Source organism: Rhinolophus sinicus, linkage group LG05 (genome assembly GCF_036562045.2).
Source record: "Rhinolophus sinicus isolate RSC01 linkage group LG05, ASM3656204v1, whole genome shotgun sequence".
NCBI classification, from domain to species: Eukaryota; Metazoa; Chordata; class Mammalia; order Chiroptera; family Rhinolophidae; genus Rhinolophus; species Rhinolophus sinicus.
In genome coordinates, this window is record NC_133755.1 from 131,375,681 (window position 1) to 131,447,769 (window position 72,089).

At 37.2% G+C, this 72,089-nt stretch overlaps 1 protein-coding gene across 3 annotated transcripts; it reads right to left on the reverse strand.

Annotated features, from left to right (window-relative positions):
* Window positions 1-11,225: 11,225 nt before the first annotated feature.
* Window positions 11,226-47,477, reverse strand: MCHR2 (melanin concentrating hormone receptor 2). Of its 3 annotated transcripts, none has more exons than XM_074333332.1 (6): window positions 47,323-47,477; window positions 29,597-29,804; window positions 24,238-24,447; window positions 19,316-19,510; window positions 16,483-16,602; window positions 11,226-13,926 (listed from the first exon to the last, which is right to left on the reverse strand). In XM_074333332.1, the coding sequence occupies exons 2-6, from the start codon at window positions 29,776-29,778 to the stop codon at window positions 13,611-13,613; spliced, it is 1,023 nt and encodes a 340-aa protein (XP_074189433.1). In that variant the 5' UTR covers window positions 29,779-29,804; window positions 47,323-47,477; the 3' UTR covers window positions 11,226-13,610. The 3 variants fall into 3 exon arrangements, with proteins under 3 accessions (XP_074189433.1, XP_019594426.2, XP_019594428.2); XM_019738867.2 differs by lacking the exon at window positions 47,323-47,477 and adding an exon at window positions 47,162-47,298; XM_019738869.2 differs by lacking the exon at window positions 47,323-47,477 and adding an exon at window positions 46,994-47,103.
* Window positions 47,478-72,089: the final 24,612 nt, after the last annotated feature.

Below are 72,089 nucleotides of genomic sequence, written 5' to 3' on the forward strand. Positions count from 1 at the left end.
GACAGAAATCTATTTCTAGGGATGGACAGGCACGGTGCAGGGTAGGAAGTAGGGTTGGCTAATATCAGAGACTCGATAGGCAAGTCCAGGATGGTGATCTAGGAGCTTGGATTCCAGCTATAGTTTTGGTACTTTATGTCCAAGACAAAGAGGCAAGAGAAGCCTGGAGACTGCATGTGCATTCCCTGGTTTCATCTGTGAGTTTTACATGAATAATTCACACTGCAGGTAGTCCATTTCTAGATAACAGAGACGTGGCTGTTGAGAGAAGAAAGTTAAAAAGACATGCTACCTAGATGGTATTTTATGCTTTCTGAGTCAGTGCTTCGACCTGATCTAAATTGCTACAGAAATAAATTACCACTGACATTTCATTCTTAGTCACAACTCTGAAATATTATTCTATGTTCTTGGAAAAACTTTGGTTTGGCAAATAAAAATTGGCAGCTACTATCTGTATAAATCCACTTCCTTGAGGTGAAGTTGACAGCGCCATTTAATATAAGTCCAATTCTTCCACATAGGAGAGTTGTGAAGATTAATGAAGTCATTTAAAATTTTTCTTTGATAGAATATGGTAGAAAAGACTTTCAAGAAAAATATTATCATATCTGGATTTTGGTAGTAGGAACATAATCTTTTCTTAAATAAATGAGAATCCATCATTATCTACTAGTCTATCTCTTCTCTATTTAATCTACTCTGTAAAAGAATGTCTTTCAAATATATTTGGTTTTGACCTAGAATGAGAAATACAGTTTATATCACACACTAGTACATGCATGTGCATACACCACACATGTACATATATATACAACTCTACTATGTTCTATTAAGGAAAAAAAAAACCATAGGGGTGCATAAATTTTTTTGAATTAGTGTTTTGGATTTCTCTGGATAGATACCTAAGAGTGGAATTGCTGGGTCCTAAGGTAGTTTCCATTTTCAGTTGTTTGGTATACCTCTATACTGATTTCCATAGTGTCTGCACCAATCTTCTAATCCCACCAATAGCTCCCTTTTCTCTACATCCTCGCCAGCACTTGTTGTTTGTTGATTTATTGGTGATAGCTATTCTGACAGGAGTGAGGTGGTATCTTATTGTGGTTTTTATTATTTTCATTTCTCTAATGATTTGTGAGGTTGAATATATTTTCATATGTCTGTTTGCCATCTGTATGTCATCTTTAGAAAAATGTCTCTTCATGTCCTCTGCCCATTTTTTAATTGGGTTGTTTGTTTTTTTGGTGTTGAGTTGAATGATTTATTTATTTTTTTAAAATAAATTTTGGATACTATTAACCCCTTATCGGATCATTGACAAATATCTTCTCCCATTCAATAGGATGCCTTTTTGTTTTATTGATGGTTTCCATTGCTGTGTAAAAACATTTTAGTTTGATATAATCCCGTGTGTTTATTTTTTCTCTTACTTCCCTTGCCCAAGGAGAAATATTAGTTTATTGCAGCATTATTCACAATAGCCAGGACATGGAAACAACCAAATGCCCATCGGTAGATGACTGGATTAAGAAACTGTGGTACATTTATACAATGGAGTATTACTTGGCCATAAAAAAGAATGAAATCTTACCATTTGCAACCATATGGATAGACCTAGAGAACATTATACTAAGTGAAATAAGTCAGACAGAGAAAGACAAATATCATATGATGTCACTTATATGTGGAATCTAAAGAATAGAATAAATGAGCAAACTAATCAGAAACAGTCTCAGAGATATAGAGGAAAACCTGAGGGTTGCTAGATGGGAGGGAGGTGGGGATGAGGGAGAAGGTGAGGGGATTAGAAAGCACAATAGGTAACCACAAGATTGCCATGGGGATACGAAAGACAGTTTGGGAAATATAATCAATAATATTGTAAAGATTTTGTAATTTATCCAATGGACACTTGTCTTATTAGGGAGACCGCTTCATGGATAGTGGAGGTACTTGACCACTGCAGTGTACACCTGAAGCTGTATAATAATGAATGTCAACTATAATTTTATATATATATATTCACAGGATGTGGAATACAGCATAAGGAATAGAGTCAGTGGAATCCGTAACAGCTATATATGATGTCAGAAAGGTAATAGATTGAGGGAGGGGGTTATCACTTTGTGAAGGGTATAAATGCCTATTACATTGTTTTGTACACCTGAAACTAATAAAAAAAAGGAGGAAAAACAGCCTTTTGGGAACCATTAATCTGTTTTCATGGCTTTCTTGTTGTGATCTGTATCTTGAAAAACGAATCAGTACATATCCTAAATAGACAGATGAGCATTAAAAAATCTATATGCCAAAACGCTTTGTAAAAATAATTTAAAGCAGAGCACAAGACTCAGGAAAGCGCTTAACTAGAGTAGAGTTCTTTTCTTTAGGGGCCTAAAGGCTGTAGTGAGAGTCTATAACAGGTTACCTATGAGTTCACCCTAATTGAGCACTGACACCCCCATGGGGTTTCTGATTGAACTTTCCTCTTTTTATTGCTATGAGTGATGGAGAAAATAACATTTTAACTATGTTGATTCTTTCTATCCTGACCATGGTATATGCTTCTATTTATTTGTATCTTCTTCAATTTATTTCTTCAGTATCTTCTAATTTTCCAATTACAGATCTTTTACCTTCTTGGTTAAATTTATTCCTAGGTATTTTTTTTGTTGATGCAATTGTAAATGGCATTATTTTCTTAATTTCTCTTTCTGGTAGTTCGTTATTTGTGTATAAAAATGCAACCAATTTCTGAATGCTAATTTTGTATCCTGCCACTTTACTGAATTCATTTTTTTCAGTTCTAGTAGCTTTTTGGTGGAATCTTTGAGGTTCTCTATATATAGTATCCTGTCATTTACAACTAATGACAGTTTTACTTCTTCTTTTCCAATTTGGATGCCTTTCATTTATTTTTATGGTCTCATTACTATGGCTAGGACTTTCAATTCTATGTTGAATAAAAGTGGTAAAAATGGACATCCTTGTCTTCTTCCTGATCCTAAGGAGAATACTTTTAACTTTTCCCCATTTAGTATGATGTTAGTTGTGGGTTTGTCATTATGGCCTTTATTATGTTGAGATATGTTTTCTCTATTCCCGCTTTGCTGATAGTTTTTATCATATGTGGATGCTGGATTTTGTTAAATGCTTTTTCTGCATATACTGATATGATCATATGATTCTTATCTTTTGTTTTGTTTATGTGGTGTATCACGTTAATGATTTGTGGATGTTTAACCGATCTTGTGCCCTAGAAATAAATCCCACTTAATCATGGTGTATGATCTTTTTAATATATTGTTGAATTTGGTTTGCTAATATTTTGAGGATTTTTGCATCTATGTTCATCAGGGATATCAGCCTATAGTTTTTTTGTTTTTGTAATGTCTTTGGTTTTCAAATCAGGGTAATGGTGGCCTCATGGATGAGCTTAGAAGGCTCCCCTCCTCTTGAATTTTTTTGGAATAGTTTGAGAAGAATAAGTGTTCATTCTTCTTTGAATGTTTTGTAAAATTCACCTATGAAATCATCCGGGTTAGGACTTTTGTTTTTTGGGAATTTTTTGATTACTGATTTCATTTCTCTAGTAGTAATTAGACAGCAGTCTTTTTTCTCAGTTACAATCAGCAACCCCAGAGAGCATTCAGACATTTATCTGTGTAGGCATTTGGGCAGTTTCCCATGACAGACTAGAGAATATCCCTGCTCATTTGCTTTAGCTTTGTCATAATGACTGGCCAGTGTTGTGGAAATAGCCTAACATTATACTTTAATGATCTCTTACACAGAAATTAACTGCTATCCCTGTTTCCCCAAGTTAGGAGGTCTAAACTCCAGTATAGCTCATACTTCCCTACATGCTTTGTATAACTTAAATTCTACCTTTATTTCTAAGGAGCACTCTGTATTCAACATCTCACACTGTTTCATAAACCTTTCAGCAAGAATCAGTACAGAGCAGTGACATACTATTTTGATTATGTCTGAGCTCATCCATTTAAGAAAGCAGAAAAGTTGTTTCAGCAGATTTCGTACAGGTGTGTCTGATTACCTGCGCGCCATTGTTTCAGTAAATAAATGGAAAACTTAGGTCTTCATGCACTAAGGGCTGGAGGGAGAAATTTTGCAATGAATTGTCTTACGAAGCAAAGAGTTCCCCATCCTTAGTAATGTTTAATCATAGACTTGGTGATTGCTGCTGGAGATATTTTGGAGAGGATGGTGATGCAGTATTTTGAGGCTTACAGGCTTGTAAGGTCTTATCCAATTGGGAGAGCCTATGAGTCTAAGTTATGTGAAAAGACTGACATATTAGGCCTTAGGATCTATTAAATTTTCAATGACATACACATGGGCTGGCACCCATGGAAGACTGGCATCCAGTGTTCTACATTATCACTGGTATAGTTTGGATTAGGCATGACAGCAACTTTAGAAAAGCTTGTGCTAAATTTATTCTTCAGCTTAGAAACTTGAGTCACTATTCTTCAGCCTATTCTTCCTGTTCATGGTATGTCAAATACTGGATTTGAAATTTGTTTGTTAAAATTTAAATTTGTTAAACTTTAAATATTAGAGAACCCAAATAGTGTCAGAAATGAAAATTCTTCAAATAACTTTTAATGATTCTTTGTTTTTCTTTTCTTTCTTTTTTATTAGTTTCAGGTGTACAAAGCAATGTAACAGACATTTACACCTTACAAAGTTAGACATTACACTTACAAAGTGATAACCCCCACCCCCCCAATGATTCTTAATCATTTTGAAATCACAGAGCCTTTCAGACTCTACCCAGAAAAGTGCACATCGAATTTTATAGGCTCAGAGGATTCACCGTGAATTAAGAATCCTTGTAAGGACAAACGTGTCCTCACCAAAGTCTCACATTCTCACTTGTGAGGGACTGTCAGGATACGTCAATTAGTCCTCAAGTTATTCTTTTGAGGCACTGAATCTCTTTGTGCCAATCAATTGCTTTTACAGAAGTAATAAATACTCTCCCCACCCAACAATAACTGTGAATTATGTTTCAACTGAAAATCACCTCAGAATTGAAAAGTTCATTAAAGCATAAAAACAACAGAAGAAATCACAAAGTAAAAAGGCCAGTGGACCACTATGTAAAAATGAAAGATTGTTCATCAAAAATAGCATAAAAAAGATGATGGAAAATGAGAAGTGGAGGGAAAATAAGTGCAACAAGCATTTAGTATATAAATGGCTTTTAGAAATCAGCAAGAAAAACATTAAAAACCAATATAATAAATGGCCAAAGTATATGAAAATACCATTGTTCCTACAGCAGTTATGGATTGTAGCAGACATGGAGGGTCTTGGAAGAGACAAACACCCCTGTCTTCAAGGAGCTTAATTCACAGTAAATGAAATACAAATGGCCAGTTAACATGTAAAAAATGCCTAACTTCACTTCATAATCAAAGAAATGCACACAATCATTGAGAAACAACATTGGCCTGTCATACTAGAAGAAATGGAAATAATAATACTAAGTGTTATTGAGGAGATGGAAACAGATGCCCTTATCTATTGGAGGTACGAGGTTCCATGGTGGCAACTTTTTGGCAAGTATCTTTGCAACACACATTAAGAGTTTTAAAAAGTGGGTACTCTTTGCTCTATTTGTTTCTCTTCTGGGAATCTGTTCCAAAAAAGTAGTTAAAAACTCAGACAAACACTTACATACAAAGTCCATTGCAGTATTAATTATAACCTCAAAAAACTGGGAGTAACCTAAATTCTATTTAAAAATACATACAATGGTCCAAATTGTGTTAAAATATCATATATACTTAGAAAAACTAATATAGAAAACATTGTGATTTTCATTTTATTTTTTGCTTTTTATTTCTAAATATTCTATTTATGTTATTTTTCTAATGAAATGTTATAACAGTATGTTAGCAGTAATTATCTCAGGCTGCTGAATTTGAGATGATCTTTATTTTCTTTGAAAGGAAATTACTTATTTGTTTTCCAAGTTCTCTATAGTGAGCATTTTTATATCTTTTAAACAAAGAAAAAAAATCCCATTGTTTAAAAACATATGTTGACTGAAAAAATGTATTTAAATTATTTTTCAAATGCCCATCAAATTATAATAATTGTATGGAAGCAAGAAAAAACTTATTCATATAGAGAAGATGCCCAGTACAACCAGCTGTCTTTATACTCTGTAGTTAATTCTTGATAACATTTATGGGATTTTGATTCATTGAAAAAGAAGACAGAACTGAGCATTTTCCACTCAATATTTGATGTAATTATGTAATTTTGAAAAGGTTATTCTTTGAATTTTTAAATGTTCTTAAAAATTTACTAGGCATTTTTGAAATTTAGAAATTGGTTTACAGAGGCGCAAGCTTTAAGTTAAGTACTTCCATCATTTATTAAATACTATTCTCATAGATTCACAATAAGGCATTTGAAGCCATGTTAAACTTATCTCATTTATTTATATTTTTTCGTGTTAAATTTTAAGGAAATCAGTTGTTTTTTAGAAAACACTAGCTAAACTTAACTCGGGGCAAAATATCTGAAAGTATTTTAATACACAAGTGCCAGTGCTATATTACTACATTCAGAATAAAGAAATGAAGAGGTTTAAAGAGATTTGTAAGGCATCTCAATCACAGAAGTCTTTTTGTAGCTCATATGAGAAATATTCCTATCTATTATTACCTAGATGCATATCTTTCCACACCCATATATAACTATGGCTATGGATATAAATATGAATATATATATATATATATATATATATATAACACATGAGCACACAAACACACTGCAACATCCCTTCAAATATTCTTTGTCTACTTTTCTTTCTCATTAATTATTCATTCCATCCATTGAATATTTTCTAAATACCTATAGTATGATAGACACTTAAGCACCATCAATACCAAGATGAGTCAGATATATTCTGGGTTTGAGGAGCTTACAATGTAGTGGGTAAGACAAGTACACAAATGCTATTACTGCTATGCTATAATAGAGGGATCCAGAAAGTAATATGTAAGTACCAACAAGGGGATGACTAATTTGGTTTGTTTTGGGGGTGAGAGTGTAAAGAAATAAAATTTAAGTTGGGTTTAAAGAATAAGAGTTTGTTAGATGAAAGGGAAAAGGGTATTCTAGGTAGCATGAAAGACACATCAAAAAAGCATGGATTTGTGTATGTATATCCCACATGTAGGACTGACCAAATTGTAGAGTAAGTAGAGGGGAACGGCCACTGGGGTTCAATTGTGAAGAGCTTTGTATAGGCTAAATTTTGGTATCAATCACAGTAGCCTGAGACATGACCATTCTCAACATTTTCAAGGACAAGGGTCCTTTGGTTTGTCAGACTGAATTATTCCAGAGCTTTCCATTTGGATATGCAAAACAGGCCAGCTCTCTGAAGAAGGCAACACTCCATTCCTGCTGAAGAGGTGCTTTGCCTAAGCCCATTTGTCTCTTTAGGTGTTTGATTTTTGAATCAAACAGTAAACAACACTCAAAGTACTTGCACAAGACCTTCTCATTTGCAATGACCCGGGAAACCCAAGCTCAGTTAATAAGCAGTGAACACCTACTCAAGGCTGGCAAATGGGCCAGAATGTTAATTACTCTCCAGTAGCTACATTTTTTTCCCCTCTCTCTTCACTTGCTCTTTCACCTCTTCAGAGACTTTAATCAAGTTTGAATGTTCCTTACTGCTGAGACTCCTGTGGGGTTAAAACTAAGTTAGCCCTTTGCCTGTCTCCTGGGCACCTAGGATCTCAGACATCACTGGTTTCTCTCCCTTTCCAAGTTAATTGTATTCAGTGTGAGCTTGAATTTTCAAATCCATCTGTTTTATGCATATCTGTAGTTTATTTATACCTACTCTTTGAAATAGAAAAGAGAACGACTGTTTCCTCATACTTTAAACAGTTTGAGTTCCATGCAATTGCCATTTCTTTTAGAATAAAATCAAAGGGTGAGAATTTATTTCATAGCTGTTCTGTATCTAAGCACTGACTAAAACTGTCCAATATAGGTAAGGTGTGTCTCTGTTATTCTCTCCACTAGGTACCTATGTGTTAGCATTTTCAATACTAACTGGACTATAAACTCTGTAAAGGCTGAAAATGTTTTGTTCATCAATCTATATCTGAAAGATAGTATATTACCGGGACTAAGCTAGGTTCTCAATAAATATTTATAGACTGAAGGAAGAAAGAAAGGACTCAAGGTTCATAATAACTGTAATACTTCAGAGGCTCCTAACTTTTTTGGTCACTAAGGATCATTATATTAATTTGTACTTTCATGGATACTATTTCACTTACCTATTGAGAAACAAACCACCTCAAAGCTTATGGCTTAAAACAGCGATTTATTATTTGTCAGAATTCTGTGGATCAGTTGGATGGTTCCTCTGTTGCTTTCACCTGGGTCACTCACACAATGACGGTCAGTCAGCTGGGATGTAAGGTCCAAGATGGTCTCACTCACATGTCTCGCAGTTGGTGTTGGCTACCAGCTGGGGTGCCTCAGTTCCTCTCCGTGTGGCCTCTCAGCCTTCAGTAGGCCAGATTGGCTTTCTTACATGGTGTCTCAGTGCAGGTTTCCAAGAGAACAAAGGTGGAAGCTGCACGTCTCTAGAGGCCTAGATTTTGGAATTTACCCAGTGTCACTTCTGCCTCAATGTATTGGTTAAAGGAAGTCATAGGTCAGCCTAGATTCAAGGGATGGGGAGATAGACTCTAATTCTCAGTAGGAGGGATTGCAAAATATATATTTTTAATCTGTAATTTTTTCAATCTGTATTTTTTTAAGTGATGGAGATGAAGAAGAAGATGATGATATTATTACCATAGGCAGAAAGAGTAAGGCCTTGGGGAGAAAAGGGGGAGGAAAGGAAGGAGAAAGTGAGGGGAGACAGAAGAAGGAGGAGATGAGGTCATTCTTAAGAAAAGGTGCAGCAATCAGACTGGCTGGAACTAGATTTCAGTGGATGAGAGAAGACCCGGGACACCATCTTGTCACTCAAGATGAACTTTAGCTCATTGGAATGGATTATAATATTATCAACATTACGGGCATGGAAAATCTCCACCCTCTGTGCTGCCATGACAGTTCCAACAAGGGCCAAATAAGGACAAAAATCCCTCTTGCCATTGGGAAGGAGTGGTCAGCGAGGACACGCCCGGGAGCACCTATAACACTACCCCTAAATCTTGAACATTTTGTGCCCTCATTCTAGTAAACTCCTAAGCCTCTTTTTTTTTTCAGAGCAGTTGCTCTTCTCTTGGCCTGCCTACTCCCACCATCTTGGAAGTGTACCATCCTATTTCTTTTAATAAATCCACGGATTGCTTGGCTTATTCAGTGAGTCCTTGAATTCTTTCCTATGGTTAAACCAAGAACCTGTTTATTTCAAAATTATTCACATTTTTTCTCAATCCTGTGCCTGAAAATAAGTAAAGCATTTTTGCGAGATGTTTAATTAAGTTTGATCCTTTTATATAGTTCATTTATGTGTTTGGATTCAGGTATTTATTACTAGTGAGGAAATCACTTGGTAGAGAATTCTTTCACTGAGTGATAGAGATAAGTATATTTAATATTAGAATAAAATGCATCAATGAGTTGTCAGTATTGTTTTTTCACCCTTGACTCTGCAATATGCATTTTCCCACATCTTGTGTTTCTGAAATTAGGGTACATCTTACTATTAATGTGAATGTTTAATGTATTTTTGCTTCCCAAAGGAAGTTATCAATGGTGCATTTTATAATCAGTTGTATTTTACAATTGAGAAATCACTGTAGATTGTTCTCTGATTCACCGATGTAGGTAGAGTTGATCTGCGGGAAGCACAGGAGACATTGGATTTCTAGTTCTTGAGAATGAGTAATGTTTAAGGGATTAATTTTTTTTTCCAGTGGAACCCAGTGTCTTGGAGTTTCTGAGAAGTAAATTGTTCTGTAAATATGCATTAAATGATGAATTTACACACTATAGCCATCAAGATACCAATTTACCATAGTATTTTGAATGGACTATAGCTGTAGTTGAGCTAGCTGCTAAAAGGGCAAGTGAAACAATTTGAGGTTATTTCTGTTGGGGTGAAATAGTAAAGGAATCGTAGCTGTAGGGCTGTACCTAACCTTAGGTGAGGGAGGAGACTATCCGTAGAATGAACTAACTTCTTGGTATTGAGAGATATCAACCGAAAACTGGGGAGAGTATAAGAATATATTGTTTATATCTGTATTTTGTTTTATGTTCAGTCCATAGAACTCTGTGAAGTGAATGGGAAATTAATCTTTGCCATTCTGAGCATAAGTCCAAGCAAATTATGAAGAATCAGTTATTTTTAAAATAATTCTATAACTTTTAAAACATAATTAGATGATCTTGATTTACTCAATAAATTCTCAGGAATTTTGTCAATTGTCAAGTTTAATTTTCTTCCTAATTATTTTACACTGTCCCACAAGGAGGAAAACTCAGTGGAAAGAACTCAGGACTGGTTTCTAGCTGCCCATAAGGTGTGGGTCTCGGGATACACAATGGTCTGTGTTAAAAATTATTTGATCTATCTGGGGTTCATTTTTATCATTTGTAACACTTGATAATCTCTAAAGTGTATTTCATGTCCAATATTCCATTACCCCTGTGACATCATAATCCATGAAAAACGAATTTCTGCTACTCCAGGAATAATATGTGCAAGTGCCTAAATTTCTCAGAATTTGGTATGATGAGTGCCTTCAGATTATTAGCCATATTTGGGGCACCTTTTACTAATTCTGAAATCTTTACTCTTTGTTCAGGAGAAATTATGCTAATGAAATTTGAAATTCTTTATATAATAAAACCTTAAGAATAGAAGCCGCAAGCCCGAAGTAAATTAATATACAAGCAATTTTTATTCATTGATTGATATTAATTGATCAAAATTAAAATGAGGCACCTAAAATTGAATAAGGATAGAGGAGGGACACAGTTATGATTATTTTTGGAAGAAATACCCAAGTATTAATTAGATGTGTGAAACTGATCATTAAATTTTCTTGAAAGTCAACATGTATATATATCATGGGCAAAAATACAAAACACGTAGAGAAGCTCTGTCAAACTACCTCTGCAAATCCATATATATATATGATGATATATATATGTAATGTACATATATATATCATATAATATATACTCTTATGTATAGAAAAGCTATTAAAGGCACAAAAATGAATTTAATAGTCACCTTTTTTATTTCGCACTTTGATTAAAATTTTTTACAACTTTTAATAAATATAAATTAAAATAATTCACTGATCAATTTATATATTGGAATTATTTGAGGCCTATTGGAAGTGCTATTAGAAAAATGTCAGTTGGCTTAAAACATTTAAATCTTTAAAATCATAATATTTTCTGTATTAAAAAAGACAATGGAGGTAAACTCATCAATTGCTCTTCAATTATCAGATAGTAACATCTGTTTATGACCCATTGTGCTGGGTCTCCGGATATCAAGGTTATTCACTGAACTGACTGTTGCACCTTAGAGAATTGAGAATGAAGGCCTCTGGAATTGTAGCCATGACGTAGCTTTTTTTTTTTTTTTACTTCAAGAAATATTTATTAAGCACTGATTGTGTCAGGTTCTGTTCTAGGAAGTGGAGATGTGTCATGAATAAACAGGCCAGATCACTATTCTCATAGTTTACATTCCAGTAGTAGCATCTTGGAAGAAAGACAATAAACAAATCAATCTTTAAAAAGAATGTCAAATCAAACAAGTGTTAGGCAGACAACAGAGTAATGTAATGTAATAAGGGACGGTGGGAGGGGACCACTTTAGAAAAGTGGACAGAGGAAACCTCTCTGAGATTACCTTTTTTAAGTCTGAATATTTAATCAGAGTATAACATGTATATGAAAATGTGCATATATCTGACTTCCCAGATTGATAAATCTCACAAATCAATAAATATTTCAGAAGACTTCTGGTTGAAATAGGGATGATGAGAGAGCACACTGATGAGATAATTATGAAGCTGCTATGGAAACTCACGCTGTGACTTTCATTTTGCAGGAGAGCACAATTTGCCTCAAAAGTTGAGTTGGCATCCAACCATGACGTAGCTTTTGATCGAAATTATAAAGGAGAGTCCGCCCAGTCTCTGTGTGTAGCTCACCAAATCTCAGTTACAGAATTAAAATATCAGATGTGACCTGTCTCAGTTTGTAGTTCTCACATCGTGTACATAACCTTTCATTCGGATATGCATTTGGATATTACTTTTCCCAAAAAAAGTATCTTAAAGGTCTAGAACCAAATACACTCAGTTAAAAGTCATGTTTCTTGACCGTTGGAGATTAATTAGGTTATTAGAAAAGCTTGTCTCTGTGACTCTTTTATATAAAGGGCTGAGTAAAATTCGGTTTCAGATGTCCATGGAGCAAGGGGTTTTATGTATTTGGAGGAAGGAGGTTGGTTTACAGATTTAATTCACAAACAAAATAATGATATTTACCTTTCTTGAGAATACGGGCTTTGAAAGCATTTTTTTCTTTTCTTACTATACCACAGTGCATGTTTTATAGAAGCCAAAAGAGGAAAAGATAGATACGCATAATGAACATCCAGAAATTTAAGGACTAACTACTTTTTGTACCATTGAACATTTACTGCAACCTAAAGAGAATGTATCTAAGTGTATGTTTAACATCCTGAAGAATACTCTTATTAAAATGCAGATATTGGTTTTTATAATTCGTATGCATGAGAACAAAGCTAAATGCAAAAGAATATGCTTAAAATTACCTCATTTCTTTCAGACTAGTTCTTTCCTTGTGGGGCTGCAGAAGAAAGCACTCCCCCCTGCCCCCCACCAAATAACTGATTCCCCCCAGTATGATGGATACAGGTTGCCAAGGTGGTGCAGTAAAAAGACAAAAACAGGCAGACCTGGATTTCAGCTCAGCTCTTATGTAACTGTGCCACTTTAGGATTATCACTTAACCTTTCTGAGTTTAGTAATCTGAAGTAATACTTACCTCACAGGTTTGTTACATGTAATCTTACATGTTGCATGGGTTCAAAACATGATAACTGTTATGCTAACAGGTAAAGCTGATTTTTGAAAGCATTAGATTGGACCATAGGAAATTGACATTTTTGTCGATACAAAAATGGCCAAATTTAAGTCATTGTAAAGTGGTCCCCTCCTAGGAACCTCAAGGGTACTGGCTGGCTTAGTCAGATTCCTTGGTGAGTTTTCTGGTGATGGTCATGGAGTTTTCTGGTGATGGCCATTTTTATCAGTGAGTAGTTTATAACACGCTGAAGTAACATTTGGAGCTTGAGTATCTTAGACCATACCCAATTCCTTACTGCAATGCAGATAAATATTTTATGTCTTACTAAAGTTAGCATATTACATTCATTGCATTTGAATGGTTACACTTCTGTTCCGTGCTACTAAGAGTTGTAAGTACACAAGAAGAATAGACACAAGCCCATTGTTTTGCCTGCCCTTTCTAATAATACCAATAACATAAATATGCCTGTCAAGATGGCTGGTCATTCATCTACTCTCCTAAAATCTCGATTTCAATGTATTTTCCATATTGTGGATTTCCCTTTCAGTCACTCCCCTTTGCACTTGAGGCAGTCGTTTCCGGAAATTTCCACTTAGCAGGATGTAGAGAAAAGGGTTAACGCTGCTGCTGGCATAGCTGAGACAGACAGAGAGGTAATAGCTCACGTAGAAAGCTAGCGTGGGCTGCTCCATCTGTAAGTTCACCAGCTGTATCACATGATAGGGAGCAGCACTTAGGAGAAAGACTGCCACCAGCACCAGCACCATCTTTGTCAGCTTCATCACTCTCTGCCTGGGAACACTGGGATTGTAACTAGAAAGGAAACATTAGGATAGAACATAATCAACCTTAGAAAGGGTAGGGCAATGAATTCCTAGAGCGTTTTGGACATTTATAATAGCTATGTGGGTAATATGAAGCTCATTTTTATTCCTACTTATACAGAGCATCGTGAAAATATTTTTTTTTCATTCCTGTTAAAAAATTTTCCAAAGCTGCAACATTTTGAGAAACAAAATTAATGACACAGTATTAAACCTCCAAATCTCAAATATATATGCAAGTCCATACTGATGTAAATAAATGATTGAATAAAATGGGAGAGAAGAGACAAATCTTTACAGAAGAATTCCAAGTAATCTATCATCTATCTATATCTATCTATCTATATCCACATAGCTATATCTATCTATATCTATTTGTATCTGTATCCTCCCCTTTCTAGGAGCTGGAACTTAATTCCCACTCTCCACCCTTCCCTTCCCCCTTGAGGGTGGACTATATACTTAGTATCTTGCTTCCAAAGAATAGAGACAGGAATAAACAGTAACTTTATAGTGGAGAAACCTGGCAAACACTGCCTTATCAAGTGATCATGGTTCATATCAACAGAGATGTCATGTAGTTATCATGTGCCCCCTGATAAGTTATGATGAGAAGAGCTGATTTTTCCCCAAAACACCTAACTATGGTTTAATCATGACACAGTATCAGATAAGCCCAGATTGGGGGGCATTCTATAGGATACCTCCTTTACTGCTTTAGACTATCAAGGTCTGCAAAACAGTAAGGGGTGAGAAACTGTCACAGACCAGAGGAGACTGGGGAGACATAACGACTAAATGCAATGTGATACTCTGGATTGAATCTTGTAACAGGGAGAGGACATTAAAAACTAGTGAAATATTGGAGGAGAGGAAGATGGACCATGAGTTTTGATATTAGTTGGAACTGGGTGATGGGTTCTTGGGGTTCACTATATCACTCTTTCTACTTGTGTATACGTTTGAAATTTTCTATAATAAAAGCATTTTAAATGCAAAAAAAAAAAACAAAAAAAACACCTGGTGAAATCCAATACAAGGTACAGATTAGTTAATAGTAATACATCAATACCATTTTCTTTGTCTTGACAAACGCTTGATAGTAAGGTAAGATGCTAATGGGAAAACTAGGTGAGGAATAAATGGGGACTCTCTGTACTACCTGTACAACTTTTCTGTAAATTTAAAATTATTCCAAAATAAAAAATACTTTAAAATTCCCAAATTTTATCACGTTATGTCATAGTTAGATACTTAGAAATTTTCCTGCAACATGGCTGAAGCAGATGAATAAGCCTGAGGAATAGTATAAAAAAAATGCATGGCAGCTGAAAATCATTCTAATATGATGCCTCTGCAGTTTATCAAAGTAGGCACCATTATTCCTCTAATTTCTTGCATTTTAAGGCATAACTGGACAGTCTGAGCTTTGTTTCATAAGATGCTTTTAGCATTCCTGAGGAAAGTGTTGGGAGCAAAATGATCTGATTTGGAGAACTGTTTTAAAAGAGCTCAAGCATCCTTTCCAGCTGCCAGTGTCTTAATATTACATGTGATTTCATTTCAACCTTCTCACCAACTCAGCTTTCTGTTATACACTTAGAAGCTATTCTTTACCCCCGTAACTGTGGCTGCTTACCTTTCCCATTCTAAATAGACCACCCTTTAAGAATGTAATATTTCCAAAGAATTTCAAGAAATTCTAAGTGGGGAAAAAAATGTCATGGGCCAGTAGACCACCTAAACCTTTAGTACCAGGGTTTGCCACAAATTTTGACTAAGGGTGCTTAAATTGTTCACCTATTCTTTTTTTTTTTTTTTTTTTTTAAATCTTCAGAGTGTTACATGCAGTGTGTATGAGAAACCCAGCAATCTTCTTTCTAAAACAATTACAAAAATCTATTCTAAAGACAAATTTTAATAATGCTTTTTAAGCCAATATGTTATAAAATCCCTAACTTACACATTTAAATAATTTGGTATGTACAGTTTCAAGTAGAAGATAATTTAGATTTATTTATGCAATTTTAGAGATAGGTATTTTTAAAGGTCCCCCCCAAGTTTATTGTCTTTATGTAAGTCTTTGGTTTTGTTTAGTCCTAATTAATCTTGTCCCAAGTATTGAGGTATTAATAAGATCCTTCTTCTCTAAATTAAAAAAGATTAAAACACAAAAATTAAAAGTTATACACAACATTTGGGATATTTAAATATAAACCCAACTCGGCAAAATGTACAAATAAAATATTTAAATAACATTGTTGGTGAGAAATATAAAAATTATTCTTTAAATAGAATCTTGAGTTCTGTTTAAATTTTTATGAAACTTTAACTTCAGAGATTTCAACACATATCATTGAGAGATCCTCAAATAGCTGCTTCAGAATACGTCTTATTTTCAGAAAATGCCTCACAGGGACATTAATGTCCATCTGTCTAAGTGTGGTATGCTTCAAGTGATTGTTGTTTAAATTTCTGTTGTAGATATCTTAGGATCTCTGAATTGTCCTCTCAATAAATAAAACAAAATAAGGCAAACACTTACCATCTGGCATCCTTATTCTGTTGATACATCTCCCAAGTATAGCACAAAATTAAAATATAGCACATCAAAATTAAGGGTAAAGGGAAAAAAAAAGTTGTTATCGTCAAATAAAGTGTGTACCTGTGAGCGAGAGAGAGAGAGAGAGAGAGAGAGAGAGAGAGAGAGAGAGAGAGAGAGAGATTACATGACTGTTACATTCACAATGCTAACTGGCTGTTACAGTTAATGAGGCATGAGTCTTTGATTTTTCAGGACCCAGGATAAAAGTTCTTGTGGAAAAGTTCAGGATCTTCAGGTGCTTTCCTGTAGAGAAGTCTGCTGCTGCTCATTGCTCACCGACAATGATACAAATCTCTTCTCTAGCCAAGCCCAGTGCCACTGAGTATGGAGCAGGTGAGGGTACTTATTATTATCATGATCTTTAGTGTTATTAACAACTGTAGGCGACAGCAAGTAGTATTTATCATATAGTAGGAGATGACCTGAGCGCTTTACATATTTTAACCCACTGAATCTGTGCAACCCCGTGAGTACAATGCCATTAGTATCCTCATGTTACAGAAGAAGAAACTGAGACACAGAGTGGGTAAGTGGCTTGCCTAAGATTACCCAGCTAGTGAGTGGGGATTTGAACCCAGGCACACAATTGAGCTGCACAGCCTATGCTTATAACCAAAGCTCAAGATATCTTCTCAAAGGGTCTGTTGTCAAATTAGCCAGTCTTTTCCTCAGTGTTCTGCCAGGGGAATTCTCAGGTGCGCCAACTCCATTTCTGCACAGATGCCAGGTGTCCTCTGTCCTGGTAGAACCTTGGCATTGGTGAAAGAAGGCAGCCCAGACGGGGTGGGTGTGGAAAGGGTGGCAGAGAGAACCTGGGACTAGAGGGGCTCTAAATGCAGTACAGAAGTTCCAGCCCAGTGAACCATAAGGATTTAAGTCCAGGTGGAACAACAGACTTGGTCACATCTCAGAATATCCTTTATGATAACCAACCCAAAATAGCAGAAGCAGCTGTCAGTACAAAGTAATTAACCTTTGTTTCTTTGACACAGGTCACAGTCCTGTAGTAATATGGTGAGCCTCAGGTTGTACTCTTCTTTTAGATAGGCCCAGGTCCATATTAATGTATCAGCACCAGTGGTTAACTGTCATTTCACCCTTAGATTGGTTGATGGTTTTTGTCTGTGAGTGCAGCTAATGTTCATGGGAGAAATAACAAATAAATAATCAATCCTATCTATGTTGCACTCCTCAGGAGATTGCTGTTACTGGATTTGTGGTCTTGCAGGGCCTCTACCTCCATCCCTCTGGGGCTGTGTCTACATGATGCAGAAATGACATCTATTGACAAGTAGTGGGTGAGGTAAAAGGAATTTGCCAGATTGACTTGAGGTAGAGTATGCATGTATGTAAAAAGCCCCTAGCACAGTCTTGGCTCTTAGTAGACAATCAAAAAATTTTAGCCATAGGGTTAAGGATGGGTGAAATGGAAAGGATTAAGAAGTACAAATTGGTTGTTAGACAGTAGTCATGGGATATAAGGTATAGCATAAGGAATATAGTCAATAATATTGTTATAACTAGGTATGCTGGATAGGTACTAGATTTAACAGGGTGATAGTTGGAAATGGGGTTGGGGGCAAGGTAAAAAAGGTGAAGGCATTAAGAAATACAAATTGGTAGTTGATACAGAATGGGGAATATAATCAACAACGTTGTAAAGATCATGTAAGGTGTCAGATGGGCACTGGACTTATCAAGGGGATCACGTCATAGACTGTGTAGATGCCTGACCAATGCGCTATACACCTAAAGCTGAAGTAGAATAATATTGAATGTCAACTATAACTAAATATATAGGTATATATAGTCACGGGATGTGGAGTACATTGAATGGAAGATAGTCGATGGTATTGTAACAGCTATATAAGATGTCAGAGGGGTAGTAGCTTGGGGGGTGGGTTATCACTTTATGAGGGGTTTAAATGTCTAACTATTACGTTGCTTTGTACACCTGAAACTAATAAAAATTTTTAAAAAATTAAAAAGAATTTTAGCCATAGACTCCTATGCTATATTCAAAATTTCAAATAGAAAAATGTCGACTTAATTTTTCTTTTCAAATTCAAATGTAAGAAATGCCTGTGTTGGTTGCTGTATTAGTTACCTACAGCTGCTGTAATACATTACTACAAAGGGGATGGCTTAAAACAACAGAATTCATTGTCTCACAGTTCTGAAGGCCAGAAGTTGAAATCAAGGTGTCAGCAGGGTTGGTTCCTTTCAGAAGCTCTGAAGGAGAATCTGCTTTCACAGGTGTTCTCTTCAAATCTCCCGCTCCTTATCCTTGGATATGGGGCCCACCCTAGTGCAGTATGACTTCATCTTAACTTGATTATATCTGTAAAGACCCTATTTCTAAATAATGTCCCATTTACTGGTACTGAGAATTAGGACTTGAATATATCTTTTTGGGGGACACAATTCAACCCAACTTCAGTCGCATATTGATAAGGTTCACATCTTGGTAACTGAGACCCTTTTGGAAATTCTGTCCCTCCCTTCATTGCTGTGTTCCTACTGCGTCTGGCTGCAAAGATTTTTAAAATCCATATTTAAATATACTTGTGCCCGTTAAAAATCCTTTTCTAAAGGTTACTGTCTTCTTAAAAATCAACCTATCAGCTGGATGGTGGAAAGCAGAAAACTAAGTGGGGAGACTGGCTAGAAGAGGATCCCCAAGGCACTGTGCGGCAGCTCACATGTTGACAAGGAGGGTGAAGCACTTCATAACTTAATTCAACTCTATGTTTCTTAAGTTTTAACAACTTACCAGAGCACATCATCGGGGGATGTTAAATCAAAAGCACAGCTCTCCACGCCGTCTTTAAATTTGATGACCTTCGAGTAGACCCAGACAGGCCACGCCAGAATGAAGGAAGCTGCCCAGAGGCCCAAATTGATGCGGATGGTCTTGTACCTCGTTCTCCAACTCACAAGTCGAAATGGTTGGACGAGAGCCAAGTACCTGCAAAGCCAGTTAAGAAGGGTTTGGGAACAATCAATAAAAGCACTGAGCTCCAAAGATGAAAGGTTCATGACAAGAGAAAATTATTAGTATTATTATCCTCCCTGAAGCACACCTCTATCAGGGTAAAAGAAAGTTATATTTTTAAAGAGCTGGCTGGTACCTGTAGAGAAAACAACTCTTGACCCTACAGGTCTGAATAAACCACTCACTGAAATAGCTGTCTCTTCCACGAACTCACTGATGATAGTAATATGCTGACCTACAAATTCTCCCTTTACAAAGGTGCTTCTTTTGTAGAGGAGGCTCTGGAAAACTTTGTCTCTGGATAGGGATTTTCTTCAGGAGGCGGGGGCCCTCCGCCCAATATGATTTGCTGATATAGAGGCAGGAAGGAGGAAAGTGTGTTGGCTGGTAGGAGGGTCCCCCAGGAGGATGAGGTTCAGGCACATGGGACAGGCATTTGCTCAGATGTTTTTACAGTATGGTCCCCAGGCTCTTGGAGGTTCAGTTCATAGAAATCACAGTGAGGATAAACAAACGTGACTAGTACCGTGTTTCCCTGAAAATAACGCCGGGTCTTATATTAATTTTTTCTCCAAAAGATGCATTAGGGCTTATGTTCAGGAGATGTCATCCTGAAAAATCATGGTTGGGCTTATTTTCTGGTTAGGTCTTATTTTTGGAGAAATGTGGTATAGACAATGCAAATTCCTCAAGGAACTTAGGCTAGAGACCAAAGCAGTATAGGGGCTAATTTCATGGAGAAGAATTTTGTTTGTTCTTTTCTGATTTTCTACTTTTGGTCCAGAAAAAAAGATTAATCATTACTCAAACTTGAAATCCCGACATATCAAATATGTTTGGCTCTCCAGCAAATCCAAGAAGAATTGTTCAGAGTCAAATAAAAGCTAAAGGTTGAAAAGAGAGCTCAGACCCAGAAAAAAAGGGTATTTGAGAAAATACAATTTCACTGTGGGTGGGGTTGATGGAAGGCAGTATTCGTAGACATTAAACAAACGCAAAAAATGTTTTGATGGTCATCTCATTTTCTGCAAGTTGTGAAACTACTTGAAGAAGATTTATAAAAATGAAAAAAATTCCCTTTCCCCTTGCTATTTCAATTTTGCGCAAGAAGCAGGATGTTTAGCACTCAGTTACAGGACCCCTTGTCATGCAGGGAGAGCCTTGTGGCCCAGGGTGCCCCAGCCACTCTTCCTCTGTACACTGACCTGAAGATCCCCTCCTTGGTGGGGAGGGGATGAGGTAGTGATTGTACAGCAGTGTAGCCACCATTCTGTTTGGGATTAAAGAATGATGGATCGAGTCATGGCATCAATTGATGAGGGAATCTTCTCTGATTATATTCCCAAGTCCTCCCCTCCACCACCTCCCTTGCCCCGTTGAAAACCCTTCAATGGCTTTCCATTGTCTTTCAGATAAAATTCAGAAATCTTACCATGACCTGCAAGGTTTTTCTCCAGCTGGCCCTGCCTACCACTCAGGCTAAAGCTTGTGCCCATCTCTCTCTGACCTTCCCACTTGCCTGGTGGGATCTTCCTCTGTTTCCTCCTGCTCTTCCTTTGAGTCCCCATTTAATGGTCTGCATCTCAGAGAAGCCCCCCCTGACCACCCATACTGCTCACTCTTTACGAGGGCCCATGACTACAATGAGGGTCATAGGGGAACTCTTTTCCTCCCCAGTGTGTCACTGTGCAGAAATACACATTTACCCCTGTGATCCTTCACTTAATGTCTGTCTACAGCTCTGGAATAGAGATGGCCAATGAAAACAGGAGCCTTGACTATTAGTTTAATGCTACTGTGTCTCCTGCATCAGCACAGTTCCTGACATATGGTCTATGCTCAATAAACATTTGTTTAATGAATTGAATGAATGAGTGAGTAGGGGATTTTGGCTCTACTTATTGACTTTTGAAGTTCTAGAGAATTTATGTACAAAGGTAGTCACCCGTGAAAGTCTAGGCAGCTTTTATCTGGAGGCAAATATTTTTAATATTTTGGATGTTTACAATTATTTTTTATTGCTTTGGATGTAGGAGCCCACTATTAAAATATTCTGCACACTTGCAGTTATTACTAATTAGAGAAATAAAAATGAAAGAGTTATGAGAAACTTATAATCTATTAAATTGCCAATTAAAATGACTTAAATGTATAGACAATAAGGCATATTGATGGCATTGACATTTGGTTATGGACTTACAAAGAAAATTCCATTTCTGGTTTATAAAACTGCAAAATTTATTGAGTTTTTATGAATTTAGTAGAATTGGAACTGAAAGAAGTGCAGGGGAGGAAAAAGTTCAGTTTTACAGAATCTTCATTTGTTTCTGAGCATGTGATCCTCTAGAGTAAGGCAGGAGGAGGGATAAGAGTCTGAGTATCTTAATTCTAAAGTAAAATTTCAGCATGCTATGTCCATCAGATTAGAAAAACAAAAACAAAAACAAATAATGCTACTCAGGTATATACCGTGTTTCCCAGAAAATAAGACCTAGCCAGACCATCAGCTATAATGCACCTTTTGGAGCAAAAATTAATATAAGACCCGGTCATATTATATTATATTATATTATATTATATTATATTATATTATATTATGTTGTGTTGTGTTGTGTTGTGTTGTGTTGTGTTGTGTTGTGTTGTGTTGTGTTGTGTTGTGTTGTGTTATGTTATATTAGGCCCAGTCTTATAGTAAAATAAGACTGGGTCTTATATTAATTTTTGCTCCAAAAGACACATTAGATCTGATGGTCCAGTTAGGTCTTATTTTCAGGGAAACACGGTAAGACATGCATACACATAGACATATACTCATACTCACAGGGAAGAAAAACCACGTGTGAACATTGGGAAATACATATAGTTGGCTTGTTGAGCAGTCTCCATTCACTTTATTTACAATAAGAGGTGTACATAATAGGTGCAACTTCCCCCTTTACAGGAAAAGTCAATATTCTCCTGCATTCTGCATACAGGGTATGAAGCAGGTTTTATTATCTCCAAGAAGGGGATTATGACTGATAAGGCCTGCACGTCAGGTTGCTTTCCTGCAGTGGCCTGCCCTGTGCAGGGCCTTTTCAATGGTGGAACCCTGGCAAGCTCATGAGGCATCCCTCGAGACCCTGTCAGCATTGGCTGGCATCAGCGGAACTAACCAGACCTACACAGTGCATTGATTAAAAAATGTGATGTTAATTATAAATTGAGAAGTACACTCTATATTTGGAGAATTCTTTTGCAGGAAAGCAGCAAGATATAAAAAATGCGTTAAACATTGACATTGGTATTCATGTCTGAATAATAATCCAATGAATGAGTTATATGAATCTTGCTATTCCTTTGTTTACCCATCTAGAGAACTGTTCATCACTTTTCCACCTCCGAGGCCCACTTGGAAGGGTAAAAGAGGCAGAGCTCAGGAAAAGTTGTGGGCGGAACCAGGGAAATTTAACATCCCTCAAAGATTGACAGTCATTCGTTCATCAATATTTTTGAGCATCCATGTGCCAGGCAGTTACACAGACACTTGAGATGTATTTGTGATCCCTGCCTTTGGGGAATTTACAGTTGAGGTGTAGGGGAAGCTAGACAATAAACAATGCACACATACATTCACACACAAAGTAAATTAAACTATGTAATATATTTGAAGCGAGGGAGAAAGAAAAAGCAGATCAGAATAAGGGACATCCTGTGTGCTGGGCTGGGGTTGGGGTAGGAAGAAGATGAATGCAGATTTTAAATGGGTTGTTCTCTGAGACAATCCTGCTTTTGATATTACTGTTGTCTTTGGGCTTATTTTTGTGTGGGGAACGCTGCTAAGGCCTTGTGTGGAAGTCCTGGTGTCTGAATGATGAAAGGTACATCCCAGCTTTCATGCTTCCGAAAGAGGCCAGATGGTGAGGTCGTTAGGAGCTACGCACCATCTCTAGAGAGAGCCTGGGCCTGAACTGGGTTCCACCACTCACTGACTCCATAAGTACTCACCATCACCACCTTCTACTCTAATACATTAGCTTACATGGTGGGTGAGCATGGCTGGGGCACATTCCACGTCACGGTCGGATACATTTCTAATGATGTAAAATAGCAGCACTTGCATTAACCAATCATGATGATCAGTGGAAAAGATGAAAACAATGGTCTTCTTGGTACTGGGACATCTCTTCATAGTCTATTTCTACTCCACTGATTCCTGCAAGCTGCTAGGTGAGAGCAAGAGTGGGTGAGACATTTAACACGCCCACCATAGCCCTGGGCAGAGAGTGAGGAGGCCTGCTTCAGGTGTCAGCTCTGCCACTGTCTCTCTGTGTGCCTTCAGCAATCCCCTCGCTTCTTGGGGCCTCAGCTTCTTTGCTGCAAGAATGAAATGATGGCAGTGGGGCATTCATTCTGGTCTCCAACATTTCATGTTTTGAGATCTTTTTATCTTGCAGTGAATTGTAAATAAAACTGAGGTCAAAAAGGATAATTAGAAAAAGGAGGATTTTGTGTTTTAAGCTTTCTATGAAAAAATAGATTTCTGTGAAATTTGGAGCAAATATGCTTAAGTAGTCAGTCCTACAGTGAAACAAGCAAAGGATGAGGAGCTTTGTGTTTATTAATAAAAACGAGCACGGACGTTTCTTAGATTGGGATGAACTTGGGAAGCATAGGTACCTCTGGATCATGCTAATATATTTTAAAGTCTCTTCACTTACCTGTCCACACTCATTACAGTCATGATGGCACTACAGGCAAACTGGTTGCAGGTGTCCAGGGATGTAATGATGGTGCAGAGAGGTCCTCCAAAAACCCACTCTCCTCCCCGGGCCCACTGGTGAATAAGAAAAGGCATTCCAATGATGTGGACCAGGTCAGCGACAGCCAGGTTGCAGATATAAATGTCAGGAATAGTTTTTCTCCTGGACCTGAAAGAAATGGAGGGAAACTGATGACTGACATTGAAAGTATGCACCTTCTTCAATTTATGTCACCTGCTACCAATTTTCAATTGCCAAAATGGATTTTAAAAGTTAAAGGAAAACCTACACAAACACACATATGAATGCCTAGTCTTGTGTATATTTGAACATTTTGAACTATATAACTGATAACTAACTGTGGTGGTTTTAAAAATATATCCACGCATTGTTTGATATAGCTTTCAAAGGGTGAAGCCAACTTCCTTCCCTTTGAGTGTGAGTTGAACTTAGTAACTCACTTTTAACAAATAGAATTTGGTGGAAATGACAATGTGTGACATGCAAAAGTAGGACATGAAAACACTGAGTTTTCTCCTTGCTCTTTCTTGGATCACTTTCTCTGTGGAAGCCAGCTGCCATCTTGAGAGAATACTCAAGTAAGTCTATGGAGAGGTCCACATGGAGAGGAGCTGAGGGCCCCTGCCAACGACTAGCTTGCCAGGTGTGAGGGAGCTACCCTGGAAGTTGATGCTCCTGCCCCAGCCACGATGACTGCTGCCCTAGAGGACAGCAATTGCTACTTTGTGAGACACCCTGAGCAGGACCGCCCGGCTAAGTAGCTGCCTGGATTCTTGACCCTCAAAACTGTGTGGGATGATACATGTTTATTGTTTTAAGTCACTAAATTTTGAGGTAATTTCTATATTATACCAACAAATTATACCATCTCTAAGCTCACTCAGGCAAAAGGCTTAATCTTTACTTATCCCTAGCACCAAAACCAGCTGAACAGGGAAAAGAAATCGTTTCCACTGTGCAAAGCATTTTTTCCCACCAAAGCTCTAAGTTCAAATCCTAACGAAGGCCATTGTTAAAAAAAAAAACACAGCAAAAAAACAACAACAAACAAACAAACAAAAAAATTCAACCATTTTTTCAGAAATATTTCAATAAAATCTCCAATACCAGAGATTATTAATTAAGACCCTGAAATCCAGACAGTGTGGAGAAGAAATCTGAAATGAGTGAACAGATAGACGGCACTGAGAATGGTTTCATGTCTCCTGCTGAGGGACTGAATTCGATGCTACCCAGATGTGGCACTCTCCTCTGTAGACGAAGTAATTTTCTGAGAGCAGAAATTTCAATTTTAAATTCAGTTGTTCCCTATCTTCAAGGAGTTGGGACATTCAGTAATAAACAGGCATCATCTTTATCAGGGAGACACTTTCATTAATTTGACTAACATTTCATTGAGCCCCAATTATATGTGCTCTGGGGCTGCAAAGCTAAATAATCTATAAACTGTAACATCAAGGAGCTTGTAGTCTAGTGAAATGATCACATTACAATATGATGAGAGAAAGCTAGAGCAAGAACAAGCAACACACAAAGGGGACCTCCGCCCCTCCCTTGGGGACAGTCAAGGCAGATTTCTTGGCAGAAGTGGCATCTGAACTGAGGACAAATAAGAATTTGAAGAGCACATAAGAATTAATCTAAGATTATGGCACAATTCCTAGTTGACTCTGGAACCAGAGCTATTGTTCTGTAATTTGGAAGCTAGTGTGTGTGTTTATTATTCATGGGCTACAAAGTCGATAGGCTGTGTACTTTAAGCATCAAATCCTTGTGTGAGACATCAGTCCTGCCAGGATGTTTTACCCAGGGCCTGACAAGAAACATCATGTTGGGAAGTTACTGCCATCGCGTCCTTATTCAGCAAACACACTCTGGGCATTGTTGATGCCACTATAAAGTGGCTGGTTCCTTGCTTCCAAGAGGATGGCTCATGTCAGAAAGATCAAGAAGAAGAAGAGACTTGCGGAAAGGATCATGTCAACCAAAAGAGCAGCCAAGGGACCATTGAGTGTGGGAGATGGATGGAGAGGGGATAGAGGAGGGGAACAGGTACCAGAGGTCATGTAGAAACAGTTTCACATTAAACAAAACAAAACAAAACAAGAACAAAAGCAGAAACACAATAACAAAAAATGCTGCATATCTTAGACTCTATAAATATTAATAGATGTTACTTCCATTTGAATTGGAATTTAAGCCATAAGTGGTTGCTTAGGTTCTAATTGCAGCACTTAGATCCATGACCCTTGCTCTTTCAGACAGATACCCATCATTTACTGATCATAACTTATGGTAATTCCATTGTTGAGGACAGTGCAGGCCAGCAACTGGCAATTAAAAATAATAAAGTAAAAGTATTTCTAGATGATATTCTACATAAAAAAAGGGAATTCTGAAGCAAATGATGTATTTATCTAGGTATAAGTTACGAGGGCAATAAAAATAACACATTATACTTATTATTGCGTTCTTTACTGAAAGTGACAGCATATAAATTAAAAATAATAACGTACATTCTTTTTTTAGTTCTAATTTATCTTCAGGTTCCCTGTGGCCAGACTTCATTAGATTTCTGTCTCTCATGACTCAAACATTTAAAATAAAAAAATGTAGAGTAGTGATCATTTCAGCTAACATGTTTTCCATATGGTTAACATGGCCATATCTAATGCTCGCTAATTTGAAGAATGATGAAATAAATTATGGTATTCCACAATACTATACAATAAATGATAGAGTTGTTACAAACCATAATTTGCAAGAATACATAATCAAATGTGAAAAAATACTTATTAAGTAAAAAGGTCCTAATTATGTATGTAGCATGACCTCAAATTTATTTAAACATTTGTTTAAAAATATACTGGAATAATATGTCAGGTGACCACTATGATTATCTATTTGGTAATAGTAGTAAAACTGATTTTGACTTTATTCTTTGTATTTTTTTACGTTTACAAAATTTCTTTTAAAAACATGTTTACTTTTTGCATCAGAAATAACAATATATGCTGTGGATTAAATGAAACTAATGAAACATCACACATGCGGAGGCTACTTTGCTAATCAGCTTGCTCTCAAATCCATTTCCCACCCTTTCCCAGCTTTGTTCCTAGATCTCCTTGCCAACTGGCTGTTAGCTAGTTTTGACCAATAGGAAGCACTGTTGGAGGAAATTGGAGGATAGGAGGTGAGGAGAAGCCAGGGCATTTCCTTCCCCTCTCTGCTGTAGGCATCTCTGGCAGTGGCTGCGTCTACTTCCATGGATCCACCTTCTTCCTCCAGTCCTCACTCCATGGTCCCAGATCCCACTGTGGCAACAGCTCTCACCAGGCAGCCCAGACTCCTGGGGTCTATAAAACCACTTACGTTTCTCCAGCTAGCTCAGGGTCAGGAAAGGGGTGGTGCTCTTGGGGTGGGATGGTGGTAAGATGTGGTAGGAGCTTCCTGATCTTATTTATCTCTGGGTTGCCTCACCAACCCCTATTTGGCACTTAACTCTAGATGAAATAAATTCCTATTGTGAGCCAACCTCAATGGCTTAGTAGTGATTCCGTGAAGCACGGTGATGAGGAGAATTCTGAGTCCTCACATAGGTGCTACTACAGGATAGACCCGTGTGATTAGAGATGACTGTCAAGAATGTTAGAATAAAGTGACACATTTGCCAGCGAGGCTCTAGATATGTAGTGTAATATAGTGGAAAGACAACCTAAGTGGGAATTCTATTTTTATTTATTTATTTATTTTTGCGTCCTTGGGCAAGACATTAAACCCCTTTAGAGTCCAGAGTTGTCGTGGTATATTGGACCAAGAGGGTGTCCCACCAACTTTCCAGTTCATTGGAACAGATGTGACTGTGAGGTTCTGAAGCATCTAAAATGTACGATATATATATATATACAGAAAGTTATGAATCAACCCCAACAAGAGCTTATATATGGCTGACACCCTGGGAACAGTGGAGGGCTGCGTCAAAGGGAGCCGCTAGTTATGATTTAAGCTGGGTGGGAAAAAGGAAGAGGCCTTGTTCTAAGCATTTCCCTTGCATCATTAGACCATTAGTGTTCCTTTAGGTTAATACACCGTTGTAATTTTTGTATAAAATGTAGACACCATTGGGAGGGTTAAAAAGTAAGGTATTTCAATAATTTACGATTTAGTGTGAATTAGTTGACTTGAGAGGGAGTTGAGGGCAGAGAATGACAGAAGAGGAACTTTAATTTATTGGGAGACAGGGCATCCCTTAGAGAGTCTCTGCTCACTTGAAGTGGTCTCTCAGTAAACAGGAGAAAGACATGTTCAGGAGGTAGAGGTGAAAAAATGTCATCTCTTTTATTGAGGTAGTTTCTTAGGGTCCCCTATGGCTATGGAGAATTGTTGAGTAATGGGGCTGAGTTCATTAGTCTCTCTCCAAAGATTAAAAGGAGAAAATATTATGTTATAATTGGCCCAGTTTTCCTCCTACACTTTCTAATCTGGCCTCCTTTTGACCTGCTATGAATTTAAAGTATGACAGACTAGTAATGATCTGGCCTCACTACTTCATAGTCACCTGTCTAATGCACAAATCTTTGCTTCTTAGTTTTAAAAAAAGCCATATAGAACATCTTATTCTGGAGGCTCCATCTTACTTAAACTGATTTTTTGTTTTGTATACATGTTTCATATATGTTTCTAGTCTTCTTTTGGTGAAATTACAAGTTAGTTCATTGCTTGCGCTCCAGCATCACTGTGTTTCTCAGTTTGGCCCACTCGGGGGTCGTCTACATTGAGGGGAACAGGCCGCCTTCTATGACTGCCTGAATCTTTGGGTGATCAGGTAGAATCTTTCGCTCTCTTGCCCAAGTGAGTGAAAAAGAGTCTCTTTCATTAGCCAAACAAGGTCACCTTCTTAGGATTATTCTTATTACTGGAAAATAAAATGGTTGCATTGCAGTTTCAATCTTTGCCTGGGCTCCACCTCCAGAGATTTTGCATTAATTGGTCTGGGGCAAAACTGTGTATTAGGAGATTCAAAAGTTCCTCAGGTGATTCTAATATGTAGCTAAGATAGAGAATCACTGCTGTAAAAATTCACTAACCCAGCAGTAAACATTGCCTAGGTCTTTTCATTTTGAGGTCTGCAACTCAGATGTTACTTAATACATGATGAAAATATGTGCGGAATCTCTTTAATTATCTTAAGCAAATATTTCCCAAATCTAATTTTATTAAGAAAAGTTCTACAGGGGGAAAGGATTCATTTAGGGATTATAGGATGTCCCTAAGTTATGGAAAAAAGAAGCCTTACCTTGTTATAGTGAATACAATGAGGATGTTGCCAACCAGCCCTGAGGAGCAGATGATCCCAATCATGGAAGAGAGGACGACTGTGTCCACCGTGCTGAGGGTTTGATACGCAAACTCCTTATTCCAGGATTTGTTCAAAAGTTCAGCAGAGGTATTCCAACAGGAGGAGTAAAGTGAATTCATTGTTCATGAACTTCCAGTGCTCAAAGCTGTGAAGAAATAGGAAGTGATTTATTTAATGAATTTTTGTGGCGGTGCCCTCAATATAGATTTTCTTTAACTTAATTGGAAAAGTTTATATTGGGCCCTTCTTTGCACCAAGAATCCATGCAACATAAGGTTCCAGGGTCAGTATGATTGCTCCATGTCTGTAATGACCTCACAGATTACCAGAGGAGATATGTAAATAGCAAATTACAGAGCCATGTACCATGATAGAATACACATGTTATCACACCTTACTATGGTACATGCTTTGAGCATAGCTGATATTTACTCAGTGCACACTAGTTCTGGTTGTTTACCACTGGTGTCTGTTCTTATTGGCCCGTGTGTCTAGTTGTCTTGGTGAGTACCTCTGTAACACTTAGGTTGTTAGATATCTCTTCTCATCTGCTATAAAGTACATAGGGATGACAATTCTGATTGTTTAGGAATGGAATGGGATGAGACTTTCTGAGATGATTTGTGAACTATCTTGAAGGATGAGGGAGAGTTAGCTCAGGAAAGGACAGTGTGGGAAAGGAAAAATATTGTCATCACTGTACAAGGAGCAATTATGGCACAGGAAAAAATGCCCACCAATCAACCTAAAAATAAACCAGTAAATGAAAAAAATCAAATAGAACTAGAAAATTACTGGCTCGATCTACCATCTTGATAAAAGACATTTAAAAAATGCCATCTAAGTCTTGTTTCTGGTAATGATAAATTGGGTAACTCAGATTAACTTTCCCACTGAAAACAATAAAATATGCTGGGCAAAATGTATATCTGTATATGTATGAGTGTGTGTGTGTGTGTGTGTGTGTGTGTGTGTGTGTGTGTAGCAATTTAAACATATTCAAGATCTGAAAAGTTAGTTGGCCCTTCCTGTCCAGTTTTGGAATAGCATCCTGTAACTGGGAAGTAAGCAGAATACTGAAGTACCAAATCTATCTTTATCCAGAAGGTATTTATCGATGACACAACTATTTTGGTTCCATGTCTATATTGTGTCCGCAGGGAAGTCAAGGCTCACAGCCTAGTGAGGGCCGAGGATTTTGCAGGAGAACCTTTCCTCTGAGCTGGAACCCCAGGGTCTATATCTTCAGGTATAGATGAACCAAATTTAGATTTTTGTCTTCTATCTCCACAACTGTTGGCAGTTGCTGAGAGAGCTGCCTTGGTATCTTTGAAATGGAGAAGAAAATGGGGAGAAAAAGAAAAGCTGACTTCTCTGAGAGGCTGTGGTTCACAGAGTTCCTTCCTTAGGAGGGTCCAGAAAACACTTCTCTCAGATTTGCCTCCTGAGTAGGCAAAGCCTAGTTAGGCCAGGAACTCTCAGGCTTGTACTTAGTCCGAGGTGGTCTAGGATGGTGAAGCCCCATAAGTGTCAGGCAGACGCAAATGCAAATGCTTTTTGAAGGGAAAAACAGCTATCCTAAGTTCTCAAAGAATCCTCAAAATATTTTTGAGGGTACTGGCCAGCAAACAGTCAAAGATACAAGCATTGATTACATACAGCTCAAAGTGGATTAAAGACTTAAATGTAAGACGCTAAACTGTAAAATCACAAGAAGAAAGCAGGGAAAAAGCTCCATGATGATGGTCTTGACAACAACTATTTGGCTATGGCACCAAAAGTGCAAGGAACAAAAGCAAAAATAAACAAGCAGACTACATCAAACTATCAAGCTTTTGCACAACAAAAGAAACATTCCGCAAAATGAAAACGCAACCTATGGAATGGGAGAAAATATTTGCAAACCATCTACTGGATAAGCATTTTATGTCTAAGATATATAAAGGACTTATACACCACAACAGAATACAAAAAGTCTGATGAAAAAATGGGCGAAGGACTTCAATAGACATTTTTCCAAAGAAGATATACAAATGGCTAATAGACACATGAAAAGATGCTCAACATTACTAATCATCAGGGAAATGAAAATCAAACTACACTAAAATAACTTTTTATACCTGTTTGGATGGCCAATATAAAAAAAGCAGAAAAAAAACAAAATGTTGACAAGGATGTGGAGAGAAGGGAATCCTTTTGCACTGTTGGTAGGAACGTTAATATGTATGCCATTATGGTAAACAATATGGAAGTTTACCATAATTAAAGATACAACTACTCAAAAAATTAAAAATACAACTACCTTATGATTCAGCAATCCCACTGAATATATCTGAGAAAAATGAAATCAGTATCTTGAAGAGATATCTGTACTCCTGTGTTTATTGTAGCATTATTTACAATTGCCAAGACATGGAAACAACCTAAGTGTCCATTGCTGGATGAATGAATAAATAAAATATTACACACACACACACACACACACACACACACACAGTGGGATATTACTCAGGCATAAAAAGAAGGAAATCCTGCCTTTTACAACAACATGGATGGACCTTGAGGGTATTATGCTAAGTAAAATAAGTCAGACAGAGAAAGACAAATCTACATTTTTTTATCATATGTGCATCTGAAAAAAAAATTAGATATATACTATATCTAAGAAAAGCTGAACTCATAAGAAATAGAGTGTGCCAGAAGCTGTGGGCTAGGGAAAAATGGGGAGATGTTGGTCAAAGGGTGTGAACTTCTAGCTATAAGATGGATAAGTTTTGGGGATCTCATGTATAGCATGGTGACTAATTAATAATATTGCATTGTATACTTGAAAATTGTTAAGAGAGTAGATCTTAAATGTTATCACTATAAAAAGTGATAATTATGTGAGTGAATGGAGGTGTTAACTAACTTTATTATGGTGCTCATTTTGTACGATATACATGTATCAAAGCATCACATTGTACACCTTAAACTTACGTATGTTATGTGTCAATATCTCAATAAAACAGGAAAAAGAAAGAATATGTAGTATGTATGCACAATGGAATATTATTCAGCCATGAAAAAGAAGATGCTATTATGTGCTACAATGTGGATGAAGCTCCAGTATATTTTTCTAAGTGAAATAAGCCAACCACAGAGGGATAAATACTGCATGATTATACTTATACGAGGTATCCAATGTAGTGAAACTCATCAAGAAAAGAATGATCATTACCAAGGGTCGGGGTAAGGGGAAATGGGGAGTTTTCATTCAATGGCTATAAAGTTTTAGTCATCCAAGATGAAAAAGTTCTAGAAAATTGCTGTATAGCATTGTGCTTATTCAACATTCAACATCATACTATTCTCTTAAAAATTTCTTAAGAGGAGTGATCTCATGTTATGGTTTTTTTCCCCCCAGAATAAAAAAAAATGTATGTGAGAGGACAAAATAGATGTTTGAGAAATGGGGTAGGGTGACTGTTTCATGGATTGAATATTCCAGTCAGCAACTTATTGATAAAATACGTTCACACACACACACACAAAAAAAAAGGAAAGAAAAAAAAAGTAACATGAATATTGAAAAATGAAAGTGGTATCATACGCAGCAGAAGGGCAAACCTCACAGGGTATTTCTAAGGCATATGACCAATAAAAGGCTGTTGTTCAGATTATATAAAATATATACAAACCAATAAGAAAAAATATAGACCATTCAACAGAAAAATGGCCAAACACTTCAATAGGCATTTACAAAACAGTTGTCCAATGGTTCAATAAACATTTTATAAGGGATTCAATATCATTGCTGGTAAGGAAAAGGCAGATTAAAGCCACAATGGGATAGCCATATGTACCTATCAAATTGGTAAAAAATTTCAAGTCTGAGAGTTCTAAGTGTTGGTGAAGATATGGAGCCACAGAAACTCTCACCACTGGTGGGAGTATAAATTGATACACCACTGTGGAAACAAGGGAGGCATTACTTATTAAAGTTGAACCAATACATATTATCCTATGACCCAGAAACTTCCCCCTAGGTGTTATACTTAGAGATACACATGTTTATATGTACTAGGAAAAATGCTCCAGAAATGTTCACAGAAATATTTATTTTAAATGTTTTAAACTGAAAATAATCAAAATGCCCATTAACGATGGGATGGATAATTAGATTGTGATATAGCCACACAATGAAATACTGCACAACGCTAGAAAGAAATAGACTATAAGTACACACAATAACATGAATGAATCAAATAAGATTGGGCAAAAAGCAAAAATTCATACAGGATGATTCCATTTATATAGAATTTAAAAACATGGGCAAAACTAATCTATAGTATTAAGGATACATAAAATAATGGTAAAACTGTAAAGAAAAGTAAAGAACTGATAACTGGAAAAGATTGATGGTCACCTCTAAAGAGAGGGCAATATAACCTGATTCTACAGGTTATATTAACAGTAAAAGAAGTTTTAAAAAAGCATTCTAACATCTAACCATATGGTTTCAAGGCTATAATCTAAATCTCTGTTCTTTCTTCCGTATTAATACTTAAGTTACTCTTAATTTTCCTACTATGCCTCTGTTCTGTTTTATTTTTCTGTTCAGTTATTTGAAACTTTAAAAATCATCTAATAAAAGTGTTAACTTTGATTGTGTTTCTGTTTTGCTGAAATTTTATGCTAAAATGTATGTAAAAATTCAGCAAAAGGCCATTGTCAGGCAAAACATCTATCTATGTCTGACTGGCTGAACGCACTGAAGAATTTTGTGTGTAGAAACATATTGACTGTCAGTCACCTCATGTTGTTTTAAAACAACAAATGTGGTTATTTAAAAAAGTCAAGATGATTATTTCAATTTTCATTCTGTTGTTTAGATCATGAAAAACCAATGTTTAAGAGAGATTTTGGGAGATACTTAAAAATCTAGTGATTAAGATAAGAGATGAAAATTAACTTTAAGACAACTTTTTAAAAACAGTTTCCGCAAGTTTAAAAGAGAAAATAGGGATTACGTATTCAAATTAATGTTTGGGGAGCATATGCATTTTTAGAAATGATGATTTAAGTTTAAGACATAGTCAAATTTTTTCTAATGAAATATGTATAGCAATATCCATTATCTTCCAAATCATTTATGTATTTCAATATCTCTTCTCCAAATATAATGTACAGAACTATGACTCCCCAAGTTTTAGCTAACAGTCAGGCTAATAAATGTGTTTCTAAGACTAATGGTCTCACATCTAAGATTTGGGAGTATAATTTAAATGGTTACATGTTAAGCGTGTGTGTTTTTTTTAACCTTTAACAAAAAGAAATTTGCAAAGTCAGAGGGCTCACTTGTTTTTGAAAACCCCTAGGCTATTGAAATCTTACCCCAACTCTCTTCAGCCCCACCCTTCCATCTCTGTACCTCTTACTTTATTTCCCAACTTTCAAGTTCTCTGAGGAAGATGGGAACGTCAGAAAGTGGAAAAGGAAGTCATCTATAAAATAGTAATTATGTGTGGACGGAACTCTGAGAATAAACTCTAGCCTTTAATCTAAAACCTTTACTCACGTCACTGAAAACCTGATGAAGTTAGAGCCCTGTTACGTTGGCAGTCACTGTTTTTCTCTGTTGCCAACTAAAATTTCATGTTTAACATCTCCTATAAATATTGGAATTGGAAGTAAAGGCAAATTGGGGTATCTGTGAAAATTCTAAAATTTTGTGAATCCTTCTGTCATTTTTATAAGAAATTTGTTGTTTTACCAAATCATTTAATTTCGAATTTGAGAAATTCATCAGTCAAATAATCAATCCACGTCAAGGAAAATAACCTTCTTCTTCCATCTTGTCTTATTAGCTGTGGCAGGTAGCGGCCTGCTTTCCTTCCAGATATATGACTACTAAATATGAAAAGGAGGTTATTTTTAGAATCTTTTATGCAAAGAATTTCTTAATTTTTAAGTATGATTTCATTATATCGAAAGGCCATTTTTATCCATGACAACTCCCTCTAATTTTATAATGAAAGCCAATACTTAATTATGATTAACTTAATAAATACTCCTTTGCAGGAAGCTCCCTGTGCATTCTTTGTCTGTCCTCACGTGATACCTCTGGAATGAACTCACCACCAGGTATTAAAGTCAATAACTTTCCCTTGAAACTTTTCTAGGTATAAAACCATTTCTCAGTTATTAAATTGCAAATGTTGATGCTTATTTGAAACACAACTATAGAAAACTGGTCTTAAGTAGTTGAGGATGCCTTTATGTAGGAAGATTTTTTTTCTAAAGGAAATTTATGCTTGTGAGTTTGGTGTTGAAAGAAGACTGACAGTGTCATTTTAATGTATTCTAATTCACATCGTTCATCTATATACACTGACATCTTCATACATACACAATTTATTCATGATGACTAGGACAAGCCAAAGGAGGAGTGAATTTAAAGGAAATTAGATTTTCTTAAGGAAAAAAGAGAGTGTTAAGAAGTCTGAAAAGTGATAAGAAAACGTATGTGGCAAAGAAGAGCATGATGTAGAGAATAAATCAAAAGAACTAACAGATGACGAGTTTGCTTACATTGCAGTGATAATTTCACACAACTTTGATTATTTTAGAAAAAAATCCTAAAATAATAATTCTCAACTATTTTTCAGTAAACATAGTCATGGTGATGGGATTAAGTGAATCTAATGAACCAGCTTTGTGGTTGTCTTGTTACTATTTTAAAGTTAAATGTCAGAAAGAAATTATATAGGAAAAAACCTGATAACTAGCAAAATCAGTAAGAATGTTTAAATAGCCACAAAGTACAAAATATAACATTTACCTGCTATGCCCCTGCCACACCCGCCTACCCCCTCTCCCCCACACCTATGGGTCCAAGTTGTGTAGATTTGCTCTCCAAGTTATGGCCCAACTAACTGGGGGCTCATTATTTTTCACCAAATCCACCCATCTCCTTCCATTCTATTGAACCTCTCTTTCGGGAATCTCTGTTTTAATTAGCACCAGGCATGCTATCTTTTATGTCAGTCATTCATTCAATAAACATTATAATGTCTATAGCAAAGAACAAGATCAACAACATTTCCACCTCCTGAAGTTATATTCTAATATATTAGGGTTTATGGTTGTATTTGTGGTTGCAAGAGCTTACGGTTTATATAAATGTACTGTGTTCTGCCACTTGCAACCTGTAACTTTGGTTAAGTAATCTCTTTAAGTCTCAGTTTCCCCATTGGTAAAACAGTAATTATGATACCTATCTCAAAGTATTGTTGTGATGATTAATGTGATAATATGAGTAAGTGCTGAGCGTAATGTATTCTAGTATGTATTCAATTAGTATCAGTCATTATCACCATCACCATCACCATCACCATCACCATCACCATCACCATCATTATGCAGTACAGTTTGTTTACTGGGGTACAGAACCAGGGAGTGGGAGTAGAGTGGCAAGAATTGTAGGAATAGAGTTGTGAACTAAGACAGGGCTGAGGTTAAGGCTGCCACCTTTTAATCTTTTATCTACAGTGAGCGGGTTTAGAAACTGTTAAACAGTAAACTGAGGCATATTGAAATTTTTCAAGAATTTGAGCAAACGAGAATTTGATTCAAATCAGGCAGCACCAAACCAAAAATGGTTAGGAGCACTCCATGGACAGGAGTTAGGGCAAAGGTTTTTATAAAGAAGATGCAGGAGCAAAGCAAGGAAATTATTTGCTTAAGTTTGCTGTATTTGGGAAAAGCCTAGTTAGCTGATTATGATTCGTTATTCTGAAGGGTTATTTTCTCAGATTCAAGTGCATGGACTCTGGCTCAGGTTTTTGGTTTGCTCATACACAGGCTGCCAAGGCATTGGGTCCACCCCAGTCTAATTGCCTCCTTGTTTAATTACTTTAACAAAATATAGTACCAGTTTTTAGGTCAGAACACTTTAGACACTAAAGAGAACCAGAAGCAAGGGGATCACTCCCTGACCCTGTGTCTGTCTATACATTTTTTAGACTGCAGCTTCAATGAAGTGATTTAGATATAGGAAAACCAGGCTTGACCACCTCTCAGAGCCAGGGGGTCACTCCATCTCTGACTTCTCAGTTTCCCATATCTCTTAGGTGAAAAGGAGAAGCTGGAGAAATGAGGCTATGGCGTTTATCCTAATGATGAATACACCATGAGTTGGTGATGATGATGTGAAAATGTGGTCAAATTGGCTAGGAGTGTGTTTTAAACATATCCACCATTTCCCTGTCACCTATCTCCCTAGGATAGCTAGTAAACACTGTAATCAATGTAGCCTAAACGACTGAACCTTATGTTCACTCCTGACTGATACAAAGGCATTTCACTGTTTATCCCAAACATTCATAGCATCCTTCATTTGTCTTCTTTTTCTAACCAGAGAGAAGTTTCTCCCCACTAAAACAATGAAGGAATTGGATTTCAGAGCTAGTTGTGGGTATGCAGACAAGAACAGATATAGGAGATTCGTGGGTCCTGTAGCTTACACAGTGAAAAGGGATGCTCTTTAAGAAAAAACAAAGGAACAAATACCAATTGAAGTGCAAAGGTTTATTTAGAATGAGAAAAGCCGTGACAGCCCATTAGAAATTTTAAAAAACTAAACATTTCCAAAATACAAAATCCAGAAAAATAACATGATATTTTTATTAATTGCCTTATGACCCTGTACAACACATTTTGCCTACATGTTTTGGTGGCATAATCTTTAATTAGTTTTTCAAGTGGCAACGATTGTAAAGTATTGTCTGTCTCAGAATTCAGAATTTATAGCTTTGGCAAACTATGTGATTTTGCCTAAGCCTCAACCTTTTTACGTCTGAGATTTTTCAGTCTAGATAAAAACCAGTTATGATCTGGTGGACACCAACTCTGTGGGGAATTGGGGCATCTCATGTTGGCATTAGTGCCCTAGGAGATGAAGCCACTGATGGTGACCGATGGTGTGAAGGAGTAGGGCTGCTGTAGGCTCTACTTCTGTAGCCACAGCTACTCACAGCTCAGTTCTTCAAACCACCGCCTCCCATGCCCTTGTTCAAAAAATGCTGTCTTAGGTGTGGTCGCTGCAAGCTAGCCAAGAGTCTCAACTTTCATTCAGCATCACTTGTGGCTTTTTGACAGCATTCCCCAGCTACCTCGAATTTGGTGATGAACCTACCTGACCTCCTGGTGTTTTGACGTCCCCATGTCCTACGTCAGCTCACATTCAGGCAGCTTCTTTTGTTCCAGCACCTTCCAGTCTCCTCACACAGACTGCTCAAGCCTTGCTAAGGTAAAGGGGTGCTGGTTGGAATCCAGGGTCTGCTGCTTAAATTCGTTTTCCCTTTAATTTAAGGGATTGGCATGGTTTGCTAGTGTTCTTGTCTCACACACTTGCTGGCCTTTTGCCAAGCACACCTCTTTGTCAGCAACTCACACATGCCACAACATCAAGAGATCTTAGGCTTATAGAGGCCATAATGCTAATACTTACCTGATGTTTTGTCTTTTGACTTTAATTTTACTTTTATCATGAAGTTATATTGAGTGAATTTGGTTTCAGTAAATGCTTAACTTTTGATAGACAATAAGGTCTGGGATATATTCTGATGTGCTATCCCACTCATGCATGAATCACTCTCAAAATGTGTGAATGAAAATTAGTTTTCTTCCCCTCAAGCAATATCTAACATTTTAATTAGCATGTTCAACATCTCCTTTGACCTTGAACTATATTGGCTGAAAGGGAAGGTTTTTTGTGAATTTGAAAACAGGTTACAGAGTCCAAACACTCACGTTCTAGGCCTTCTTTTCTAAACTCTTTAGATCCTTAGGGAAACTTAAGTTCATCATTTTGCTAGAGAAGCTGGAAAGAAATTTTGAAGGGAAATATACTCTTTGCTTAGGAAGAACAGAGTATCTATGAGACTGTGCGTGGGAGTTGTGGTATCAGAGGCATGCAGCATCATTACTTTCAGGAGTCCTGTACACTTTTGCTTTTATGAACTGCTTACTCCATAAAAAGTGTTAAAAATTCTATTTTATAATTGCATTAGTAAAACGACAAATACAATCCAGGTTGTATTCCATATATATATATATATATATATATATATATATATATATATATATATATATATATATATATATATATATAATTTAAAAGAAATTAAAACATTTTCATTGGCCTCTAAAGGTATTGTGGGCCCTGGGCACTGTGCATTTTGTGCCTAATGGATAAATCAGTTCTACTTGTTACATTAAAAAAATATAGAAAAGTATTAAATTAGAAACTAAAAATGCCAAACTGTTCCTACAGCTTTGAATGAAAAAGACTCACTTAAAAACAAGGTTATTACTAGTTATTTCAACCACAGTGATGTTCACTAGATAGTAAATATAATTTGTCACACTAACATGCGATCTTAGGCCATATCATTACTTTCTGGAGATAAATGTAAACTGGATATAAATATTTCTAACATGTGGTAAACTTAAGAATTATACTCCATTTAGGAAGATGTGTATTTTTGTTCTACATGTTACCTCTGTTTAATTTTATATGCTACTTTTCTATTTTAATTCTTTTGATATTAGCTCTTAGTTCTTTAATCTGGGCAATAATAACATTAGCATATTTCCTTTACCTTGCTCCTTTCCTTCTGGCCCTCCACTACTCAATTTTGGTCAAGACACTGTATTTTTAGTTTTTAGCTTTGTATATTTTAAAGTTCTTATATTTTAAATACTTGTTTTGTCAGCTGAATGACATATTCTTTGATTCACATTTATTACACATGAAACCATAAGTGAATTTACTCTACCTACTTTTTTCTTTTTTCCTCATCTAATTTTTGATAGGTATGTAATTAAAAACTTTTCAGGGCATGTTGCATGCTGCCCTCATCCCTACACTTACTTTAGGGTTGGTTCTACAATTAAATACACTCCATGCTCACTTCTACTCCTTTTGCTTTAGGTTAAGGAATTTCCAAAAAGCTACACAGAAAGTAGGTGGCAGAGCCAGTGTTTTAAAACAAAGTTTGACAGAATATTTCATTTTCCACTACTTCATGCCTTTTTTAAAAGTAGAAACACACACACACACACACACACACACACACACACACACACACACACTGAAAAGATAAACTATATGAAAGCAAAAGACATCAAGATAGTACATGGAAAAATAAGCAAAATATAAAAAGAGGTGAAAATGAAACATAATAAAATAGAAACAAATGGATAAATATATGAAAGAAACTAACAGTAACTTCAATGGCATAAAACAGGCAAAAGTAAATGTTTAAAACATTTTGTACCCATGTAAAAATGTTTTAAACATTTTTACATGGGTACAAAATGTTATATATTTCTTGACAAGATCTTTATGAGCCAATAATAAATAAAAGGCAAGAAAAGATTAACAAACCTATAGAGGGTTAACCTTTTTTTCCAAAAGGCATTAAAATAGACAGCAGGTTAGGTTAAAAATCATTATATAATCTATATCTCTTGAATAAAGGCAGCAATAGACTCTAGCAGAACATTTAGCCCATTTGCTCCCATAAGGGATAGGTTTCTCACAAGAGATTTCTGCTTTGGTTTTCTTTGACTGGTATGTAGATCATTCGGGATGCCATCAACTGCCATCTTCAGAAGATTCAACCCTAATAGCTTAAACATAACAGGGAAATCCAGAGACAGGGTGGTAGTCCCAAGATTGTTTATTTCAGGGGACTTAATGGGGACCTCAAGATTCTAGGGTCTTTCCATTTTTCTCTATTGCAGCCACCCTCATCAGGTTAGCTTTTTCTCAAGGCTGATGCACTCAAGGATATGAGATGGGTGTAGCAGCTCCAAACCCCGCATCATCACATAACCACAACAGAGGCCAGAAAAGAAACCATCACTTCTTTATGGACATTTTAAAGAATGTGTAATCCTTTCCGAGTGGCCTCTCTGGCAGACTTCTTCAAAAGTATCAATGGCTGGAATTGTGTCATATGCTCATTGCTAAACTGAGCAACGGTAAGAGGAGTGCAATTACAGTTATTGCTCTAACGTAAGGTACATTCCCCCTACCCCTGCTCCTATGGCTACGCATGGACACAGACTCACCTGAAGCACATAGCCCCCCAAACCTAATACAAGGAATCATCACCCCACAGCATTTGTCATAGATGGAGACAGAACAGAGATGTCACTCTTCATCCTCTACCAGTCTGTCTCTCACTTTTGACTCTCAAATGCCAGTCAAGGTCAAGACTGGCTGGGCGAGGACATACAACTTTATCTTTTTTGTGTATATCCTGGAGCAGCTGATAGTTTGGGGCACATGTTGCTACCCTTTTCCATATAATGAATTACACACTGGATTTCTCTTCAAAAATGGCCATAATGAAGTATTAACCTATGACTAATGTTCAATTCTTATGGTATTTATGAGTCAGTAAACAGACCGACCTTAAAGTCTCCATGAGCTAGATGGATATGTACACACACATATGTGCAGTCACACTCACAAACACACCTGTGATTCCAGTGAGAAAAAGAAATATAAAGCACATGTTAAAAACAAGCCTTTCCAATGGTTGAAGAGGGTCCAAGATCATATGTACAGAAATACAGGCAAATTTAAAATTACTTCCTAGATATTCATAAAAAAAGGAAAGACACAAAAGCCAACACGGAGAAGTAAAATGTTAATTATAATAATAAGCAAAATTTATTGAACGTAATGTGCCAGACACTATACTCAGCTCCTTACGTACATTATCTCATTTATTTCTCACAATAACATTCAGAGGCGAATAGTACTATATATTTATTTTGAAAAAGGAATGCTAATGCTACGAGAACAAGGACACCGCTCAGGTCACTCTGTGAGTGAGTGACTGGGCCAAAGATCGAGCCCAGCTCTGCTGCCTCGAACGCTGTGTGGTTGACCTTTGATATCACCCTGAAAAGATTGTGAGAACAATCACACACGGTCCCTGAAATGTCTCCTCCCTCTTTAGAGGCCCAAACTGCTCCGAAAAGCTGCTTGGACATTGTGTTTATAGATTGTCATTACTGCCTGAAAACAACCAAGAAATATTTTTAGAAAATTATGCGTCTCTGATATCGAAGCTCTTTATACAGAACAACCTGTATAAATAAATTCCCCTTATAACTTTGAAACTATGAAATATTTTAAGTGGAATATATGCAATGAAATGCGTTAATGGTATAAAATTTTATGCCATTTTTACTTGAAAAGATGTTTTCATGTGTGTTCTGTGAAATAATCTTCCCCCAAAAGAACAGCTTCTCTTATAAATTTCTAAAGAATTTTAGTTGGAGGAAAAATTCACCTAGACTTTTAAAAAGAGTGGCAGTACATGGTTTTTATTTTTATATTTTTAAGAGTAGAAGCATTATTCATGCAAATATATTTGTAAAAGTATATTTTTGCAAGTACATTAGCCTATATATTATATAAGCCTATATACTAAAAAAAAAACAAAACAAAAAAACCCCAAACTCAGTTCCATCTTAATGAAACTGAATGATCAGAGAATTATAAAATAAGTAACCCAATTATTTAGAAAATTTGGGACATCAGGTATATTTAGGACAGGGTGGAACCCAGTTGATGACACTTCAGTGTTTTTTTGTTTTGTTTATGGAATTTATTTTGAGTTTTTAAAAAATTATAATTTGCTATTTGCTTGTTTTTAAAGAATAGGTAACAAAATTATTACATAAACAATAAATAATAAATTCAGCTACATCACATAACTTCATGGAGAGAGGGCATCTGTAGCACAGAGGGGAAATCATTCAAAAGGGGCCTGCAAGATTTCCAGAACTTCTCTGTTGATTTCTCTGCTCTCATTTGGGCAACGATTTCAATTCTTATGAGGTGATTTTAATGAAGGCACAGAAATTATGATGGAAGGATCTTTCCCACTCTATATATACAGGAGGCTGAACAGTATACATAAGAAGATCCAAACCTGTACTGTAGAGTATTTTTATAAGTGTGTTTGAGCCCAAACTGACAATACTGAGAAGCAAAATATTAAATGCTCTAATGTTTCAAAGCTTTGCAATGTAATTGTACTTAACTTATATCCTTCAAAATTAGGGTAATTAGCTGTTAAATGTATGAGACTTGAGTTCAGTGTGGCAAAAGCTTTGCCAGTGTTTTGCATGCTTAATATAAATCCCCAAGGATAAAACCCCTCTCATGAAGCAAGGTTTCAATCTAGGTCTCTCAGAATACTAGAGTCGCAAGATAAACACAATATTTTCCGTGTGTTACTCTGTGTGTGTGTGTGTGTGTGTGTGTGTGTGTGTGTGTGTGTGTATGTATGTGTTTATTGCAATAGGTGATTTGATAACCATGCCAAATACTGGGATCTATGAACAACTCTATTAGACTTGAGTACATAGAAAGACTTCAGAATTTTATTTTAATTAAATTAAATGGGCCATGGAGCTATTCTGTCTATAATGAAATACATGATTGTGCTGCATGGTAATTAGCTGTAAGTCATCAGAAACTTACAAAATGATGTCATTTTGTCAGCATTAATATTACACAATGAAATCTCATTTTACAAAACTTCTCTGTAATCATAAAGTTTTCCCTGAATAAGAACCATTCTCTCTCTTCTTCTTTCTTTCTCTGTCTCCTCTTTTTCCTTTTCCTCCTTCCCATTCCTGAAACAGAGGGACCCAAATTCTGCCCAAGCATTTACACTCATTCACTCTTTCCTTCCCACCATTGTGAGGGGATCCAGCTGCTTGAAAGCACCAGACCCTGAATTTTGCAGACTTTGAAGCCATGCTGAGTTTGGGTCCTTAGATGTGCATCTCCTGTTTTGTTTGGAGGAGCCTTTATAACATCTTCAATTGTGTGGGTGTGGGATTAAAAGAAGAAACCCAGGCATGAGGTGACAGGGTGTACCCTTGGAGAGAAAGGACACATGCCAATGGTTCTGGAAACCTAGCATTTGACAGTTTGGGATCTGAGGATTGAGTGTCAGGATGGAGAGAATGGGTGGGGAAAGGCGGGAGCAGAGCAGCCTACAGGGTCCAATACTTCTTGAAAAGACTCCAGGTGTCTATACATGTCCCTGCATGCCTGGGGCATCAATTTTGGCAGATTCAACCCAAGCTCCTCCTCCTCAGGAAAGCTGGGATATTGAGAGTGAGAACAGAGCCACTGTAGTTTTTCTCACCAGCCTTTACAAGAGAAGCATGTGTACCTTCTTGGAGGAGTCACACAGATTAGGGCCTAATTTTAGCCCTGTCACTTTTTAGCTGTATGTATTCAAGTACCTAGGTAGTCACCAACCTTTCTGAGCCCTACTTTTCCCATTGATGGTTTCCTTATTGCTGAAGTGGGAATAATGCTCTCTACTTTACATAGTTAATGTGAGGATTTAGTGAAATGAAGCACCTAAGCATTGCTTAAAGCAGAGTAGGCTCCTGACAAAATTTGTTTTCTTTTCTTCAGTCCTGAAGCATAAACAAAGATTCCCCCTTTACCTTCCCCATCCCCCAGCTTTCTTCAATTTCCCCCACCTATATTTATTTCATTTCTCTTCTGAGGATCAGAATATTAAAAATAAATGCACAAGGGATTGGGGGTGAGTACGTTTGAGACAGAAGATAAGCAACAGCCTTTGGTTCCTTCCAGCTGGGTTGCAGGAGGGAATGTCCCAGTGGGGTAGGGGATTCATGGTGAAAGGCAGAGGATCCTGGTGTCTTCAGGGAACAAGAACACTTCCCATCCTTTGTCTTTTGTGGAGTGGGAGCTGTGACTGTCCTGCCCAGTGCACCTTGGGCCTCTGACAGATCAGACACTGCCCCCACCATCAGATCTTAGAGGTTTCTGTGCAGGACAGCTCTGCTGGTGATTTGGGGGCCTTTGGTAGGACAATTGCTGCACCTGACACATTTAGCCCATCAGTTGTGTTAAGTGCTACAGGCTTGCCTCTCAAAACTGGACTTACCACTATACTGCAATAGTCTTCCCCCAGATCCATTTCTGATGTTTGAGGAAAGCTAAGCTGATCTTAAAAATGAAATTGGTTCTCTCACAGCATCTTAGACCCACACAACCATTCTTGGCTCCTCTTTAAAGGACCTGGTGGTTTTCCTTTCCTACTCAATCTCTGTTTAACAGTCTTCATTAATATTTCAGAAACATTAGGTAGCCTGTGCATTGATGGTACTTTATTTCCCAGGCTAGACTAACACTTTTCTTGGAATTTGATTGCTTTGGGCAGTTTAACAACCTGTGCTAGGCTGAGAGTCAAACATTATTGCCCTTGTAATTATCTTGTCAAAGCCAAGAGATGATAGATGAAGGTATGTCTGCTCTGCAAAAGGCCAATTCAGTTTTGACATTAACAGACGTCGTGATCCAAATAAAATACAAACAATGGGCTAGCCACTCAATCCAATCATATCCAGTCAGTCATCACCCCCTCTCCACATCTCTACCCACTAAGTTATACTGACAAATAGATTCTTTAAGTAGGAACTGCAATATTAAAAAGTTAGAAAACATTCAATGAAAATACCCCACCCCCAAATTTGCACTGAGCTAGTAAGTTCAGTGAAATTTCTGTGCATGCACCAAAGGGAAACAATTCCATGTTTAGGACTGTTTCTTTAGTAGTAGCTTCAGAAGCGTTTTAATAAGAAGATTCCACTACAAATAAAGACATCAGACTTTGGGGCAAAACCTTATTAAGAAGTAGAAGGAAGCACATTTCTCTTTCATTGCTAAAGAGCTTTTAGGAAGAATTTCTCAAAGGCTCTAAAAAGCCCCAGGCTGATCTGCAAAAGCCCCGCCCCCCCTTCCCATTCTCTCTGGTTCCTTGACAGCCGCTAACTTTCTAAGGGCATCCAAGGAGTACAGATGACATTGCAAGCTTCAGGTGACTTGTGAGTAATATCAAGTTAACCGAGTGCTGAGGGGGCTTCAAAGCAGGCCGCCCAAAGGCGCTAAAGAGGGACACAGGGATTTACCTGGGTGAGGAACTGTATTGAGCTTTTCTAGTTCAGAAAAAGCCTCCTGAACTGTTAGGAAACACAACCAGTTATCAATGCCTCGCCTTCGCCGCTCTATTTCCGCCTGTTTACTCCAGGAAAGACCTGGGTGCACCAGCTCCGCGCCCTCCAGCTCTGAGCTGAGGCTGCTCCTTCCCTGAGAGCCATTCTGCCTTTCTTTTCCCACCTGCATTTCCATTTTCTTTGCTGAATATGAAACCAGCCGGCCACCCGCCCCACTGCATTCCGCAGGTGCCCCCTCAGAAGCACACTCTGTACCTTCCAGGGCTGGAGAGAAGATGCTCACAGAGATCGGACACCTATAGATGACCCGCCCCTTGGGAGCAGCGGCGGGTGGAGCCCGCGCCGGACGGTCCCCCTGCGCTGCCCGCCGCACCCCACTCTCCGCGCTCCCCGCCCCTGAACTCCCGCACGCAGCAACGTCACCTGAGTGCTCACAGTTCTCCCACCCGGGCAGTGACACGGTGACAAGCAGCCCGCACCCCTTCTCTGCGGGGCTGCGGGCCTACCCGACAAGCTGCGGAAAGGTGGAGAGGAGTGGGAGGGTCTGGATCCCGACCGCAGTCTGCGACAGATTGGGAACCAACCTTTTCTCCATTTCCAAAGGGGGTGTCAGAAAAAAAATAAAACAACAACGGTCCAGCCCCAAACGGCGGTCTTACTCTTGCCACTTAAAGCACGCTTCATCCAATCAGCGCACCTTCATTGAGCGCCTATGGTATGCCCTGGCGCTCTTCTAGGAACTGGGGAGGTCGTAGAGAATAAAATGTTAACACATCTCTGCTCTCCAGGAGCTTGCTTTTTTCAAGTGAGTGTGGTAGTCACGTAGGTTCCTGTGAACCCTTGTTAAGTGCTTTCGGCAAAGGAGTGAAGGAATAGAAATCCGACCTTCTTTTTATTTCAGCAAATGTTTACTGATGTCCCAAAGATTCAAAGGAAGGGAGGGGGAGGGAGAGAAGGAAGGAGCGAGGGAAGTGGAAACCTGTAATTCCACCAAGGAACTAGTAGGAATTTTGGCTTAGCCTTCTTAAATCTCATTGGTATCCCCCAAAATGTTAAGTCAACCCAGCAAAACTCCTTGATAATGACAGCAAGCTTCATGTTTTCCCCTTGATCAAATCTATTGGCCTCAGTTGTTACTTAGCAAAATGAGGTGACATCTGTAAAGCTGGAGCTGGACCATTTCTTCTTACCCCAGGGAGCCTCATAGGGTTTAAAGACAGACAGCCCAAATTCCATCCCAGTATCATCACTGACTATTAGGCGTATGACTTTGGGCAGCTTCGTCAATGCATCTAATCCTCAGTTGCTTCTTCTATAAATTGAGGGTTCTAATATTTTCCTCCTGGGGTTGCTGGGAGGCTTCAGGGGATGACATATGCAAAAGCACTGAAACTGGCCTGGCATGTAATGCGTGCTCAGTAAGTGGTCCCTATGGTAATTAATTATGATTATAACACCTTTCAGAATCTTTTCTCCTTCTGTAATCTGAATAGTCAGAGTGCCTGGTGAAATGTCACGTATTTACACATTAAATTAGAAAAAAATCAGAAAAACTTGAGAGATTGGCGAAATTGGCTCCAAAATTCAACAGATTAGAATTTTTAAAAGCAAGTATAGAGTCATTTGATTATACATTTTAGAACTGGAGGTACCTTAGAGTTAGTGTTTTATGCAAAAATATACTGTCTCTAAATGAATATATGCTCCAAAATCTCTCAAAGAAAAACCACAGGAATGAGTATGAGGAATGGAATTTAGAGATAATTTAAAGAGAGTTCAAAGTGGGAGAACTTGTGGCCAAGATCCTAGAAGGGTGTGGGGGCTGTTCGTAAACGTGAAGTGAGATAGCATGGCAGCATTTTTGAGGAAAGGAAAAAAAAGAAAGAAAAACAGAAATCACCACCTGATCCATCTCTTAGGCTGATTCTAATCTGTTATCGAAACTTCTGTAATACCCTTGTCACAAAGCATGTTGTATTTCTCTGATAATATAAAAATGCAGTCCACTATGAGGTCATACACCTCACATTTTCTCCAAGTTAAATTCTTGAAGTTTATCTCGTTCAACTTTTTTACTCCGACCAGATTTTGAGTCTTTTCCAGGGTGGCTTGTCTTGCATTTCTTACCTGGAGGCATCCATCTTAAAAAGTCCAGAGTCTCTGCGATAATAATTTTGCCATTTCAATCCTTTGTTCCCGTGATTGATAATGATGATGACAATCAAATCCTATCTAACTGTGTACTCTACATGAGGATGAACACATCTCTTTTTGTTGTTGTTGCCATATTGTAAAAGTTAAACCAATTTTTTTTTCCTAGCCCAGTATGTTGCATTGTGATTTACAAGGTATTGGTAGCTAAAAGGCCTGTACTAGAGACCACTATTGAGGAAAATGTCATCATATGAAATTTAATTGCATCCTTGATTATGTTTGACAATTTCCACAGATGTCGATGGAGGATATGTGACCTCATCTTGTCTTCTGGTGGCACATTTATATATACTAGGTTGGTGCAAAAGTAATTGCAGTTTAAAAGGTTAAACATAATTGCAAAAACCAGAATTACTTTTGTACCAACCTACTACTTTAAAGTGTCATTATGTATATGATTTATCTTATAACAACTCTGGAAAGTACACAGGATGGGATGGGTGTTATCCCATTTTACTAATAAAGAAAGTGAGATTGAGATAAAAGTTAAAATAAATGATAGACAGTGAAGTGAAGGCTGAACCAGGAATAGAATCCTGTCCAGTTCTTAACTCTAAACTGAGTTCTTTTGATGATGTTACCTGCTTTGGAGAGTGCTAGAAGAGCCAGAACTCAGAGTTAAAACTCTGCACCTGAAACATCTGTGCCTTTTTTCTCAGCAGGATACGGGGTTGTGGTTTGAGACAAACGACTTCACTGCTATTGGTGGTGTGTGAGGGGAGCTGCTGCTGACCTGGTTTTGTTCCACTCTAGACCTAGACTTCTGACTCTGCTTATCAGGTAAACTTTCATCTTGTTCAAGAATTTTTGATGGGTTCATTGATTCTCGTTTTATAAAAGTAACAGAAGGAATGATTGATGACTGATCACACAAGCTGATGGGAACGAGGTGCATTATGCTCCATACATGTATATTCACAGAGTGTACGAGCACCCATTGGGGTCCTGGTGTCCATTTCTCTGCATTAAGGGACTGTTCAGGGACATCTCCATGCTGATCTGGCATGGCTTTCTTTTGAGGACGCTGGCCTGGATGTCACTTCTTTCCACAATCCGCCTGCTGTCAGCTCTACATTTACTCAAAGCACAGCCTCTGAGAACTGAGTCCTAATCACCTACTCCTGGGAGGATATGCCTCCCTCCAAAATGCTTTACAGTATTCTGGCTGAGGCTATGAAGAAGTGCTCTCTCTCTAAAATGGACACACAGTGTCCACATTCATGCTCGAGGTTGAATTCTTAATGAGCTGTGACAGTACAAAGGACTTTATACAGTCCCATTAGCAGGAAGCATCTTTCTCTCACAGCTATATGGTGGTGGATACCCATTCAGATTATGATGTTTTAAAGCATCTCACAAACTGCTGCATCTCAGGGTGTTGCTCTTTGATGATATTTTGTGCCCACGAATACGTGCATTGCATCAGCACCAATGAGATATTGCAATGTTTCTGAAAGTGTGCTCCACAGAACACTAATGCCATGAAATGGTCTATCAACAAATGGTTTTATGGTCATGACAGATTAAATTATTGATCCCATGTCTTTTATCCCTCCCTGGATCCCCTTCCTTGCAACGGCCTCATCATGGACAGAGCATATTTTATCATCCCTTTCCTTTGGGCTTGGCCCTGGAACTTGCTTTGTCCGGTTGAACGTGTGTTAAAGAGACAGTATGAGAATTCTAAGACTAACACTTAAGAGATATCATGCATTTTCACTGCCTCTTTCATACCTCTGCCCTTGCCTGAGAGGATCATGGTCTGGCTAGCCTGCTGGGCTGAGGAGGGTGAGAGATGTGTGGAATACCCAGATCCACAGACCTTCTGCTTAAAGCAGAGCTGTTTCAGTCAAATTGCAAATCTGTAAGAATAAATGATTGTTTTAAGTCACTGAGTTTGACATGGTTTGTCATCCAGAACTATTGTGGCCATAGATGACTGATATAATGGTCTAAAGAATTTGGGACACATAATATAATATATAATTGTCTCACTCCCTTTTTGAGAGTCATAATTCACATTGATGCATTAAAGACTCTGAGAAGAGCTGCATTAAACCATTACTTCCCAAACTTACTTTATTTTTGTACCTTCCTATCACAATAATATCTTATAGAACATGCACTTTGGAATTTTTTAAAATTACTAAGGGCTGTTTGTATAAATTCTAGACTTGCTATTAAGAAACCTGAGATGAACTTTTAGAACAGTTTGCAATGATTTCCAAGCTTTACCAATCAATTAGACTCTTTAAAACTTTGCTTATTAGTAAGCCTCCATTTACCTTCTTATGGCTGCTGAATTTCACGTCAATTACTTATATTGTATGGCTCCAAATTTCTAAATGATTAAAAGTTATGTTCCACTGCTGATGACAGCCATATTTCAGAGTGATTTTATAATCAATATAAGAACATTTATTTTTAAATCAATGACCAATGAATTAAATTGATCAGTTTTAATTACATGCATTGTTGTTTTTTTCAAAAAATCACATATCTATTAAAGTTACTCAGAAGCCATGTTCATGTCAAAATGAGAATACGTAACTTGAAATACTGGTTAATCCCATTTTTTCCACATTTTTGAGAAATGTGGAGCACATAGAGGAGAGCTCTGTTTCAAGCTTAACCACAATGCCAAGCGCCAAAAACAGGGATTTTAGAAAGTGTTATAAAGAAACAACATTGAATGAAAACAACGTTATCTGACCTGCTGTAGTATAAAAATAACAAGTACTGTTTTAGGACAGATCTGTGCCTAAAACCTCATTATATTTCTGAGCTTTCGCTTCTTTATCTGTGACTCAGGGGTGATAGTATATATCTCAGTCCACTGGAGTGTAAGCTCTACCTGGCCCAGAGTAAGTGCTCAATAAATAATTGTTGAATTTGTTGAATAAGTAAAGGTAGCTATTCAGCTTCTAATCTTTTCACCTAGTTCTATTAAAAGACCACAGTAAAATCAAGGAGAGATAGGAGAGGGTCCACTGGTTTACTATGTGTTTCTCAATTCTGATTCTGACCGTTTTTAACCTCTTTGTATTCCAAATGGCTATTACAAAGTTACAGTATCCTTATGTATTGAGTAAAACTAGCTCCATTATACAGGAAAAAAGGTGAAAAATATATGCGCAGGCAATGATCATGATGCTTCCCCTGTGTATATTTATGTCATTGGTCATGTTTCAATGTTCATCCATGTGAATGCCAGGATCTGACCACTCAGGTCTGTCTATAAACATGGTGTCACCAAACATTCTTACTTTTTCTGTTTTTCAATGTTTTGGAACACACATGCACACACACACACACACACACACACACGGTGCCAAAAAATGTATACACATTTTAATAAGGGAAAAAACTATGGAAATTATAATACTCAATGTATACCAGTAACAAAAGATGAATACAAGTCAGATTTGACTTCTGCAATTACAACAGGTGCTCAATGTGGTGACCATCAGCGTCCAGACACTGCTGATTACGGTGAACGATTGCTTTAGCAACACTGACCAGAGTGTCCACTTGTATACATTTTTTTGGCACCCCTGGTATATATGTGTACATTTCTGAAAAAACCTTTTCCTGTATTGTCAAAGAAAAAATTGTGAACATGTTAGAGTAGATCACCTGTCAGGCTACATTTTTTATGTAATTTCTCATGAAATGGATTGCCATATTGCATATTTCACCGGGAAGCTGTCACATAAATATTACACTGGAGAGTTGGAAGACCCCCACAGCTTGAAAGGTGGGTCTTGGAAAGGCAAATGCCTCATTGGCAATTCATTCTAGCACTAAATGCAATTCTCATTACTGACCACTTGGTGGCAGTGGCAACTGAGTGCCAACTCAAGAGGTCAGGGTACACAGAAATATATGATCCCTAATTTCTCTTTATTCAAATTTTAGGACCTACAAGAGGTGTTCTGTCGATCCCATGAGTTAGGATTAACTTTGCTAATTGAGAAAAGAGGCTATAATAAAAATTTTAATAAGGTTCTTACTCTAGTTTATGACATTAAGATAGGCCCATAGTTAGGTGACGCTTGGAAAGATGAATAATGAAAATTTCTGCAGTATTCTTTAAAAATCTTTACCTACACTCTGCGTCACTCACACGCTTTCTGGGCCATACCCCAGAATCAGTTATCATCTTGAACTTCTCCACCGCTGAAATTTGAAACTGCTCTTTGACCACAAACACCTATCGTCCTCTTTTCTCTCTTACTGCAAAGGTTATGTTCTCTCAGAGACCACAGTCTCTTGAGTTCTCATTCTCTTTACCCCTTGATTCAGTCCAAGTTCCAGGGTTAATCCTGAAAATCCTCCCTCTATTAACCTCCTTGTCCTTCTTTGATACCCCTGTAAGACTGTGTATCCTACCGTGCCAATCCCTCTCCTCTTCTATATTTTCTAGCATCCCTTAGCTAGTAGTGGCCATAGAACCAAGTTCTCATCAATGAATGTAATAGGAAGTGATATCTGCATATTCCACCTTCCTTTTTTAGAAAGAAAATTCCTTGCTCTAGACTTTCTCTTTTCTCTTCCCCATGAGCTGGAACACAGGTGAAGGAGCTAACCAACTTTGACCGCACAGATGCGCACAGGATGGGAGGAACGTAGGTCCCTGAATAAACTCATGAGTCTGAGCCTCCTGGTCAACCTTGACTTTTCATCTTGTGAGTGTTAAGTGACAGAGAAGTAAACTTCTATTTTATGTAAGCCACTGTGTATTACGGTCTTTTTGTCTTTACTGTTTAACCTTTATCCTAACCAATATAAGACCTACCTCTAGGAACCTCAGGCCTAGATCAACCCAACTCTCTACCTCCTTCATGTTTGTAGGCCAAGAGCTTCCCAAGATAAGCAACATATGTACTCTGATTACCTCCATTACATACAAACGCTGACTTTCCCCTCCAGCTGGGCCCTCACACTGCCCAGTGGTCTTGTTGCACATCCTTAGTTGGCTCTCCTCTTCTCCCTGGTAGCATTTCAACTCTTTCCTAAAACTATCTTCTACTTGACAGAAAAAACAGAAAAGATCAGGAAGTAACTCCTTCAACTTCTTGTATCAAACATAATTACTTGCTTCTGTCCTAACATTTTAACCTCTAGTCGTAATGGAATTCCTTCCCTTCCCTTCCCTTCCCTTCGGCTCAGCCTTCCACATACCCTGGACCTCATGCCTTTCTACCTCCATGGGAACTTGTGACCATTAGTTGTCCTTTGGCTTTCTTGCACCATCAAAAATTCCTATCTACTCTTTCAAATCATAATTTAAATATGTTTATTTCCCATTTCTTATTTTGAAAAGAACAATAATTCAAAACTTTGTTTGGATCCCATCAAGCGAATGCCCTATCTTTCATTCATAGTCACGTTCTTTAAAAGTTTTGACTACACTGGCTTCCTAAATATTCTATGTCTATGTCTATGTCTATGTCTATGTCTATGTCTATGTCTATGTCTATGTCTATGTCTATGCCTATGCCTATGCCTATGCCTATGCCTATGCCTATGCCTATGCCTATATCTATATCTATATCTATATCTATATCTATATCTGTATCTATAGAATCTATACTGATATTTTGAAGAATGTTATTTAGAAACCAAAATCTGGTAGCAAATGAAGGCTTTCTTTTTAATAAGTAGGACCTAATAAAGGCTTCCAAAGCTTACTTTTTTGGCACTACATTCACAAATACTTTGATGATAGGTTTATAGCTGTTTTGAGAACAAATAAATGGGGGAAAAGGGACAAAATCTTCCTTACAGAGGAAATTGCAAATAATGTAAGTAAATATTATGCCCCCTTCCCAGGAATTGGAGCTTAATTTCCCTCTACTTGAGTGTGGGTTGGACTTAGTGACTTGTTCCAAAGAATAAAGTATGAAAAGAAAAAAAAAAGTAACTTATAGTAGATAAACCTGGCAAACATTATCTTAATCAAATGATTAGTATTAACATCACTAGTGTTATGTTGATATCACATGATAATTCATATTGATATCACATGCTCTCTGACACTAAGTGATGAGAAAGGTACTTCATGTGTGTAATATTCTTCCCTAAAACCCATAATCCCAGTGTAATCATAAGAAAAAATCAGACAAACCTAAATTGAGGGACATTTTATAAAATATTCTACAAGTACTCTTAAAATCATCAAGGTCATCAAAAACAATGATGGACTGAGAAACTCATAGACCAGAGGCAACTGAAGAGACATGATGACTAAATGTAATGTGGTAACCTAGATGAGATCTTAGAACAGAAAAAGGACATTAGGGTTAAACTAATGAAATCTGAGTAAAGGATAGACTTTAGTTTATAGTAATTATTATGGACTAAACATCACTCTAAAATTCATATATTAAAACCCTAATCCTAATGTGATGGTATTTGGTGGTGGGGGCTTTGGAAGGTAATTCAGTCATGAGAGTAGAGCCCTCAGAAATGGCATTAGTGTCCTTATTTGAAGAGGCCAGAGAGCTACCTAGCTATCTTTTTACCATGGGAGGATACAAGGAGTCAACCCTTTGCAACCCAGAGAGGACTCTCACCAGTACCCAACCATGCAGGCAGCCTGATCTTGGACTTCCAGCCTCCATAACTGTGAGAAATAAATGTTTGATGTAACATGGAAGACATTGAAATTTATTTCTACAAAACCACACAGGAATTGAAAAAAAATGACAGAGAACTCAAATAGTATGTATGTACAGGTGTAAATTTTGAAATTTATAGTTGAGCTTTTGGAGACCTTGACTTGCAGAAAGAATGTTTTGATGGAACTCCTATTTTTAATTGAATAAACTTCTATTGTCAACTGAAACTGAAAGATATTGAGAATGCTTAAGTGTTGCAGTATTTATATATTTGGCAAAATATTCAAAAGTAACAGAGGCTACTTTTTACACAATCTTTTTTTATTGTTGATGCAAAAGTCATTGTCAAAGAGATATACTGTGAATGGAGGCAAAAAGCAGTGCCTGTGACAATATTTGGGGTGAAATATTTACACATTTTAATTAGAAAAAATTGGAATCGAGACTATTCTCTGTGATTGGCTCTGAGTTTAGCTGATACCTCAGCACTTGTGGAAAGAACATTTTATTAGATAAAAGTATAGAGAATTATCAATTTCAGGTATCAGCAATTTCAAAAGTTCTAACAACCAATGTAAAATTTTGAAGACTATAATTGATGAATAAGTTAAAAATAATAGGATCATAATAAAAAGAATATAGTCTTCAAGAAAATGCTAGTGAAATATTAGAGACAGACGCAACTATGCAACTGGTAGAAACACGTGAATATGTGTTCTGAATAACTATTCTGCTGTTCTGCTTATTTATTTTTAAATTATTCAGATAATCAGTATAACCAAGTCTTTTTAAAAAATTCTTTCAAGTGCATGGATGTTATATTTAATTATTAGAAGTAATTTTATTAAAAAACAGTTTTGACTGGAACTAACATAATGAAGTATAACCAATAATATAGCAAAACAATTTGTTGCTCAATCAGTACTTTTAAAATGATAAAATTTTAATTGTTGTTAGTGTGAAAATTAATAAACCTCATTTAAAATGGAGTTGAGAAGTTAGAAGAGAGAACTCTCAAGCACTGTCACTCAATGCCCAATACTGACCCCAATAGGAAGAGCCATATCTTGCATCTCTGACAGAAAGTGATACTATTTTACTTAGTCAGCATGAGGAAGAAAAGCTTTCTCCTTGCTCAGTAACAGGTCAGCCAATGGGAGACTGCCAAGGTTCAGCCAATGAAAAGTCACTATACTTCGAACTTTCTGTTTGCTCCAATGGACTCTGTTTATAACAGTTCTTCCCAAGTCCATTAAAAAAAAAAAAATTCTTCTCCTTTGTTTCTCTGGACTTGCAAATGGTTTGCCATTAGATCACATGTCCCAAATTGCAATTTTGTGTTTTCCTGAATAAACCCATTTCGCTTGAGAAATAGCTGGCTGTCTACTTGTGTAAGGTCAACATTATCATACTCCCTTTCACTCTCAAACATGCTTGTGTGGATAAATTCTATGGTCACCCAACATATAGATTGCTCTAAGAAGCCTGTAGGCAGGCATCCATTCCTTATTCATTGTTGCATCTCCAGCCTCCAGCATGTGGATAGTTAGTAAATGTTTGTTGAAGGGAGAAATGAATGAATGTACATTTCTGTATTGTGGAATATTCAATGGTGTTGCCACTAATGAAAGGTAAGCAGCATCAAAGCTTGACATCAGTGCCTTCCTGTTTGCAGTATATAGACATTTAACACCTGAGTAAATCCTGTCCAGGTGTTCATGGTGGAGAGCCAAGTGCAGAGTGGAGTGCTTCCTCTCTCATACTTACTCCTGGGTTCCTATCTCCTCAGTTTTTTTATTTTGAAGATTTTTAAATCTACAAAAAAAAAAAAAGTTGAAGAAATAGTATGATTAACACCCACATTTCTTTCACTCAAGAAAATTAATAGTAATTTCATATAATTGAAAATGCACTTAAATTTTACCAATTGTTCCCAAAATGTCTTGTTAGACAGCTTTTTTTGCCAATCCTGTATCTAATGATGATTTCTGTATTGCATTTGTCTGTGTCACTTTTATCTCTTTTAATCTGGAACATCCACTGCCTTCTTTTGTTGATTTCCAAATCATTGACTTTTTTGAAGAGTCCTACAGAATCTTAAACATTTTGAATTTGTCTACTCTTCAGCTTTTACAATGTTATAAAGTGAATTAAATACATGTGGCGAGGTCCCTTTTATTAGACAAGGATATTTTAGGAAACTGGGCTTTTAGGTAAAAATTTCGTAACACATAGGACAGAGGGTCTCCTTTCCATATGGTCAAGGGGGAAAGAAACAAAACAGTTGTTTCAATGAAGTAATAATCATTGAAAATTTGTTGATAGTTTCTCCTTTTCAAAAATTTTAGGTAGAATTCCCATTAAGTAATTTCTTATGTACAATATTAACTAAATTTGAAAAGAAATATTTCATACATTTAAAGCACAATGCTTTTAGTTTACATTTATATTACATGTGAGTATATTTGGAGTAAAATGACCTATCACCACATGCTAATTATTATTTATGCTAATAAACAGCCAAGTAGGGAGATAAAGAAGTATTTTGAATTTTATTCAATTTTCCTACGCAATATTATCTTTTTTGTCACTTTTGGTAAGAAATTAACTGCTTTTTTTTTTTTTCATGGAATAAACAGGCATAGTAATCAGCCTAAATCAATTCTCCTTTCATTTAAACAGACTGCCTTGTGTTGAATCAGTTAATAGCATTTGTTTGGTTTTATTGTACTAGGTGCTAAGAAAAGATAAAGAGAATATAGCAGATATGGTTCCTGCTATAGTATAAGTAAAAGAAACACACGGATATATGTTTTTCTACTTTCCACTTTTGCAGTGTACAGATATTAACTTTGGAGGATATTAAGTTTTATTTTAAATGCTTCATTATTCATGGTCTTAAATCAACTGTCTGTCAGCATCTTGTGCAGACGATGGTAGATGCTCAATAAGTGCCTTTTGCACAAACGAGCTAAAATTTGTTCCATGCATAGTGCCATTTTCAAATTGCTGTCACACATGGTCTGGGTGAATTCCATTTGCATTGAGATTTGGAAGAAGCTCTTAACAGATGACAGTGCGGAGCCCTGCAGGATGAAAAGAGAAGCAGTGTCAGCCTGGTGGAGAATATTGTGACCTTAAAGCTGCCCTTGAAAGACAGCAGGAGTGTGAGGCTCACACAGTCGCCCAGCATCTCCACACGGGGTGGCAGGTCCCAGGATGTACATGGGAGAAAACAATAACTACATTAGCATTCAGAACCATCCACATCAAAGTGCTGTCTCCTCCAGTGTTGTCTGCAGATGGGAAATCGGAGGATCTTTAGAGGACTTTTATGATAATTATAATGCCACTTATATGCTCATCTTTCTCTACAGCATTGCTCATGAAGTAACTACCTAACCCATTATGCTGTTGTTAGAAGATGCAAAAAATTTAAATTACCCCATTTCTTTGTTTACATGGAAGTCTCAGCCAGTAGCATATATTTACATACATTTAAATAAAATGCATTCCTTCTGGAACTAAGCAGTTCTGGCACTAAACAGTCCTTTCACCTCTCTGAGATTTCATTTCTTCATAAGTAGAGAGGGAAGAAAACTATCCACTCTGTTTGCCTCTCGGAGTTGCTGAAAGAGCAAATGAGAGAATGAATGTGTATGACAGTGCTATAAGTATTATTACTACTATTGTTCCCCCCATATGTACATGCCCCACATACATGTATGGAGTGTGGTTGTCAAGAGTGTCCACATTCAAGCAACTACTCTGGAGGAAGAGAACAGACTGGTGGGTGGAGTGAAAGTCAAAGGTTTATTCATTGTAGTCAGATAGTCTCCCAAGAAAGGCCTGGAATCCTCTGAAGTCAGGCTAGAAGATTGCACTTTCTCACTCTCCATCCATCCATCAAGCCCAGCTCATCATTTCCTCATCCAGGGCTGTGGCGGGCAGCCTTGTCCAGGAAAACATTATGGTGTGGTGGGAAGACTTTGAATCCAGAAAACAAAAAACAGGGCCAGAATCCTGACCCTACCCCTAATTAGATGTGTGACCTTGTACACAACACTAAATCTCTTGGTCTTACTTTTTTTATTCAGATAACAATCTTAGCATTGTTATGACAGTTGTGTAACACAGAAGGTGTGAAGCAGCACACAGTGGGCTTTCAGAAATTACTTCCTTCACTCTAAACCTCTGGCCCACACAACCTCATTGTCTTCATTCTGGGAACGGAAATAATACTTATCTTATAGACGGTGCTGTTCAAATTATTGAGGCAATATATGCAAGCCCTAGCTCAGAGCCTGGCACATGGACAGTCATTAATTCATTCAGGCTCCCATCTTATGACGGTTATATAGTGACAAGGGTCTTGGAAGGAAGATAGGAGGGGTTTGTGCCTCCGTAAGAGGCCCAGCTCATGAGGAAAAAATAATCTGAGTTGTGTGTAAGAGGTTTAGATTGAGGCTGCACGATCAGCAACTTCTGGGTACAACACATACGTTGGGTTTTGCCCTGGTTTAAAAATGTCAACAAGTGTCTGTCATTAAGTATGTCCATGTGTGACTTACCTGTTGACATTGCTGCTTAGAAGGGACTTACACTGAAAGTAGAGAGGTCTGTTCTCTGGTGTAAGCCATCTGGAAGCTGAACCTCATAATGGTTTCCTGATCTTTATTTTGCTTGAAGGAGAACTAGGAATAAAGTGCGACTCAATGTTTTCTAACCAGTTTTTCATACTTCAAAATTTAACACATCCAACCTCCCACCCCACCTAGCTATAAGTCCTCTTGATTCTACATTTAAAACACATTGATTCTATCCACTTTTTTTCCACCTCCACTGCCATCATCCCAGGCAAAGCCACTCTTATCTCTTAATTGGACGACTCTGTCAAAAGTATTTTGTCTGGTTTTGCTCTTTTCATTCTTCCTCCCCATAGCAGATGTGGTGATAGTCTTAACAATCTCCAGTCACCTCTCTCTACTGTGGCAGCTGTGTGCTTTGCATGGGATTGATCCCACCCCCATCTCCAGGGCAAGCCCACCCCCATCTCCAGGGCATGCTTCAAGATGGCTTGATGCATATCAGGAAAATCCAAGCCTTATTGTAAAAGTAATTGGTTCAGATAACCCAGGACTAACCAAGCCCCTGACATTTATCTGACCAAAGGACTGCATCAAAGTGGTCCAATTAGTGCAAGGCTTAGGGCCCTTGTTAAATGGTCAGTAGAAGCCATCTTGTTCTTTTCTCCTGGATGTGGAGGAGAAGGCATGAGGTGGTATACAGACTGGCAGCTATCTTACACACCTGACTGAGGATGAATCCACCACGGTAGGAAGCAGAGCCATTGGAATCCCAGAGAAATGGAATAAAATCCCCAATCCCTCATCAAGCCATACTAAAACCCTGTTTTCTTCTTTCCAGTAACATGAACTAATAAATCCCCTTTAAGCCATTTTTAGTCTCTTACAAAGATTCCTAATGGCTCCATTCTCCATTCTATAGATAAAGTCATCTTTTTAAAAATAAATCAGACCATGTCAAGCCCTTCCGTATTTGTTCAGTTTATTGGTTTTTTCTTCTTCATTAGATTCAACCTCAGTTTGGGAGCTGTGAGCTAATTGCACAGAGTACAATTTGAATGATGCCCTTACAGTTTTTCAAGTCCTAGACTCAAGTGTGATCCTGCTTACTATTAATACTTAATTGGTTTTCACCCCTGGGCTGGAAATGTTTTCACCCTAGCCACTGGCTGAAATATGGACCCAACTGCCAAATCATGGACCATCATGAGCCTTGAGGCTGCTAACAACTTGTCCGTGGGGAATCTTAGTACAGCTACTGCCTTTGCTCAACCCACTAGATGAGCCCCTCCCTTAGCCTCTGTCATCTGCTTAGATAAAGTCAGAGTGTGCCATCTGTTCAGCCCACCATATATGTATACATACACAAGAGCTCCTTAAACTCCCCCCTCCTTCCGTCCTTTTGGGTAGCTTGTCTTCTTTTCCTCTAGCTTGTTGTGGAGGAGGCAGACTGGCTTGTAGCTGATCCCCCTTCAACTCTTGACCACTTCTCTCTGGGGTGTCTTGGCAAAGAGGATAGAACGATAAGGAAGCAGTCACTATAGGAAATTGGATTATGGAATGAATGAAGGAGCACTTCAACTGTGAAAAGAGGCAAATCCAAGAAGTAGGACAGCTAGATTTTCTGTTAACCATAGACACAAAGAAAATACAAAAAACATAACTATTCAGCTGTACTTCCCTTTCAGCATCTGGGCCTGCCTTTTTTTGTTGTTGTTGTCACACATGGCATTAAGGCAGACCAGACATTAAGGGGGATGGGTGTCATGGAGAAGCCTTCAATTCAGAATGTACTGTCTCTTATACCATAGAGGACTTATATTGTAATGTGTAATTGAGAAATCTGGGGGATGAAGGCTTACAATTGTCAAATGTAAATGTCATTTAGGAAAAGTAGTGACGCTATACAAAAGAAAGTGGGTTGACTTGGAATCTAGAATTTCAAACACTCATATCTTTCCTTTGATAACAGAGCTGAGAATTTTTTTTTCAATCTGGATCTTCCTTTTAAATATTGCTGCCATTTATTTTTATTTCTAAAATAACAGAAGTGAAATCCTTTAAAAGCAAGACTTTAGTGCTATGATTTAGATTAACTAAAGGTTTGGGCAACAAATTAGCAAAAAGTACTATCATCTTAAATCTCCTAACTCTCCCCATTACTCTTACATGATTGGAAAAGGACATCACCTCTTGTAGGAGGCCTGGGTTGGGAATACCACCGCCCACTTCTTGGATGACTGGCACCAGAGCCTTGTTCTCTGAGCCTCAGTTTACACATCGGTGAATCAAAAGATGGCTGAGAACACTTTCAACTATTTCTAGATTCTAACTTTATTTGGGAGTACATTTTGTTTAGGAGTACATTCAGAAAGAAGGTGGTGGTGTCAATGTTTTCACTCTACCAAAAAGGCCATATGTGAATGGACATTTATTCTGAAACTCTGTATTTATTGCTAGGGACTTAATGGAGTTTTAATAGAATTGTCCTTAAAATACTGATTGGATTTCTCTGATGATCTCAGGGTTTGGTGATGGCAGTAGGAAAGATAAAAAGCTTTTTCTTTAGTAAGGAATCTTCTAGACCTATACACTTCTAACTTATGACCTTTCACGTATAAAGAAAGTTGCCTGCCACAGTAGAATTATGTCAGCTCTGCCCAGAAGATGGGGCTAGTGGATGCGTGTGCACTTGCGAACAAAAAGACTTCAGAATGACTTTTGAGACTTTAATCTGTTCATAAACATCTAGTTCCAGTTCAAACTTGTCTCAGAGTCACATTGTACAAATATATTTAAATTGGACCTAGGTATCATAAAATGATATAGAGATGTCTAAGGGCTTGCCAATAGGACTTTTATTACCAGGATATAATCCTTTTTACATTTTAATTAGTCTCTAGGAAGAGTAGATTTTCACCTCACTTTGGTGTGTGTGTGTGTGTGTGTGTGTGTGTGTATGTGAGAGAGAGAGAGAGAGAGAGAGAGAGAGAGAGAGAGAGATTATAATATTTCATTAAAAAGGTGATTGAAAATATCCTGGGTACTTCTTTTTACAACAGAAGAATATTCAACCAAGAGAATTTGTGAGATATTTACACTTCTAATGATAATTCTGAAATTTAGGAGATTTTGAAAAATCCATAATTATTTTTCAGTTCAGCAAAGTGGTCCTAAATCTTTCTTTGGAAGGGTGAGAGTATCCTAATGCACTCTCAAAGGTCTTCTTGGTGTACTTACCAATTATTCTGTTTGGAGGCACCCTTGAGTAAAGAGCAGAAACTCAAGATGGTATTCATCAATATGCAAAAACATCAAGAAATGGTCACACTCTTTTATATGATGGCAAATAAATGTTTTGTTTGGAAATTTCCCATTGATGATATCATAACTCAGGACTGGGTCACACAGAATAATGATTTCTCTGGGAAAACATGAGGTGAGTGAGGAAGGAGGGAGAGCATGTGAGACCTGGGATAAGGGAATGGTGGAGAGGGGTGAAGAAGGGAGACCTCTCTAGTTTCTACTGGGCTGTGGTGAAACAATATGAACTGTGAAGAGAATGGCCCCAAAGGAGTGTCACTGGTCTAGATAATCAGAATTAATTATGTTGATAAGTGTTTCCTAAAATCGATTTTTATCAGAAGCATGCACACCGACTCCAATATACCATATACCCAGGGAGGGCATCCTGGTAGTACCAGTGGCTGGTGAGGGAGAAAGAGCCTCTATGGGGATGGAGGCACTAAGGAAATAGACAGGGGTTCAGAGGAAAACCCCAGCAGGAGGATAAAGATCCAGAAGAGGAGAAAGAAATCTCAAATGTCAACTGTGGAGATTGGAGGCGTGTTCCCATGGTCTCCATCACTCTATTGTTCACACTGCCAGCCTGTGGTCTGGAAGGGCTATCCTGAAGTTATGGGCTACCTATTCTATTCTAAGTAGTGCAGGCAGTTTCACTGGTATAACCCATAATAATCAGATCTGTGGTTTTAACTTTAATACTGTAAATTAATTATTTAATGTAGAGATTATTAATATCAATCAAAATGTTAGCAAGTTATTTTTACTAATGACTTCTTTGAGATCTGAAACATTTATCACAGAAATCATTTAGGCAGAGCAAGGTGTGTATGAAAACTTTATAGTATATAAACCATTGGAGTAAACTTGGGTACATTTGGAAACTTCATGTATGCTAAAAGCATAAAATTTTATATTAATGGAATGCTTTAGGGATGAGTTAGTTCCAAGAAAGCACATAGTAAAATGCTCAGTATTGATAAATTTACCTTTTTGTATTTTTTCCAGAAAGTGTCTTGAATTTAAACATCATCATAATAGAAATCATATTCTCAAGGGTACCCACTCGGTTGAGTGGGAGTGGGTATTCTTCAGTATGAAGGCAGAATTTTCTAGTAACTTAAAAAAATCATATTACACATTTTTACATACTACTTTGATAATTTTTTGCATATTGTCAAATTCTGTATATTGCTTTATGAGAGAAACTTCTGTACCTCCTTTCAGTTCAGTCAGCAGACATTGATTGAACGTATAGGAAATGCAAAGCAGTCTACCTGCCACAGAGGGAGTATGTGGGCATGGAAACTCTGAGTCCAGGCTGACCTGAAATGATTTTACCTCTATTTAGGAATCATTTTTAAACTGGGAGGCAAATCAGGCTGGAGTGAGGTGCGGGCTATGCTGTATGTATCCTTGAGAACCAAGACAAATGGGAGGTTATTGCAACTTTTATGAAAAGTTTGATGGAGAAATTAATGGCTAACATAGTTTATAGAAACCAGATAGGATCAGTTTAAAATTAAAATGATCTTCATTGGATTAAAAGAGCAGAACATTAATTCTGATGACTGCAAAAAAAATACTACTGTAAAAAACCAAATGAATATATGATACTCTTCAGAGTCTAAATCATAATTTGTTGAATATAGTCACTACAGTCTGGAAATGACAGGTAATTAAAAAGTCAAAGAGTTCTGGTAGAAGAGATTGCTTTCTTTAAAAATATATTCTCCATATTATTTGAAAAAAGTCATATTAATAGCAAAAAAATAATCTTTGGTCTAATTACAGACTTAACCATACACAGAGCTGTTCTAGTTATTTCTTACAATGCACACTTCTTTTTGGAAATTTTGAAACTTACCAAGATTTTGTTAGCTTAAGCTATTGTCGGTGTTAGATTTTACTTAGAATTTTAAATTTCATCCTAAATTTAATTTTAAGTTTAATCCTAATGCTATTCATTGGCTAATAAATGGATTTCTTAAATCAAACCCCTGATTTCCTCTGAACTCTCAAATGCAATGTGAAATACTTAAGATCACAATAGACACATCAAAAGAATTGTGGTTTTGGACACAGTTCTGCTATTCATACAGCATATCCTGTGTTTACTGGAAAGAGCGTGGAGGGCAGTGTCTACAGGACATCAACAACCATATGAAAGTAAAACATAAAACTGTAAGCATTTGTAGCATAGTTCATCAGATATCAATGAACCCCGACTTCTACCCTCAAGAGATCTACATTTTGCTGAACTGTGAATTATATAAATCACTGCTGTGATTTTACACTGAAATTCTGGTCTCTCTTCTCTGTTTTTGAATTTAGAGCAACCTTGGTGGTGGAATTTGGGTGAGATCCTTTCTGAAAGGAAAATCTACACATGTCATAGAAAACTGAACAATGAGAAACCTTTTGGAGGGATTTACGGCTCACGAACAATAATTGACTCTAGTAGCAGGTGATGCACTTGTGGAGAGGTTGGGGATGAGGTGTTGGGCTAGGGTTTTGAAAATCCTCTATTGAAGAGAGGGAAAAGCAGTCTGGACTTGCAGCAAGAAAGTATGGTTGTGTGGTGCAGAAGGTTGGGTTCCCTACCAGATTCCTTAGTTTTAAAGTTCAGAACATGGTTGGAGGCTGTGATGTGAAGCCATCAGTAGTTCAGTAGTTGTGAACCTGAACTCCTTCCTGGCTTTATTTGCAAGAATGGTAAAACCATGAACTGTGTTGATCATCTTTATATCTGGAGAAGTTGTGTTGTAAGTTGCCAAAGAATGCTCTGAGAGCTATATATCATTTGAAAACATCTATTCTATTTTAAAGGGTTTTTAAAAACACTGAATGTATCATCCAACATCTTACAATATAGTGGTTTGAGTATGCGCATAAGCCCAGCTCAGAAACAGCTGGATTCTGTTTCTTCCTATCTAGAAACAGCTGGATAAGAGGAAGATATGCTGGGCATTAGCCCATTCAGCCAGGAGGAGGAGTGGGGGCTATATCAGTTCAGACCTCCTGAGCCTAGGAAGCTCTTGGGGAAGCTCTGAGAGTAGAGGGAGTGATGGGGAATGTGGGGTGGGGGCAGAACATATGTGTCCTGAGGGCTTGGTCCTCTGCAGCTGGGAGGAACCTCTGGTAGATATTTACCAGATGAGATGCCTTTGTTAATAGATTCCAATACCATTCTTTTTTTTTTTCCTTCAGAAAAATGATTCATTTTTCCATATGCTTTATTTAAAAGCACACAGCGAGCATCACTTATTTGAATTTTAAAGCACATTATTAATTTTCATCTTGCTTCCTTGTTTTCTTATTTTTTGAGCTAGTAACTTACCCCACCCAAAAGTATATATTTTATTATATATACAAAATTAAGTCTAGGGCATAAGCAGATAAGGAAATTAAGCAGACCCCATTTTAAAGAATCAGACAACTTAGTTTTGTTGTTTGTTCTTTTAATAGTTACCGAGGAAGAGATCCAGTCACCCATTAGCCAGTATTTATTGCAGAATTAAATGTTTATTATTTCAATGTCTATGATCCCACCGATATAGAAAGCATACATTTAGTAGACTAATGAGAATAAAAATGTATTTACAATGTCCTATTTTCAATAATTTTCAATAATTTCATCCTAATGGTATTCATTGGCTAATGATTGGATTTTCCTTCCAAAGCTCTGATGACTTCTAAACTCTCACGTAAGATGTGAAGTCCTTAAGATCACAGTAGACACAAATATAGAATTTTGGTTTTGGACACAGTTCTGATATTCATGCAGCACATCCTGCATTTATTGAAAAGAGCAGATAAGTGAAGCATCATTAAGAACCAGCGTTTGCACGAGGATCTCTTACTCTTGAATATCATATTACCATTCAACACATCTGGCCTTTTTCAGGGACAGAACACATATGTGTTTTCTAAGTCCAAGCCCATACTGGACTGTTAGGGAAGAGGGGATATGTGGAATGTTTCACTTGTTGGTGAATTCATAACATTATTAGTTGGCATTGTTTGAACCTGTCTTTTGCTTACAGTTGTTGCTAGTTTAATCTAACAGCTTTGCAAAAGAATATGAGAGCTCTAATTTTTACTTGTGGTGGAAGCAGGCATCCAAAACCAAACGACAACTTATCTTCAAGGTAAATGAAAGTGGTGTTGCTGTGGTGACGGCTGTGGTCAATGCACACAGACCGGACACACCAGTTTCAGAATTCTGACACGACCCCTTCATTATCTCCATGGAATTTGCAATTATTATGTGAATGAAACATTTTCAAATATTGGGAATGGGATGAGCGTAATTTTCTTGTACTTATCAGAATGAAAGTGAATATCGCTGGGTTGCCATTTATATAAAAATAATGTGAAATTAAATAAATTAAATAATAATGATTACTGGCACTTAGTTCCTGTATTTTCAATATGAATGGGAAAGTAATTGTATTATATTTTCAAGATATGAAACTTGAAAGAACGTTGATAATTATTTTTTAAAAACTTTTACCTCAGAATAAAACTGCTTTAAATGTAGTGTTTAACAGTAGCAAGGACTTCTACCTCTGACCAAGATATAGTAACAGGGACTGGATTTATCCTCACCCCTGAAACAACTGAAAAACTGGACAGAATAGGAAACAATAGTTTTTAAGACATTGTACATCAAGTAATGAAGAACAATCATCACAAAGAGACAGGAAACAGGCAAGATATGACTGCCCCAGTTAATTTCCAGGCCAAAGCGCAGGGAGGGAAAACCCAGGTGGAGCCTGGCAGTATCCCTGAGTCAAGGAGGTGCAACTGCGGAGCCCAAGGGCCAAGGTGGCTAGCATTTGCAGGGTACTGGAGAATGAATGGCACAGACACAGAGTTTTGGAGTGCTGCACAGCGTCCTTTTTAAATAGTCAGCTGAGTACTGATCAGCCTACACTTGTGAGGGAACTATTCACGGCTGGGGAAAGAACCTCCTGAAAGGAATCAAAGGAACAGTTCTTGGAGATTACACAGGGACAAGAAGAATTCTTTTTCCCACCAGCTAGTGAAAAATCATAAATCAGAGGATATTGGATAAAGTACTCAGAAGGGTCCTTTCTCACTAGTGGGGCAAAATTAAAGCTACATTGAAGGCTGCTCTAGTTCCACCTCATAAAGCTGAAAAGCAAGATCTGAAAGGATCAAACTGTTTCCAGTTAAATGAATCATGTCCTAGAACAAAGCTCAAGAATATTTATAGGAATATGAGAATGTCCAACATTCAACAAGGTGAGATCCACAACTTTTGGCATCCAATAAACATTACCAGCATGCAAAGTAGTGCTATATATTTTGAATATATGGCACAAATTGAGGTGAATGATCAATCAATTTGAAGACAAACCAGACTTGACACTGATGTTAGAATTAGCCAACAAGCACATTACAAGTTATAATACTTGTATTCCATGTGTCTAAAAGTTAAGTAGCGGCATAGAGGATGTAAAAAAGGCATAAATAAAATGTCTAGTGATGAAAACTACAATGTCTAAGGTGGAAATCTACTATAGGCTATAAATTTAAAAATCTGTTATTGTCGTATCAATCAAAATGGAATTACTGATCACAAACATTTATAAGAAATATTCACCTCATCCCATCAAGGTGTCAAAACAATGCACTGGGAAGGCCATTCCAATTATTTTTAGGTAGGTCCAACCAGAACTGGCTCTCAGCAGAGGTGAACCCTAGGCAGAATGATAATTGGCACCTCTTCTAACCCATATTCTTAGATATTGGTTTCACATTGGTTTACTGGTGGGAGGAAAAATTGATCTTCAGCAAATAAAAGTTACGTATCTCTTTATGTTAAAAATTCAAGGTTTATTATTGTTACTGAATATAAAATATATTTAATATAGAGTCACTGAATATAAAAATGACATTATAAATATGTATTTAGGATAGTTTTTCTTCTCAGTATTTCTATTACTCATATTGGATAGTGTCGATTACATGCAGTCACTGAAGATAGAGGCAACTCTGCTAGAGAGTCTGCATTTGCCCCTCCATATCCACTCACCACTCTTTACCTTGCTCTTCCCTAGAGGAGGCTATATGGGCTGTACCCATGGGCTCCCTTGTCTTCTGACTTTCAATTGGAATTAAACAATCAGAAGTATTAGCAAGTGATGGGAGGTTGGGAGGAAAGATTGGGGTATATATTCCCCTAGGTGTCTCCCTGCTGAACTGAAGATTGGTTTCACCCTTCCGTTGGGTTTTGGAAACTACTCTCCTCCATTGCCTTGTAGGTCTAGGAGTGGTGAGGATTCACTGAATGGTACAATCCCTTATTGGCTTCCCTAAACCCTGCTCACAACTTTGTAGATATTCCCTCTATTAAACTCTACCAGCTTAAGTGTGTTGTCTCTTACCTGATGGACTCTAACTGACATAGTGTGTTTCATGACCCTAGTTATGAAGTCATTTTCAAATTATATTCATGTCTAAAATGTATTTTCTCTGGCTTCTATGCGTGTAAACGTTTTCTATATATCTGTAGCTCTTGATCTATTCAGTTTCTTTGATGAAAACTGGAAAACAGCTAAGGAAGGGTAGTAAAAGTTTTAAAATTTAGTTTATATAATAAATTACAATAAATTACCAGTAAACAGCTCTATGTAATATATTACTTGGTTATAGAATTTCAATTAACTGCAGCTGTTGATTTTAGTCAATGTCAGGAAGAGTATTGAGAGACTTAACATTGATGTGATAGCTTCTAATGGCAGCCAATGGCTTCCCAATTTCAGCAGAGATTAGTGCCACCACCTCCCCTCCCTCAACTCAAGGTGCCAGTGCCACATACTTCAGTAGGAAAGGGACCAATTTACAGTTTGTTTTATATAAGTAGGTGTCTGAAGAAACGAAGTTATGTGGTACCATCTTTTTAATTTATTCCAGTGATGTTTTAGTTTCCCTTAAAGACACATCCCTTACTCCATCTCTGGCACTGCATTCTTCCTCTAGTTCAAAACAATATGGGTTCAATTTGGAAACAAGGCAAATTGTGGCAAAATTTGAGACTTTGTCTATGGAAAATGTTTGGGAAAGGAATAAAAAATGAAGGATGATAGCAAGTGGAGAAATGTCTTAATTATATGCAGTCTTAAGGATTGCATTGGGAATTCTTTCATATCACAAAAGGGAGACATTGCAATTTCATTGGCTTCATTTTACCTTGAGCATATCTCGATTATTGAACCAGATTATCAAGGAGAGAATTCTGACACTGATTTCCCAATGACCTTGATATCCGAAATCTATAAGTATATTTTTTTGCCTACTCAGCTCAGCAACGTCATTGGTAGATCTAGAATAGCAAATGTAGTTAGGTAAATGCAGCATAATGTTGAGGTAATTTCAATTGAAATTAATTATAAAATTCCGTAAATTAAAAATAATTTTTCAGTCATCTTGTGAGAGATTTGGCTAACATGCAAACCCATTGAAATAGACATATTAATAAAAATTAATGTTGTTTAAAATGTAAGACTAACCACTTCACACCCATTAGGATGACTATCAAACACAAACCATAAAATGACAAGTTTTGGAAAGGATGTAAGAAATTGGAAATTTTTGAACTGTTGGTGGGAATGTAAAATGGTATAACTACTATGGAAAATGGTGTGGTTATTCCTCAAAGAATATAGAATTACCATATGATCCAGAAATTCCACTTCTGGGTATGTACCCAAAAGGAGAGTGGAAGCAGGAACTTGAACAGATATTTGTACAATCCTGTTCATAGCAGTATTATTCACAATAGCCAAAAAGTGGAAACAACCCAAGTATCTTTCAAAGTAAGAATGGATGAACAAAATGTGGTATATCCATATATATATAACAGTTTAAAACGAGCCATTCATTTTACTAAATAAGGAATTAGTGTATTTTCCATGTAGTTGTTTATGCTAATTTTTACTTTCTGAAATACATATAATCTTCCCAAAATTAAAAAATATACATATATAAGATGTGATAAACCCAATTGTGCTAATGAGGCACAAGCCTGTGATTTTGGAAAGAAAATGCTAATTCAGAGGGAAAATTAGCATTTCCTTCTCTCTTCCAATGACAGGAACATCCATTTCCTCAGTAACTGTTCTTCTAAGATGGTAACTCATTTTAGAGCCCTGTTTGCCTCATGGGCTGCTCCTGTCTAGATATAGTCAATGCTTATTCCGGACACTTTTTTGTGACTCATCTTTTCTGTGGGCAGATTTTGTGACATTCTCCTAAAGGTTCTGAAGTAGAAAATTGTTTCTATATTTTTGTTTTATAAAAGCCGAAACTTAAACACAAACATAAGATATTATTAGTGTTTCCATTAAAAATGTTTTCTTTTATTCCCTTTGTACATATGCATAAATTTGCATGTTCTACAACTTCATTAGAGGTTCAATTTGGTTAGCCTTTAACTTAGAAAATATAAGAAATGTATTAAAATAAAGAATCAGGAACACATAACAGTCATCTACTTTCATCTGATGCCCAGATTTCTGTCTTATCCAATGTCTCATTTTCTTGTCTCACCCCCAGCCTCTTTGATAGTGTCCTTAGCTCTGGGCTCCCTAGCTG

What these genes read in the sequence shown, in the direction of transcription:
- MCHR2 (XM_074333332.1), bottom strand. Translation starts at nt 29,778, where the DNA reads ATGAATTCACTTTACTCCTCCTGTTGGAATACCTCTGCTGAACTTTTG. An exon ending in ACTGTAATGAGTGTGGACAG is followed by an intron (nt 19,511 to 24,237) that starts GTAAGTGAAGAG and finishes CTGGCTTTGCAG; the next exon opens with GTACTTGGCTCTCGTCCAAC. An exon ending in CAGAATAAGGATGCCAGATG is followed by an intron (nt 13,927 to 16,482) that starts GTAAGTGTTTGC and finishes TTTCCTTTCTAG; the next exon opens with TTACAATCCCAGTGTTCCCA.